Source organism: Eriocheir sinensis, chromosome 31, assembly GCF_024679095.1.
Source record: "Eriocheir sinensis breed Jianghai 21 chromosome 31, ASM2467909v1, whole genome shotgun sequence".
Taxonomy (NCBI): domain Eukaryota; kingdom Metazoa; phylum Arthropoda; class Malacostraca; order Decapoda; family Varunidae; genus Eriocheir; species Eriocheir sinensis.
Window position 1 is genome coordinate 13,907,300 of NC_066539.1, and position 71,065 is coordinate 13,978,364.

At 42.7% G+C, this 71,065-nt stretch overlaps 5 protein-coding genes across 11 annotated transcripts; 3 read left to right on the forward strand and 2 right to left on the reverse strand.

Annotated features, from left to right (window-relative positions):
- Positions 1–1,367: 1,367 nt before the first annotated feature.
- Positions 1,368–15,992, forward strand: LOC127005921 (peritrophin-1-like). Of its 2 annotated transcripts, none has more exons than XM_050875319.1 (3): positions 1,368–1,406; positions 14,459–14,573; positions 15,656–15,992. In XM_050875319.1, exons 1-3 carry the CDS (start codon positions 1,383–1,385, stop codon positions 15,817–15,819), a joined length of 303 nt encoding a protein of 100 aa, XP_050731276.1. In that variant the 5' UTR covers positions 1,368–1,382; the 3' UTR covers positions 15,820–15,992. The 2 variants fall into 2 exon arrangements, with proteins under 2 accessions (XP_050731276.1, XP_050731274.1); XM_050875317.1 differs by lacking the exon at positions 1,368–1,406 and adding an exon at positions 14,181–14,306.
- Positions 10,470–12,106, reverse strand: LOC127005920 (uncharacterized). Its single transcript, XM_050875316.1, has one exon. It carries the CDS (start codon positions 11,668–11,670, stop codon positions 10,750–10,752), a length of 921 nt encoding a protein of 306 aa, XP_050731273.1. The 5' UTR covers positions 11,671–12,106; the 3' UTR covers positions 10,470–10,749.
- A 1,901-nt stretch (positions 15,993–17,893) lies between the features above and the next one.
- LOC127005923 (uncharacterized) lies at positions 17,894–18,807 on the forward strand. Its single transcript, XM_050875323.1, has 3 exons — positions 17,894–17,937; positions 18,086–18,197; positions 18,518–18,807. Exons 1-3 carry the CDS (start codon positions 17,935–17,937, stop codon positions 18,679–18,681), a joined length of 279 nt encoding a protein of 92 aa, XP_050731280.1. The 5' UTR covers positions 17,894–17,934; the 3' UTR covers positions 18,682–18,807.
- Positions 18,808–18,965: 158 nt separating this feature from the next.
- Positions 18,966–31,335, forward strand: LOC127005922 (uncharacterized). 6 transcript variants are annotated; one of them, XR_007758981.1, is made up of 8 exons: positions 18,986–19,641; positions 21,308–21,493; positions 21,691–21,864; positions 22,334–22,421; positions 23,642–23,755; positions 25,458–27,881; positions 28,242–28,365; positions 30,728–31,335. XR_007758981.1 is itself a non-coding variant. In XM_050875322.1 (7 exons), exons 2-6 carry the CDS (start codon positions 21,324–21,326, stop codon positions 25,524–25,526), a joined length of 615 nt encoding a protein of 204 aa, XP_050731279.1. In that variant the 5' UTR covers positions 18,988–19,641; positions 21,308–21,323; the 3' UTR covers positions 25,527–25,530; positions 27,729–31,335. The 6 variants fall into 6 exon arrangements, 3 of the variants coding, with proteins under 3 accessions (XP_050731277.1, XP_050731278.1, XP_050731279.1); XR_007758980.1 differs by having other exon boundaries at positions 25,458–28,365; XR_007758979.1 differs by having other exon boundaries at positions 28,242–31,335.
- Positions 31,336–35,705: 4,370 nt separating this feature from the next.
- On the reverse strand, positions 35,706–47,929 carry LOC127005924 (NADH dehydrogenase [ubiquinone] 1 alpha subcomplex subunit 11-like). The gene is made up of 3 exons (XM_050875324.1): positions 47,768–47,929; positions 42,586–42,801; positions 35,706–36,029 (listed from the first exon to the last, which is right to left on the reverse strand). The coding sequence occupies exons 1-3, from the start codon at positions 47,844–47,846 to the stop codon at positions 35,860–35,862; spliced, it is 465 nt and encodes a 154-aa protein (XP_050731281.1). The 5' UTR covers positions 47,847–47,929; the 3' UTR covers positions 35,706–35,859.
- Between the last annotated feature and the right edge of the window lie 23,136 nt (positions 47,930–71,065).

The following is a 71,065-nucleotide window of genomic DNA, read 5'->3' on the forward strand; positions in this document are numbered from 1 at the left end:
TCTTCCTCCATATCTCGTCCTGTGTCATGTTTTCTAGTATTCTGTCTCTCCCTGTTTCCTCTTTTCTCATTTTTTTTTTATATTTCGTCGCTTTCTCTCTTTCTATTTCCCTTACTTTCTTTCCCTCTTTCTTCCTCTCGCTCTTCGCTTTTCCATTTTTTTCCTTTTTCTTAGCGTGTTTTTTCTTTTACTTTTTGCATGCGTATTTTGTCTCACCATTTCACCTTTTTTTATGTGCTGCCCTTAGCGCCGGTAGGGTCTCTTGAAGGGGCCTCTTAGACAACCCCAGCCCGTTAGTGGCGCAGGTGAATTTTATTTATAGTGGTTGCCGTGATGCATGACTGTTCCTTGGCCCACGCTGCCCCCCGGTGCTCCTCTCGAACGAAGTCGCTGAAGTTAGGGTTGGCTGAAGATCTGGACAGCATAATTTGCAGCTTGTTTTGGTGGGACTCGAACCTTGGCCCACGAGTTCACCACGCCCGCACGCCGACCACTCGGCCACCACCTTCCCTCCGCCTCCCTCTGCTGTCTTCTTCCTTTACGATCTTTTTTCCCAGTCTCTTTGTTTCTCGCCTCGTTATTTTCACTCATCCGTCGCGTGCCAGTGTCTCCCCTCCGTGCCTGCTCCACCCCTCTCCTCTCCGCCCTGAAAAATGCACAGCCACCAGCGGCGCCGTGTGACAACCCGACTCTCTGTGGCAGGCAAGGCGCGGGTCGGGTCTCTGGCGGGAAGCAGCAGACGAACCCAAGGCGCATGTGTTAGAAATATATTTGTGCTTCCATCCTTCATTGTTTTATGTTTGTCTTTTATTCCGTTGTGGTTTTATTCAGGTTTTTAAATGTTTTGTTGTTGGGGTTATTTTTTCTTTCTTTAGAGATGTGATGTGGCATTTCCTGAGACTTATTTTAAACTTTTTCTGATGTAATTTCCTGTGTTTGTGTTTGTGTGTGTGTGTGTGTGTGTGTGTGTGTGTGTGTGTGTGTGTGTGTGTGTGTGTGTGTGTGTGTGTGTGTAGTAGTAGTAGTAGTAGTTGTAGTAGAAAAAATGTAGTAGTAGTAGTAGTAGTAGTAGTAGTAGTAGTAGTAGTAGTAGTAGTGGTAGTAGTAGTAGTAGTAGTAGTAGTAGTAGTAGTAGTAGTAGTAGTAGTAGTAACAATATATAGTTTTGAAAATAAAACCAGCGATCCAGTGAATCTTGCACATTGAAAAGTCCAACCTTTCATCCTTCACTTTCAATATTTTACTTTAGTTGTCAGAGGAAGAGGCGAAGTCAGTGGGTGGACGCTGCCACTGATATATATTTTTTTTTTCACAGCAAAGAAAACAGCGCAAGAAAATTAACAAAAGACAAGAAAATAAAGAAAGCCCTCCAATCGCTGCTCATGCTGGGGGACTTCGATCTTAAGGTAAGGAATCGGATCATCATTATATTCATCTCTTTAATTTTCCGGAAGCTATTAGAAACTGCAGCTTACCTCCGAGACCAACAGGAAGTTGATGGATGAAAACAGGACGTAAGAAGAAGAATGGTTGAAAAGAAAGAAAAAGGCAAGTAGGAGGAAGATAGGCGAGAAGAAGGAAGATAGGCGAGAAGGAGGAAGATAGGCGAGAAGGAGGAAGATAGGCGAGAAGGAGGAAGATAGGCGAGAAGAAGGAAGATACCCAAGAAGGAGAAAGATAAGTTAGAAGAAGGAAGATAGGCGAGAAGGAGCAAGATAGGTGAGAAGGAGGAAGATAAGCAAGAAAGAGAGCTGGTGGTGATAAAAAAAAAAAAAAAAATGTGTGGAAAGGCAAAAAAAAGTAAATAAAATGACAATGAGGGAATACGATGAAATTAAAAATGATACAACACATAGTTTTATAGTATTAGCCTCGCGCGAGATGGCTCCCGTAAATTCCATATTATCCCAGGTCGTAACCGTGAAGGGAAGAATTTAATCAGCTGCTGCAGTACACGACGCGCCGTAAACCACACGCTCGTTTATGCCTTAATTTAGACGTTTTTTACACCAGTACCTCTTGCTATAGTGCTTGTGTGTGTGTGTGTGTGTGTGTGTGTGTGTGTGTGTGTGTGTGTGTGTGTGTGTGTGTGTGTGTGTGTGTGTTCTGCCGTGGCTGCAAACTAACTAACACTCTCTCTCTCTCTCTCTCTCTCTCTCTCTCTCTCTCTCTTTTAAGGTCCCAGAACAATATAAATGTTTTAGCAGGAAGGATGACGATTCTCTAACGAATACCTTTATTAAGACGTTTTTTCTACACCAGTTTCACTTACTATAGTTCCGCCGAGCCTTCAAATGATTTCTCTTTTTTACGACACCAGACACTATGACGGTGCTCAGACGTATGCCTTCATTTACACGTCTTTTTACACCCGTGCCTCTTGCTATAGTGCCTCAGACCCGTTTTCTTAAATATCTCGGGGCCTCAGTTCGCCTGTTTGAAAAGCCTCTCGTTGTAGAAGTTGCTGGGAGTTTCATGGACTGTTTTGTGATGCTAGTGATTGCTGTACCCGCCTTCTGCACCTTGAACCGGAAAATCAACAATGAAAACCCGGTTAACCATCTCTGTGGCCTTGGAAAATACTTGTAATGGGATCCTGATACGTTTAAAAGAGAGATGCAGAGTGAATCTGATGATAGTTGTACCCGACTTCTGCACCTTGAACCGGAAAATCATCCAAGAGAACCCGGTTAATCATCTTTGTGGCCTTGGAAAATACTGGTAAAGGGATCCTGATACGTTTAAAAGACAGATACGGAGTGATTCTGCTGATAGTTAACCAGACTTCTGCACCTTGAACCGGAAAATCATCCAAGAGAACCCGGTTAATCATCTCTGTGGCCTTGGAAAATACTTGTAATGGGATACTGATACGTTTAAAAGAGAGATACAGAGTGAATCTGATGATAGTTGTACCCGACTTCTGCACCTTGAACCGGAAAATCATCCAAGAGAACCCGGTTAATCATCTTTGTGGCCTTGGAAAATAATCGTCATGGGAGCCCGCCCGATACATTTCATTATTACAATATGAACCTCAAGTGTGTGTCCGTTCCTCACGCCGCGGCTGCAAACTTTCCCTCGCGGCACAAGGAAGAATGAAGGGGTTTTGACGGGTGGCTCTGGTATTCTGCTGACAGCCCGTGGTGACCTTGAGGAGCGTGCGCCGGGTCACTCTTCTAGATAACCCTACCGCTACCCACTGAAGCTGTCTATGTGTCGTTCTGATCACACACACACACACACACACACACACACACACACACACACACACACACACAGCATCAAACTCTATCATCTCGACAGTAGCTATTAACTCCCGCTCATCCGCCTCATTGACAGCCCATTTACACGCCCTGGCTCTATTTGATATCAGTAACCATTAATACAGTGTGCGAGGAAGGCCTAAGACACACAAGACGTAGAAAACACGAAGAAATAACCCATACAACATCGCAATCTAACGTCTCTCGCATTTTCTCGCTTTTAACGCAGTCACCGCTGCCAGAGACAGTGTTGTAACTACCCGCGACCTCTCACGCCCAACCGATAGCCCAGCATAAATTCCTCGTTAAAGTTTGTGTACCACGGCGCAACATCTGCAGGAGTAAACGGTTTTATCTCTCTTATGAAGATTCACAGCCCACGACCTCCATCCACGTCCGTCAGAGCCTCTCCAGCGGTAGCCCAAAGCACCGCGGAAAACAGCGACCCGGGGACTGGCAACGCTTTCTTTACTGCCTCCCAGAAATCACACAGTAATCTTCCTCCTCTTCCTCCTGTGGTCGGTTTCTGGCCGTGTCTTCCTCTTCTTCTTCGGAGGGTCGAGAGAGGCCTGGCCCCTCAACAGCAACGCAAACCTGGCGGTGTTAAACAGCAGCGGCGTATCTCTGTGTTCAGTGGGTATCAAAGGAATTTGTCTGCTCTGAGACCTCTAATCTACTGCGACTTCTTGATATCTCTTCTTATTCTATTATTTACCTATTCCTGTGATTCTCCGTGTGTTTTGATTCCTACTTGAGCTTCTATGAACACCTAGGTGGTTAGTTACGTGTCCTCATAGACATGGTGTAGGAAGAAGTATTTGGGATGCACGCGAAGACTTCTAAGGTTTCGTTCACTTCACTCCGCCAGTGGGAGACGAAGTTACACAGCGATTCTTACCCATATCATCATTTACATTGCATTTTCCAAGCGTATATTGTGACAAAGGGAGATCTAGTAGTGTTTTGGGGATAGTTTAACACACTTAGGGCAGGATGGCAGGTCGTGGCAGAGCCGTGGGAGGTAGAGCAGAAATCAGAGTGCTGGGGTGGCAGCCAGCGCGCACCCACTTTGGCTGCCCTGCAGTGGGCCTGCACACGGGCAGCTGAATGTGTTCCCTCTAAGTATATATATATATATATATATATATATATATATATATATATATATATATATATATATATATATATATATATATATATATATTTACCAAGTCGTCACTTTGCTTCAAAACTGCGACCGGTACGCGCAGGAGGCGGTTTTGGGGCCGACAGCGGGATGACGTCACTTGGAGCTAAAAAAAAAAAAAAATTACCCGCCAGTTCAGGGGTGACTAAAGTTGGGGCCGTATGTGCTCTCTGGATGTGCATTCTCGCCTTCTTTCACAGTGCGTTCAGGCAAGCCACTGACGAAAAAATATGTCTTATTTATTGTGCTATTGCGTGACTGTAATTTCAATGACTACAAACGGCGGTGTGGGGTGTGAGGGACGGCATGTTGAAGTGACTGATTTAAATTAGTACCCCTTTCCTCGTTTTCTCTAAATCCCTGTTTCTACATTCTCTAGTTTGGCTCTAAGCAGTGTCACGCATAAACCACGCCTCGGCCGTGTCTCCTCCCACAAACCTGCGTATGACTTGATTTGGTGTATATAGACTTAGATGCGGTGTTGACTTTCGTTCTCTCGTTTTCCATCCCTCGTACTTACTCCTGCATCACCCCTTTATCCCTCTTTACCCTATGTAATTATGGAAGTCATTGTACATCTTCATTCCTCGCTGCCCGTCACTCACTCATACACACACACACACACACACACACACACACACACACACACACACTAGGCCTCCCTCCCCTTGGTGAATGGCGCCTGAGAGGTTTGTTTTATACGTGATAATATGGGGATAGTCTTTTACTATCTCTTTCTCTCTCCCGTTCATATACGCGAGGAGTGATATATGAGCTTTGGCAAACAATAACGCGTCCAGTCACTCTGTAGGAAGGAACTGACAGTCGCTTTTGTAACTGTTTCCCCGCGGTTACCATTATGAACCCGGACGCACATTCATCAGGTCTTCTTTTTATAGCTACGTGATAATGTGTGGGTCATTCTCTCTCCCTCCCGTTTAAATATGCAAGGAGTGATATGAATTCTGGCAGAGTAATGGTGTAATAAGGTGATCGCTAGGGAAAGAAAGGGATAAAAATACGTTGAGTTGAGAGAATTATTACCGTGCGAGATGACATTAATAGGTCTTCAGGAGGTAAATGAGAGGTTGAGAGAGAGAGAGAGAGAGAGAGAGAGAGAGAGAGAGAGAGAGAGAGCAGGTCAGAAGGAAAACAGGGGAACAGAAGGAAAAGAGGAGGAGAAAGAATAAGGAGAAAGGAGAGTAAAGGGAGGAGAAGAAAGAGAAGGAATGGGAGGAAGGATAAAGGGGAGAAGAGTAGGAGAGGGAAGAGGACCAAAGAAGAGGAGGAAAGAGAAAAGAAACAAGAAGAACGAGAGGAAATAAAGGAAGGGGGAGGAACAGAGGAAAGGAAGAAAAAAAAGGAGGAAGAGGAGAGCGAAGACAGAGAAATAAATAAAAAGGAAGAAGAAAAAAGAGAAGGGATGAGATAAAACCTGAACGGGAGAAAAGTAGAAGGAAGAGGAACATGAGAAGAGGAGCAGGAGAGAAAGAAATAGAACCAGGAGTAGAAGGAACGAAAGATACAAGAAGAAGAGGAGGAGGAGCAAAAGATAAGGACAGAAAAGGGAGAAGAAGAAAGATAATGTCTGGAGGAAAACAGAGAGGAAAGAAGGGAAAAGAAGAAGGAGAAGGAGGAAGAGGAGAACGAAAACAGAGAAAGGATAGAAAAAGGAGATGGGAGGAAGCATGAAGGGAAGGGTATACAGAGGAGAGAGAGAGAGAGAGAGAGAGAGAGAGAGAGAGAGAGAGTGAGGCGCTAAGAGTTTATTAAGCATAACTTGTGGAGGACCGAAGAATAACTAGCCGGCGCGCCTCTCCGGGGAAATCATCCGCCGGCCGAGGGGAACAATGCCTGCAAAAAAATAATTCTGGAGTAACACAACCACACGAGGGAGGAAGGGGGAGGGGGGGAGGGGGTATGTGTGAGGGGGAAGGGAAGTCATGTGTGTGTATGGAGGGGGGAAGGAGGGGCATATGTGTGTGTGGAAGGGGGAGAGGGCATATGTGTTTAGGGGAGGGGTCATGTGTGTGTGTGTGTGTGGGTGGGTGGATGAGAGAGAGAGAGAGAGAGAGAGAGAGAGAGAGAGAGAGAGAGAGAGAGAGAGAGGTGAAGGAATTGAGCCGGTCATGGACACAAGTAAGTAAAAGTTATTAAGTAAGACCTCTTTGTTATCAATGCTGTTACACACACACACACACACACACACACACACACACACACACACACACACACACACACACACACACAGACAAACTAATGGCCTTGGATCCTCAGCGTAACGTTACGAGATAGTGGAAATGAGACCACAAATCCCGAGGGAGGAGGCGTTACTCTTTTGTTTTTGGGCGCCATTAAGTTCCGGGGAGGGAAGGGATCTGCTGTTCAATTAGTCGATAAAGCCTACGTTATTTCCGTGATTTTCCCCCTCGCCGGCCGCCTCCATCGCTAAGGAACGACAACGGCGCCGGACTAGGGAAGGAAGAGCCCCTGGAAGCTGCCGGGATCACGAGGAGGACGAGCAAGCCGTTCATTACGAGGAGAGTTCCCATAGTCGCTTGCTTTGAGGCTCCTTGCTTCGCATTAACTGGACTATCAATTAGGGGGTGAGCGGGAGAGAGAGAGAGAGAGAGAGAGAGAGAGAGAGAGAGAGAGAGAGAGAGAGAGAGAGAGAATCATATATACCTCGTGATATTGGTGTTATTTTTCATTATCAATTACGGATATGTATATAGGGTTAGAGAGAGAGAGAGAGAGAGAGAGAGAGAGAGAGAGAGAGAGAGAGAGAGAGAGAGAGAGAGAGAGAGAGAGAGAGAGAGTCCACGTCATGCGTTAAGCCTTTACTACCTTCTCCGTCTCGGTCACCAGTGGGCTCTCCTATCGCTCAGACTTTACACTTTACCCTTTACCCTTCGCCTATCATTTAACCCTCACGCCCCTTACAAAGAAAGAAAGACAGAGACGGAAGGGTCCTATGTGTACGCTTTCACCTTTTCTTCCTTTTCACACGGCTTCTACGTCTCCATCGATCACTAAACTTGGTGACCACTTAAACTTTATTCTAATGTCACTCCCGGAGAAAGAAACCCAGCGCCAGCTATACTTCATATATGCACTCTTTCATCTTTTCTTCCCTTTTTCGATCACCAGACTTGCAGATCATCTAAACTTTACCAAACTTTAAAACAATGGCATTTACTTCCTATGTGCAATCTTTCATCTCTTCCTCCCTTTTTCGATCACCAGAATTGCAGATCATCTAAACTTTACCAAACTTTAAAACAATGGCATTTACTTCGTATGTGCAATCTTTCATCTCTTCCTCCCTTTTTCGATCACCAGACTTTACCCTAACGCCACTTCAGGAGCAAGAACCCCAAAGCCAGCGCCAGAGAGAGCCAGAGCGAACCAGACAAGTGAAGATCAAGTCACAAAACAGCATTATAGTCCGCGCTTCTCGATGGCTCCAAACGAGACAGTCAATTATCAAGTGTCCAAACTTTCAGCCTCCGTGAAATAAAAGGAGAAACTCACGCTGGAAAGAGACTTGCACGGGGAAACTCTCTCCGGCACATTTCGGGCGAGGATAAAAACTCTTGGACGTCTGGCTCGCTGGCTGGCTGCGTGACGGGTTGGAGGGCGGGAGGGCGGGCGGAGGAGGAAGCACGCGGGAATGCCCTGAATGAGGCTTTGGAGTGCGTGGCGGTAATGAGTCGAGGCAGCCGTGATATCCCCTTGGTAGTCTTGGCCTTGGTCTGGGTTTTGTGGATGGGTACGAAGGGCTCAGACGACTACATTATACTTTTTTTACAGCTCCACTACCACAACTATTCCACCACTACCACCACCATCACCGCTGCAACACCACTACCACCACCACCACCACCACCACTATAAGAACACCACTACCAAAACACGAAATGGGATGTTGTGGATGAGAATGAAATAATGTTAAGTGTGTGTGTGTGTGTGTGTGTGTGTGTGTGTGTGTGTGTGTGTGTTCGGGTTCACTGTATGTACTTACTGACATCCCAAGAACACACCTCCTCCTCCTCCTCCTCCTCCTCCTCCTGCTCTTCCTTATCATTTTTTTTTTATTTCCCTCCTCTTCCTCTCCTTAGTTCCTCTTCCTTCTACCTATTTTTTTTCTTTTCACCCTCCTCTTATTCCTCCTCCTCCTCCTCCTTTTCTTCCTCTTCTTTTTTTTCATTTTCTTCCTTCTTCCTACTCTTCCTTAATTCCTCTTTCTCTTCGTCCTACCTATTTTTTTTTCTTTTCAGCCTCCTCCTCCTCCTCCTCCTCCTCCTCCTCCTCTTTTTCTTTTCATTTATTCCTATTCCTCTTCCTTATCTTCTCTTCCTCCTACCTTTTTTTCTTTTTAGTTTCCTCTTCCTCCTCCTCCTCCTCCTCGGCACTCGCTCTAAGTGGTTTCCCCAAATGCCCGGAACACCCAAGATCCGCCCCGAGACGAATGCGCCTCTTGGACGCCTTCCAGACCCCGCCGAGCCGCCAAGATCAATTGACGTAATAACTAGCGGCGAGGCGGAGAGCGGCCGAGCCATAAGCGATGCGGGAACAGACGGCGGCAGGGAGGGAGGGAGGGAGCGAGGGAGCATGTATTTCCCTTCTCTGTACGGGTATGTGGCGCTCAGTCTTGAATAGGTCAGATTAGATTAGGTTAGGTTAGGTTAGGTTTAGATGGCTTACAGACGGCGGGAGGTAGGGAGGGAAGGGGCATGAAGTAGCGAGGGAGCACGCATTTCCCTTCTCTGTACGGGTATGTGGCGCTCAGTCTTGAATAGGTCAGGTTAGGTTAGGTTAGGTTAGGTTTAGATGGCTTACAGACGGCGGGAGGTAGGGAGGGAGCACGCATTTCCCTTCTCTGTACGGGTATGTAGGGAGGGAAGGCTCACCAGGTAGCGAGGGAGCACGTATTTCTCTTCTCTGTATATAGCTGCGGGTATGTGGCTCCCTACTCTTGAACAAGTTAGGTCAGGTTACGTTAGGTTAGGTTTGGAGTCGTAAAGGATAATTTGGAGTCTGAATCACAAATAGAGTATTTTCCAGAACACTCCGTGGCTATTTTCGAAGCTACATGTGTGACGCCCACCCTTGAACAGGTCTGGTCAGGTCAAGTTACGTTACGTTAGGCTAAGTGAGGTGTAATTGGAGTCATTTCGGGTAATTTGGATTCTGGGATAGTATTTCCCAGAACACCCCGTGGTTAGTTTCGAAGCTACAGCCGAGCCTCTTCACTCAGAGACCACGTATCCATAGAGAGATTAAAAATAAGCTTGCGGGAACGGACGGCGGGAGGCAGGGAGGGAGACAGAGAACAGGAGGGAGCGAAGGAAGGAGTATATAGATTAGCTTATGTCATTCCGGATCTACAGCCGAGCGTCTTTACTCAGGGACCACATGCTCGTAGAGAGATTGGGAATATACATGAGGGAACAGACGGTGACAGGGAGGGAGGGAAGTATAGGGAGCGAAGCAACACGGAGCAGCGACGGTATAGATTAGTTAATGTTATTCCGGAGCCCCGCGCGAACGGCAATTCATTTAGATAAAACGCCTTTCGGACCGCTCGTAAAAAGAGTAGCCGAGTGTTACGGGAGGAGGAGGAGCACCGGGTCGGGGTTGTTGCTTTTTTAGTGTATAGAGTCGTAAGCTTAACGAAGTGCTGCCCCGTAAGCGTCTGGTTATGGCCTCGTAAAGGTAAAGAGACGCCTCGGCCATGCTAATCTCGGCCATGGATCGGCGTGATGCTTCGACCCCGGGAGAGAGAGAGAGAGAGAGAGAGAGAGAGAGAGAGAGAGAGAGAGAGAGAGAGAGAGAGAGAGAGAATCTACGAGTAGTCGTTTTTAACTGTAATTCCTTATGTTCAGTACACCATGAGTCACTCTTCAACTACTAAGAGATGTGCTGAGGCTCGCCGCCTTACCCTTGGAGGTCCATGAAGCAGCATCGCTAACCCGTACGTTCTGCATCACTAGGCACAGTAAACAACGTTCTTCAGTTAAAACATTTATTGTCTATAATAGGCACAATAAACTTTCGTTAAGAGCATCAGTCGATACAGTAATTCATTCATTAAGACTTAGGCAAAATAATGAGTAAGAACATCATTAGGCACAGTCAGTAACGATCATTAAGAAACCATTTTTGGTAATGCACACTCCAAAACAGTCATTAAGAAACCATCATTGCTACAGTAAACAGCTGAAAGCTTTCGAGTCACTGATGCAGAAGTAACAAAAGCGTCGCTCAAGTTTAAAAACTGTGTACATCCATTCATCAGAACAACAACAACAACTCTTGGTGTGTCTGCGTGGCCACGTTGGCGGTGTCCGGGTTGCTGCTCCAGCCCAGCGCGAGAGAACGGCTCAGGACGCGGGTACGGTGCTGCCCTTGAGGCTGCCGCCAGCCCACATGGACAGTGTTGGTCGCCACCGTGCGGACTTGCAGGATGTGGGAGTAATTCACCACCTCCACGTCGCTGCCATGTCGCAGTGCCATGTCTTGGGCAGGGTCAGGCTGCTGCTGCAGCGTCGGGAGGCAGCTTGCGAGGTCAGACAGGGCAGCGAGAGAACACTCATCATAGTCTATATTGAGAAAAGTAGTATCGGCATACCTGCTTGAACTCAGATTTCTTCCCGAGTTGCCCAAGGAACTCTTGGTGGACCACTCAGTGACCTCGTCCATGGCGAAAACTTCCTCCGGCAGCGGGTCCCAGGAGGGAATTATTTCCTGCCCGCCCACCACCGCCCGGGTCGTGGCCCCCGTCTGCGTCCCCACCGACACGCTGCGTAGACGCCTCCCCCAGGGCACAGGAAAGGTGGTCATTTCCTCGGGGAAGTTCCTGATGGCCACCGCCCTGGTCTGGGTGCCCCTCGACACCCGCATCGGAGGAGACCTGCGCCTGGCCCACGAGTGGTGTCTCCGGGGGGCTGGTTTGGGAGTCTTGATCTTGGGCCTCGCCGTCATCCGGCGAGCCTCCCTGATTTGCTGCCAATACTGGTCGTCCGGTGCAAGCCCTTCCCAGCTGCGGCCCCGCTGCGGCACCTCCGGCTGAGGGCGAGGCTGCCGCGGGGGAGGCAGAGAGGCGGCCCCTTGCCCTGGGTGAGGCTCTTCCTCAGGGGCAACGCCCTCAGACATGGCGCAGGTCAGCACGGAAGTAACTAGCTGCTTTATGTCCTCATCTTCAGGCTCCGCCATTTTCCCACAGGGAGGCTGCGGGGGTCAGGGCGTGGGTCTTGCGGCAGGCAAGGACGAGGCCCAAGTGTGTGCTGTGAGCTGTGACCCGAGGCTCCCGGATGTTCCGTAAAGCTGGTTCATTGGGGTTCCACTGAAGCTTCAGAAGCGACAGTTCGTGGAACACGCACATTATGTATGTTTCGTATACAATTTTCTTGAGTACAAGATTCTTTTTCAAATACATGATTTTCAGAAAAAAGAAATGGCCTCCGTAACCTCCCCCAGTTATTAGTCGCCTGATCATCGCCATGCACCACGAGTCAGCGCCGCGGCACCGCTCGGCTCGCCGCGGTGTCCCGAGCCTGAACCTCCGAGGCCTTGTTGGGTCGAGGGAAGCCTTGCGTCATTAACGTTCCCGAAGCTTTCTTGTTGATCGCGAAGTTGTCATCACAATTTAAAATACATATTTAAGATTAACTTTTATGCACTACATGGTTGAACGTTGTAGATTTCTTTATAATAATCTGAAAATAGTTACCTCGCAAAAAGTAAGTTATGAACAATGTGTTCATTTTTATTTCCGTGTGGAGATTTCATCTTAGTTGCTTCTTTGCTTTCTGTGGAAGATGAAGGGATGATCAGTGTCAACTTTAGCGGTACTCGGAACAGTGTTCATACAGGGGGAGCTCAGGGTTACGGCACTCACTCTTGCGAGCCGCGAACAAGACCCTGGACCTCAATGACAGTTGCTTGGTGCTTGTTACGTGACTGGGATGCTGCAGGTGAAGGTGAAGGTGCTGATATGCATGTCAGACGAGAGGAGGAAGTCTGTGTGGGCGCTCATAGCAAGTGAGATACGATGGCCCATGCGCCAGGATACTTCACCTTTTACCCGAACGTTTCCTTGACCAAAGAGCGGTCTTGGTGGCAGCTTAAATAGATAGTGAAGCGCTGATGAAGGGGAGTGGATTAGCCGCAGCGAAACGAGCAAGTGTGCAGAAGTATTGAACAATGAACTGGTTACATTCGCTGTCTCTATCTGTGGTGTGTGTGTGTGTGTGTGTGTGTGTGTGTGTGTGTGTGTGTGTGACCCTTACGTCGCTGCTCCCCAAAAGCAAAAAGTATAAAAATATCCAAATTCAAAATCGTTGGAGAGGTGTCTTGATACTCTCCTCCTGATGGCGCTTATGTCGTAGGCAGGAGAAAATGCGGATGAAGAAAGACTGTTTACTCGCAGAAGGGATGAAAGAATGATGATGCTGGTGAATTCTTGCATAAGGGATTTGGACAGCATACAAGGGTGGGCTAGAGCACTGTATGAGAGTAAGATAAAAACCATGAAGTAATATTCCTCTTATGTAACCTAGATAGCCTGGGAAAAAGTGTACAGAGACTCGGAAAACCATGCTTACGAGAAGTCACCAATGTATAGAGCGTACCAAAAAATACATGGTAGTGAATGAGGGTATCAGGACACCTACCTCTCATCTTTCGGCCAATCCTCTGAGCTTTTTATAGGAGCAGCGAATTGCGGGCTTTTTCATTATTGTGTCCTTTTTTTTGCCCTTGAGCTGTTTCCACTGCTGTAAAAAAAAAAAAATAGTAAGCAAAAAGTGGCTGTGAATCGGGTTTCCGTATGAAAATAAGACGGTAAACATCTTAGAAATTATAAAAAGTTGCGTGCGTCATTCAAGCATGGACGTAAACAAGATAGACCACACTGATGACACGAGAGCCTGATGTGCAAAAAGATCTCCCAGGGTCGTTCTTAGAAGAATAGACACAAGATGTTTGTTTTTTCATAATGGCCAGCGACTTGATTAGTTGTGTGTGTGTGTGTGTGTGTGTGTGTGTGTGTGTGTGTGTGTGTGTGTGTGTGTGTGTGTGTGTGTTGACCTCATACACACACACACACACACACACACACACACACAGCTGTCTTCATCCCACGGCAGTTCAAGTTATCATATTAATTTCATCACCTGTCACGCTATCGGTCAGCAGCTGATACGTTCCCGCTCCCCCATCCCGGATCTCACGGGCGCATCATGCAAAAAACAATGTCTCCAAGCGTTGTTGTGACCCATTAGAGAAAAGTGCAAATCGGGTACTTGAATTTGTGAGGTGGATGCGGTCGTAATAAAAATGTGTGTGTGTGTGTGTGTGTGTGTGTGTGTGTGTGTGTGTGTGTGTGTGTGTGTGTGTGTGTGTGTGTGTGTGTGTGTGTTCTGGGGGCAGCAAGCAGACTAATAGTAAAGAAGATGTTTTCTGAATGTGTTTAATCTTTAAAATTGTGCGTTGATGAGGTCAGCTATTCTTTAAGTTTGCTTGGGAACGCTTGCATCTGCTGCCGACACGTTAGCACACCACGATGGTCCCAGCCTGCAATGATGTTACCAGTTTGTCACACAATTCTTTTATTAACAGAGGAGTTCAGTAGCTCGCAGCTTAACCAAATCTCTAAAACATTTAGTTACTGCTACAATCAAGATCAATGTTGAACAAATTAAATAGGTATTCTTCTAAATCAGGATAGAATATTTAGCATGGGTGTCCGTGGCATTTATTGCAGGGGTCACTGGAACGTGTCGAAAGCAGTATATAAGGCTGTTGACGCCCTTGCCCTCCGTATAAGTTTCTACGCTGCAACAGTCATGGTGAGCCGCCGCACGTCCTGGCCACATCATAGGGCACCAACCTCCCTCAGGATGCCACACACCTGACTATGATCTGCAGATCTGTTATAATAGTATGTGTTTCTCACCCCTTATCCTATCGCTCCTCACCCGCGTGTTTCTTACCCCCGCAGAAGTGGTGCCTTGCGCTGGTCGCCGTGAGCCTCTGGGCCGTTGCCGCCGCCCAGACGGGAGTGCAGTGTAGCGTTGACATCGCGGACCAGTGCCCTGAGAAAGATGACCCAGGAAGTGAGTGTACAATCTGCCTGCAGTAGCTCAATGATTAATCTCTTCCTCTCTCACGCCACTGTTTCAGCCACAATAGTACAGTATTCTGAACACTGTTATCTGAGGTGAGCACAATATAGTATGGCAAAGATCCTGCAGTGCATGTCAATGATTTTACAAGACACTTAATGTAGATTTTGCTTGCACTCGGTAAATAATCATCCCTTTAAGTCTCTTACAACGCTTTTTTGGCCACGAAAAAAAAATCTTTTGAACACTTACTTACGGCGAGTAAAATCTGGTATCATACAGAGCCAATGCATATTTATAGTAATAACGTTACCAGACACTTGCTGCAGATAAAGATGCTCCTGAATCTAGCTTCTTTCTGCTGTCGTTACCACGACTTTAAACGATCTTCTTCATGTTAAGTGGAGCCTTGTATCATATAGGAGTCTGTGCATGGTGATTATAATGTTGCCTGACACTTTGTAACAGCCCGAGACGCGAAGGGCTCCCAAGCCTTAAGCCTGGCATATCCTTGGGCTGGATGCCAGAATGTCCCTCCTCGTCTCTAGGGCCCGGCTCGGGAATATGTGCCCAGGTTCGACTCCCAGGCGGGTTTGGGGGTAAAAGGTATTTATCCCGAATTGATCAACGTCTCATGTGCTCTAGAAAGTGGCAGATCCCTCATGGCAGTGGCGACACAGCATTGACCACCCCTTCTCGTGTTATGGCTCCGGTGGGGCAAGAATCCGAGGGCTCGCGTCGCTTGAAGGGGTTAGGATTTGCTGCCTTAGGAAATGAGAAGAGTAACAAGAAGATCGAAGCACAAAGTCATCGACATGAATGAAAGGAGGGAAGCCATGCAATATCCCGAGACACTCATGGGTAAAAATTATGAAGGACTTGAGTCGTGGGATACGCTTTGGATTGACGCTAGAGGGTCTTCCCAGTGTCTCCGGGGTCCGGGTTCGAATCCACGGTGGGTTGTTAGAAAAAAAAATATATATCACTAATAGATTAGTTTCTAACGTGCTTGGAAAAGTGGCGGCTCCGTCAATGACAGCTTATTACCAGACATGTAACTTCATCACCTGCAGATCCCGTGTTCCTTCCCAACCCGGATGATTGCTCTCAGTACTGCGAGTGTTCCAACGGATATGCTTGGCTCTTCGATTGCCCGCCGGGAACACTCTTTGATGAATACTCAAAGCGGTGCATCATGGAAGTCGATGCGAACTGCGGCTCACGTCCCCTACCTTAGCGCTGCAGTGTTGCGTCGTGAACGAGCTGCGTCCGCTGAGATGAACACAGCAATGTTTGGTGTGCTGCTGTGTGTGCCTCGCATCAATAAAGAAAGTAAAAGTTAACCCCCTCCTTCTCTAGCACGCTAAAAATGTTATTTTTACAGTACTTAATAAACTCTAAGTAAACTTTTCTTGTACATTCCTGTTGTAAATCACCTGTTTCCGATTATAATATATATATATATATATATATATATATATATATATATATATATATATATATATATATATATATGTGTGTGTGTGTGTGTGTGTGTGTGTGTGTGTGTGTGTGTGTGTGTGTGTGTGTGTGTGTGTGTGTGTGTGTGTATATAATATATATATATATATATATATATATATATATATATAAATATATATATATATATATATATATATGTATATACATATGTGTGTGTGTGTGTGTGTGTGTGTATATATATATATATATATATATATATATATATATATATATATATATATATATATATATATATATATATATATATATATATATATATATATATATATATATATATATATATATATATATATATATATATATATATATATATATATATATATATATATATATATATATATATATATATATATATATATATATATATATATATATATATATATATATATATATATATATATATATATATATATATATATATTAGCTGAAAATGTACATATTATGATTACACTATGAATAACTAAAAAAAAATACGATATGAAGTCGGCCTCTGGGCAGCGTGCCACATGCCTGTATCGCTGGTAATAAACCTTGGATCAGTCTTACGGAGTAATCGTCGGCTTGACGCAAAGTCATACCAGTGATATTCCATGATACGGACACGTGGCACGCTACCCAGCAACCGACCCTGCTCACCGGGTTGTTTATGGAAGAGACAGCCAGAGTGGCAAAGGCCAAGGGGCTGCCCATAAAGCTCGTGGCTGGAACAAGTAGATGGATCTTGTTGGGATGTGTTTGACACGGAAAGGTGCCTGCACTGAGGCCTACTCGTGGGATGACGTGCCCCCGGCCTGTGCCGGAGCATTCAATTCATCAACAACTATTACTAAAAAACAGTCCTAAAATCTTAACGGCCTTGCTTGAGGTTCTTACTCTGCCCGTGATGGCAGCCTCCAGTTGGTGATGTAATCAAATATTCTTATTCATTCCCCGTCCACAAAGTTATATCCTCGGCAGTATCAGTGATCCTTTTTTTCCCACATGGAGGGCAAACATATCTCAATATTTATTCATAAATCCAATTCCACAAACTTTTATCCAAAAGGATTTTTTTCCGTCCTTACAGTGTGTGTCATTATTTGTGCACGGGCCTCAGATTAAAGCTTCATATTCTCTTATTGGTCTTATACATAGTACTTGGGTATATATTGTCTTCTGTACCACATAGTCATCCGTATTTGTAAAAAACTACTCATATTGGCTGAATTTGCTTACAGACTTCATACTTAGCCATCCATTATAGTTATCTGGGCTGGCGAAAACCATACATACATTCGGTGCTCTGGGTTGGTAGGCTGGCGACAACCATACATATAGTTTTTTTTTTTTCCTGCTAGTACCTGCAGCTTGTGCTCCAAAAGCGACTCTTTCCTCACACTAAATTGTGAGTGTTATTCTGTTAGCAGGTTAATAACAAAGTATGAGCGTTTCTAGACTAGCTTCAATCTTTAATACATTCGTTCACTGGTGACGTCCTCACCCCTTCAAGTTACGTAGCCTGGAAACACCGACATCTGCTGCCGATAAGTTGGCACCTCACGGCGCTCCCACACTGTGCCGATGTTCTCATTTTGACACAATTGTTTTAGTACCAGAAAAGTTTAGTATCTCATAAATTAACCACAACTCTGAAACATTTGTTGATTGTTTCACTGAATTATTAGTGTGAAACAATCGAAAAATTCCTATTTCTGCATTACAATAACATGGTTTATATTTCGCATGGGTGTCCTTGGAACTTAGGGCTGGGGTCATAGGGACGTGTCGAGTACTGTATATAAGGCTGTCGCCACCCCTTGCCCTCCGTATAGTTATCTACCCTGCAGCAGTCATGGTGAGCCGCCCGCACGCCCTGGCCACATCACAGGGCACCAACCTCCCTCAGGATGCCACACACCTGAATACGAACTGTAAGCCTGTTAATATATGTTTTTCACCCCCTATGCCGTCACTCCTCACCCGCGTGTTTCTTCCCGCCACAGAAGTGGTGCCTTGCGCTGGTCGCCGTGAGCCTCTGGGCTGTTGCCGCCGCCCAGACGGGAACGCAGTGTGCCTCTGAAATCTCTGCCCTGTGCCCTGCGGAGGATTCGGCAGGTGAGTGTACAGTCCTCCTGCAGTAGCTCGATGACTAATCTCTTCGTCTCTCACACCTAAGTTTTGGCCGCAATAGTACAGTATTATGAACATTGATCGCAATCTAGTATAACAAAGATCCAACGCATGATATTGTTGCTAGAATTTAACTTAATCTGCAAGATCATGTCGTACTCCCGCTGTTTGTCACACAGTATTTTTTTTTTTCGAACTTTCCTTTACGATAAGCAGGGGCTGGTGTTAGGCAGGTGTCGGTGCATGGTAGTGATAATGTTGCCTGACACCTGTTACCAGAAATGTGACTTTATCTTCCGCTGCAGATCCAGTGTTCCTGCCCGTGCCTGAAGATTGCGGGGAGTACTGCGAGTGTTCCAACGGAGAAGCGTGGCTCTTCTTCTGCCCGCCAGGAACACTCTTTGATGAAAAATTAAGTTACTGCTTGGTCGCCGACAGTGTGGACTGCGGCTCGCGTCCCATCCCCTAGTCGTGCAGCTTTGCGTCCTGAACGAGCCGCAGTCCGTTGAGATTAACAGTAAAATTGGAGACAGCGAAAACTATTTGATGTGCTGATGTTTCTGAACTCGCGTCAATAAAGCAGAAGTTTGCCGCCTCCCGTGTGTCTTGTGTCTCGCATTCGGGTACTATTTCTTTACCTAACTATACTGCTCGAAATATGGCTGAGAATGTTATATTTACCTTGCTGAGTGAATTCTGAGTAAACTACACACACACACAGGAGAGAGAGAGAGAGAGAGAGAGAGAGAGAGAGAGAGAGAGAGAGAGAATGCTGAATAACCGTTTTCCTCTCCCTCGCGACATCTCCGCTAGTAACCTCCCAATATTATTCCTTCTGCCTCTTTAGTGCTATCGCCGAGTTACAGGTTAAGTGGCTAGTCCTGATGATTGTTTTATTTTACTTTGCATGGCATTCGTCCCTTCCTTAACAACCTTGCTTTGAACCGAGTAGTAAGCGAAGGATTCATACATGCTTAGAGAAGGAATTATTATTGTATCTATACCAGAAATGTGTATAAGATCTCACGCAATAATACATTCTAAATTGCTAAAACTGAGGCAAAACTGTGGAGTGATAGGTTAATGAGAATCTAGACGAGACTTGGTACGTATTCACAGCCGCATCTGTCCCTCACATCATCTATTTCCAAAGGCCAAAAAAAAAAGTTATTCGGATTTTCATGAGTGTATTTTAGGCTCATGGTATAGAAGAAGGGTCACACTACCACCAGAGTCATAAAACTACCCCTGGAAACGCTCAAAACTCCCACGAAATCCTTGTTTAAGAATACGACTCTTTGAACCGAAAGTACCGAACAAAGGCCAAGGAGTTCGTGAGCAGAGGATTCGTTTCCGTGGGGTTGAGGGGCAGTCATTGTGAGGTGTTGGTGAGGGCGGTTGACAGTGTTCCCGGGTGAAGCTGAGTGAGGTAAGTCCCTTTATTAATGATGTCAAGATGTGTTTGTGATTCGTTAATGCACCAGAGATCAAGTAGGCTTAGATAACCGCTGCGTGCTGAAAAGAGAGAGAGAGAGAGAGAGAGAGAGAGAGAGAGGGAGATAGTTGGGACGTGTTATTGACTGGCCTTTACCACTGATCCTTATGGTAACTAGTGATGTAGAACCACCTGGGATATTTTGTGATTTTTTAAGCTACCAGAGTTACCGTAGACCCAAACTAACCGCCTTGTGTTGAGGAGAGGAGGAGATGGTTACTGTGTATTACTGACCGTCATTGACCTTGGAGCCTGAAGGGAACTAGTGTTGTATAAGCACTTGGGATATTAAACGATTTGTCAATGCACCAGATACCGTAAGGCTTAGATAATAGACGAGTGCTGGAGAGAGAGAGAGAGAGAGAGAGAGAGAGAGAGAGAGAGAGAGAGAGAGAGAGAGAGAGAGAGAGAGAATTACATATAGAATTACATAGATAACCAGACCACACAGGCCCTAAGGCCCAAAGTAGGTGGTCTGTCCTAAACCTAAGTGACAGTTGTATTGCGGCCACCATGGTGTTGAAACTGACCTAGTGAACATTTAGATGGAGGAGATAGCGGTCAAGATTATTCTTAAACGATGCAGTCAAGTTACACTGCACCTCTGATGGTGGTAATCTGTTCCAATCTCGAATGACAGCATTAGGGAAGAAGAATTTTGCGCAATCTGAATGAACTTGTCTACATTTGAGTTTAGCACCATTATTTCTCATTCATGTCGAATCATCCATCACAAACAGCTTGGTCGGATCCACGTTGGTAAAACCGTTAAGTATTTTAAAGCACTCGATCAGTTTTCCTCCGAGGTGGCGTTTTTCAAGAGAAAACGGGTTTAGACATGACAGCCTTTCCGTGTAGGGTTTGTTTCATAATGAAGGAATCATCTTGGTTGCTCTACGCTGAACACCTTCTAATTTAGCAATGTCTCGCATGGTGGGGAGACCAAAACTGCACGGCATACTCCAAATGAGGTCTGGCGAAACTATTATACAAAGGTAGTATAACATCTTTATTCTTGAATGAAAAATTTATCTTAATCAAACCGATCATCAGAAAGAGAGAGAGAGAGAGAGAGAGAGATGGTTACGATGGCTGGCACTAAACTGTGAACTGGAGAGTAACTTTAATATCTAAGCACTAGAGATATTTTCCGAACCTAAATATGGAGTGGATATATCTCTTAACCTTACTCAATAAGAGATGTGAGAGAATAACTGGGCCAAAAGTTACTGCGGTGTGGAAAAGGGACAAATCTTTAGTCATATTAAACCCGATAAGTAAGAGATCGTCCAGTCAAAAACCTCAAATGACTTTATTGCTACGTATAACTGACACACACAGAAATTGGATGTTACAATCACACATTCATTTCCCGTATATCACAAGCAGGTAAATACACACCCACCATTTATCCATCTGTCACATGACCTGTTAACTCTTATGTCCATATAGGTAAAAGTCAGTAGTATAATGTGTCTGTTTGCTGATGGGCATTACCTTATAAACATGACTTGTCTTGTCTGCCCAGGTTATCACACTAACTTTGTGCCCTAGAACCCACTGATGCTTGTCTTACATCATTCCTTGCATTCTTGTCCAGGTGAAGTACTGTCAGCATGTCGCCAATTATCCTGAGGGCAGTGGCGAGGTCTCTACCAATATTCTCAGCCAGGAAGTTGGTGCCCTGTGTGGCTGTGAGGTCGTCATTTACTACGCCAACCCCTCGAGCTGCTGCCAGGGATGTCTCCTTTGATGAACCAGTGAAGAAAAACATCCCAAAGCAGGAGTGAGTGATAGCTAAGGACTGGTTGACAAATTCATCTAAGCCATAAGGAAAAAATGCTTCTAAGCTTTGTATAAATGGAAAAAGTGCCTAGTGAGGTTGAGTTTCATCTAATCCACAAATAAAAACTACTAAAAAACTTTCATATATTTAGGGAGACTTTCACCTACACTCAAAGTAAAGACCACCTGGTGTTTCAGTCAAGGTGGTAACGATGGAGAAGTGACCTGGAGCTGGGAGGCGTCGCGGGAGCAGATGATGATGGCAGAGGGCCACCTGCACGGCACACGGTGGCTGGTGGTTGGCTGGCGGCTCAGCACCGACTTCACCCTCGGGCATGATTTCTTTGACTCCCTGGTGGATACCCTCACCCAGTAAGTAATGGAGGATTCAAAGCCAATAAGTTATAATAATAAGGTCAATAATAATAATAAGTTTGCAGTTCGTAGCATACCAGTTAGCACTCAAATCAGGCCAATTAGTAGCTACTGAAATCAGATCAATTAGTATTCACATCAGAAGAAAAAGCCACTGTGACAAATTAGTACATTTCAGGGGGTACCTTTTCGTTAAGTTGCTCAAAAATTTCAATGACTATACTATTTTCATGACTGATTTTGCCGATGTAAATTTGAGTTGGTCGCAAATTTCACCGACAAAACTCTTTTCCTTACCCATACTTTTATAAGACTCGCAATGCTTTCCATCACAAGTTGCTTTCTCTCAGGGAACTTAGTTATCATTTGAGGTTATTATCAGAGGATACATGACTACTAGTTTTGGCTTTTATTCAGTAGCTTTAACTTCACATAACCAACTTCACCTTGCCTTTCGTCCTTCCAGCAAGTTGGGCCCGCTGCGAGGTGTGATGCGGTACAGGCTGGGGAAGCCGTGGGTGTGTGAGCTTCCGTCACCACTAAGGGATGTGCAGGTGGGTGGGAGCCGCTGAGTAATCTAAACGTGGCTGGCTGTGTTCCTAGAGTTTTCCACAGCACGACGTTTATGACGACTAGCGGTGTTTGCATTCTCTACACTGGGAGCATGTGAGTAATGTAAACGCGGCTGGCTGTGTCCCTAGAGTTTTTCCATGGTACTACTATCATGATTTTGCCATGAACATACTATTTGTCGTGAGGGCATTGGAAACTCGGCGCAATCTGATGGAATTCTTGCTGAAAAAACTTCTGCTGATCAATCTGATGGTATTAAATGTGGCAGGAGATTTACTGAGAATTTACATTGTTGAAATAAAGGTTAATATTTTGCCTATAACACAGTTGAAATGGCAGAATTTGCTCTTTACTACACTCCCACCCGTCCTCTACATGTAACGAAACACACGAGAAATTAATCAAGACAAGGAAAGGTTTGCCGGCGCCGGGGATCGAACCCGCGACCAGCGTAATGGGAGAGCCATTCCTTTACCAGTCGGCCAAAGAGGTACCCCCCTGGCTAAGTGGGTTATGGGAGGCTCGTCCATCAGGCAAGTCGTGTCACTACACACTGTCAACCAAAACTGTCTCGTGAATAAAATGTGAGCTTTGACTGATACTTTGGAAACATGTTGCAAGAGAGCAAGTGTGATTGGCAGACAGTTTCCATGAGAGCCAGAGAGGAATTCAGCCAAGCAACAGAGGAACACTTCATTTCAATAGACTACTACAGTCGAAATAGATTTTGCCAGATATAGGCTTTTTTAGGTGTCTATTGTCTTTAAAAAGCATGACCTGAGGTATCATAATGGTCTAAGGGGGTCATAAACTGCATTAAACAGCAGAACCAAATTTTAACAGTGATTTTCAGTGGCCCACTATTGTGTTTTTTTAAGCTGATAGCAGTGACGGGCCAAATTTTTGCCATGATATAAACCCCAAAAGATTCGGTGATGCATAAACTGATTACAAATGCATTAATATACATATATGATTAAATGGTTTGCATGAGTGATGCTTTTTTCTTATTAATTCACTGAGAGGGGCCTTTAAGAAGCATGATCCCCGCAGCTACCAGGTTAAACAAGGTCTGGTTTACTCAGTCACATAGTTTTTTTTTATTGCAATATCAGACAAAGAGGTTTAGAAGTTGCCTGTCTTAGGTGTGGGTGGACCAGCATCATGTGTCAAGTCAATGATCTATGCACTTGCCTTCCAGTTCCTTGAAGATGACCCTGAAACAGTACAGCAGAAGGTGGACAGCTTGTGCAACACTGAGGCAGGATACACCAAAACTCCCTTGTGGAGGCTCCTTGTGACCCCAGCTTCCAAGGTCAGTTTCTCACCCTTCTGCTCCCTGTATGGTCAAGAGTATGATGTTTACTTCCGCTTTCATCATGCATTTATGGACCAGTCGTCAATGGCTTTCTGTCTCGAGTGCTTTGCAAATGTCATTCACCAAGCTTCCAAAGGGGAGTACATAGACTATAAGGCTCAGCTAGGCGTGCACGTGTCTGGCAATGAAGGGAACAGGTTGCGAGAGGCCGTCAACCAATTCCTCACAAGTGATCCTCATGCACTGGAGAAGAAGAAAAGCAGTATTAAGGCCTGCAGCAGAATCCCCTTGATTCTGGAGGCCTTCCATCCGCCCGGTGGCACCCCATGCTCCAAGCACATCCACAGGTGTCTCCTTCCGGGTGTGTTTAAGAAGTTCCTGGACCAGTGTCATAAGTCTGAGTTGATGGCTGACGCCTGTTTGCAGGCAGCCATCAACACTGGCCTGGTGGAGTTGGTAAAGAAACACGGCTTGAAGCGAGAAACCTACCACATCAGCATGACTTGGAACTGTGACCTGCGCCGTTTTATTCCGCCTTACCAGAGGGATGTGTTGGGCTTCCACCAGACCCCAGTCGTGTACCTCATGCCCACCCCCGCCACCGCCTGTGATATATTTTGGTCCTATGCAAAGAGACTGAATGAACAGCTGCATCTTTTCTACATGTCCGGGGAAGACTTCCAACAGCATGTGCTTTCTTTTCTAATGGAAGATCTTGTCCGCCCTGAAGACTATTACAACAACAAGCCATTTCCTGTCATGGATTACGCCTTCGTCAATGGTGGTGACCTCTCACCCATGATCCGTGCACACAGCAACCAGTTTTCAATATCTGACGTGTACATGATGTCCAGTGCCCACAAGTGCCACTACGCTATGTGTCACCAAATGAATATGTACAATGGTGCCTTCTATTACACCCTGAGCTATAACACCTCGTACGTACATGACGACACTGCCAATAAGTTAATGGATAACGTTTTGTCAGTCATTGAAACTGCCTAGGGTGGGTGTGGTTGAGCATTTGTGAAGAACAAAGCGAGTGGATGGAATCATAACGAAGGTACTGCAGGGAAACCAACACCTGCAAATACAAAAACTTCATAGGTGCAGCCCCAGTTAGTATTCAGATGCAGAAAACTACTACAGGAAATAGAGATATCTGGGGCTTAGAAATGAATTTGTGAAGCTTGATCATTGAAATTATATTATAGTTAGATTTTAGCCATTTGTTTCTTTTATAAAATGATTGATATTGAAGTTGGTATATGGCCTTAGTAAATTTTATATTTGTTTCCAATTCTAATATTCAAGGTCTGAGGGTCCTGTATTCCCCGCCACAAAGAGTGAAATGCTGAGGTGCACTATTTTTTTTTATAGTTGACATGAGGAGATGGATTTGTGGAGAGCTAACTGTGCTTGTTTCCAGCTGTGACATGTAGGCCGAGAGGCTGAAGAAGTGGTTTTAGGAGATCGAGTGTTTGTTCAAGGCAATATTTTGTTTTGAATGGCTGAAAAATTTATGCTGAAGAATTACTGAAATTTTGAGGAAATAATTGTCAAAGCTGAGATACTTAAATTGCCACAAACTTACTCCTGTAAAATTTAATTGCCTGTAAATTTTACATTCCCTTTTAGACAATAAATATGTGAACTTTTTTCCTTCTATCACAAATAAAAGTTGACCCTTGTTTTCCAGAGCAAGGTTCCAACACCAAAAGTAGGCAGCAGGACCCGTGCTGTTAAGCGTAGCCACAGCCAAGACTAGATAGGTGAGTAGGAAGTGAGTCACTTGGTCTGATGGTATTCACAAAACTTGCATCTTTGCAGACTACTTTCTTTACCTTAACTTTCCCAACTAAAAAAAAAATTGCCTTGCTCTGAATGTGGAAGTGGAACAATTGTACAGCATAATATAAGCAGTGCCTGGTTAAGGTGGCAGTCAGGATCATGGAAGCTAGAAGAATAAATAACATCTGGGGCAATGGGCCAGCCCACCGATGGTTACTGAACCTTTGCACTACAATACATCAACACAAGAACAGAAGCAAATCAATTAGCACTCACGAAGGAGCTGTTGATTACTAAGTGGGATGTTGAAGGACTCGGAGGTGAAGAACCAAGTGCTAAAGGGGATTCCCCCCCTAATGTAGGTAAAACTAAACGAAAAAAAATCTTGTGCTAAAGTTCCCCCAAACATACTGAGTTTTTATCAAGAGTTTAATGCCTGCTCAGACATACCTTTGTTGATTTATGGATTGATCCAGTCTACACTTCCTGAACATTATTTTATTAAGGGAGCCACATCCCATTTAGTCACTTTATGGCATGGATAAGTGACTATCTGAAGATCATTTCCCTCACTCATCAAGTTCCCCCAAAAAATGATAATGAATTTTTCAAGGTAAAGAAACTTAGAACAAACAGCATCATGCACCATCAGCAGTACAGTTTCCATCAAGCATGTTGTCACCTTCGGTAAGAAAGAAAGGGAAATGAGACAACAGACACGTAGACTGTGTGGTGTGCTTAAAGTTGTACAGTTGATAAAACTGTCTGAAGGTGAATTCTAAAGTGTTTTACATAAAAAATTACCTCTTATTGTTCAAGTGCAGTGTTCTTACATCTTTTTTTTTTTACACAGCATACACACAAGTGCAATGAAAAGATGAGTATTTGAGCACATTATGATACTGAACTGTTGGCATTTACTTCTTGCATGGTATTGGTTACTTCATCTGCAAGACATGTGTAAATAACATTATTCACAAAGACTAGGAATTCCATGTCACTTGAATTGAGGGTGCACTGCTTTCTGACACCAGGATCTCTTATAACATTGGTATGAGGCAAATCAAAATGACATAGAAAATCAAACATTTACTCTACATCTGGAACATGACTCCAAAAACAAAGTCCAAAAAATTGAAATTACATATCACAACTTCACTGAGTAAGTGAACAAATACAAAATATTTCTTTCAGCATATGATCCAGTAATAAAGAAAATTTGCTTCCCAAAAAAGAGCTTTGTCATAATAAATATCTGATGAGTCCACACTCTAAACTTGTTCTCAAACTCCTTCTCCAGCCAACATATGTGCCACTTGTACTCCTGACTGGCAGGTCACCCAAGAGGGAACATGATGCTTGACAGAAAACTAGGTATTGAGGCAGACCAACCCTTCATGGCTTGGCTTGCCAGGGTGTGTTGCTTTGGGCTCATAACTACCTTACAGGGATCATTGATCATCATCAGCAGCAGCAACCACTGACTGAACACAACAAGGCAAATAATCACTTTATATACTCAAGAGTATAAGAAGCAAAAGAGAAAAATACATTATTACATTTTTGCTAACAATAATGTGATTTCAAATGAATATTCAGTTTGTCATACAATATATGTATGCCAAACTTTACTAAATTCAATAAGATCTTAGTTTTCTCCTGACAACCATCCAGTCAAATTATGCCACATCTAATTAACCTGGTAGCAGCAGGGATTATGTTTCTTAATGGTCCCTCAAAGTGAGAAAAATGAGAAAAAATCATCACTCACACAAACTATTTCATAATATATATCAAAGTATTTGTGATCAGTTTATGTATCATCCATTTTGGGGGGTTAAAATCATGGCACAAATTCGGCCCGTCGCTGCTACCGGGTTAAAGTAAAAAGTACCTAAGCTGCCTCACCAGACAGGTTTTACTGTTACTTGCGTAGTATTTAGGAGTCTGCCGTATCAAACAGGTGTTCACAGCAACACCTAGGAATAACATCAGTAATGCAGGCGGCCTTGAAGTCTTAGTATGGGACTGAATGAATGTTCGTAAACAGGAAATTCAAAATTAATTTGACCTTATGGAATGGTTCGTAAGAAAGTTAAATAGTGATTATCTTACCGTTTTATCCTATCAAATCATATTTTTGCTGTGTGAATAACTATGTATTTATTTATTGACCCAGGTGAGCCAGTGTCCAAGTGTACAACAACACACATGAACTGTTCCTAGTGTGGAGCTGCCGGGACCTGCTCCAGCTGGCAACACTGCTGGAGGCAAGAAAAACACACTCCTTGGCACCACCGACAGTGTGGGCAGGCCTTAATGCAACATGCAGGTAGTGTGGTTTAAAAATAAGTAAAGGTTGAAATAAGAATCTATCAAAGCTTTAGAATCCCCTTTAGTTGTTGAATAAGTCTCCTCTTAGCATAAAGGACTGGTTTAATATACAATTCTTGTAAACCTGATTCAGAGAACTTGCTTCAAAATTCTGACTGTCACCTGCTACTCTGCATATTATCTGGTATGAGAGAAGATAAATAGCTTGACTGAATCTCAACTGTGTCATATTTCATAATGGCTGCCCTGAGTGGTGTCAGAACAGCCTCATCTTAACATAAACTTTAAAGACAGAGTGGTGGTGTAGTTAAATTAATTTTGTTCTGCAAAATATTTTTACTCTCATTCCTTACAACAGATCCTGTAACAAACTGGCATCCACCTGCAGGAGCTACTTGAAGGAGTAGCAGTGAAAGTCCTGACTGGCTCATACACTGCCTGTGCAACCAGTCCCTCCCTTTCCCTGGCCACACACTGGACAGGTAAGGCCGAGGCCAGACCACTCAGGCAGGGGCAGAAAATCTTGATCTTAAGTACATATAACAAACACAATGATGAGCAGAATACTGGAATAAGAGAAGTGTTTGTGCTCCTGACCTGACGTGATGGCCTTGCTGTAGTCACAAGTTACTTTTGCAAATCTTAATATTTGTATATACAAAATAATAGTTTTTTATGTTTAAAGGCAAACATGCTGTATTTTTTTATACCTAATGAAATATCTATCAAATAGATGTTATCACTTTGCTGACATAATAAATTACTACCTTTAAAATGTGTGCTTCTCCAGACAGAGTAAAGCAACTTGTAGAGTCAAGACATCAAGATTTCACTGTGGTCATACCTTCTGGTCACTGATAAATCTCCCTCAAAATTGCTACAGGAACAAACACACATCCAATTTATTTTCATATTTAAATATTTAATCTACCAATTAACGTATAAAACACAAGAATTTGAGTACTTACAAAATGCACACACAACACAAACTTCCATTCTGAGTACTTCATTGGACTAGATTTGGAGAGGTCAATCATGTGCAGTCACACATAAAAAAATATAATTATTCCGTGGCTCTATGACTTAGAAATGCTTTAAATAATTATGCAATGAACAGTGACTTTGTCGTGCAGGACTTGAGCTCCTGAGGCAAGGACTAGGAGAGCTAATGTCAGGAGCCTCACTCAGGAAGTCGAGGGTCATTTCAATGAAAATGACCTCTGACCTGCTTATGGAGCCCTAAAAAAGCACTGCTCCAAGCTTCCCTCCCAGGTGAGCACTATCTAAACAGCCTTGTGAATGAGCAGAGAGCTCACTGAGCTGAGTACTTTGAGCAGCTATGCATGGCAGACCCTCCAAGGCAGCTACCAGCTGCTAGGTTGAAAATGGTGAATGCCGATTCACCCATTGACATAACTCCACACATTCTTGACGAAGTCTGAGAGGATGTGGCAAAGTTGAGGGATGCAAAGGAAGCTGCTTTTTGTAAGATAAGTGCAGAGCTGCACAGAGCTGGAAGTTAGGCCATCATCTGTGAGTTGCAAGCAGTCTTTACAACCATTTGGCAATATGGCACTATTCCTCCTAACTGGAAGAGGGAGTTGGTCATCCCCCTCCTTTTTTTTCATGTTTCGGCCTATGGCAGCAATAAGCCATCTTGGTGGAGCTTGATGATCTTCCCCAGCCTGTTGTGGTGCAGGCAAGTGTTTATCGAGGCGCCATCTTGCTTGGCTCATGCTGTCCCCTGGAGCTCATCCTTGAGCCTCTCTTTGAGAGAGAATCTAGAGTCTGGGTTGCTGGGTGGTCTTCAGGACAGCATGTGAGTAGTCTTAAGGCCCGTCCACACAATCGAGCAGTGCCGTCGACCACAGGCGAGCGGTCTGACCTCTGAAAAACTTGCTTGTATCCGCTGAAAACTTAGTAGTTTTTCAGCGGGCACAAGCGGTAAGCCCGTCAACAGGCAGACCACTCGCCTTAGCTCGACGGCACTGCTCGATCGGGTGGATGGGCCTTAAGGCCACTCAGCAGTGACTGAAAAATCCCAGCTGTGGCAGCAGGCAGGACTCGAACCCACATCTTCCTGGACATGGTGCTGGCACCCTAACCACTCAGTCACCTCCTCCTCTTGGGAAAGGGAAAGGGAGCCACCAGACTTGCAACAACTACCATGGAATTATGATGCTGAATGAGCCAGGCAATGTCAAGCAAGGTGCTTGCCAATCCATTATTGATGCAGCTTCTTTCCTCCTGAATGTAGGAGTGATGCAGAGCTGTGTCCTCGCCCCAATCACTTGTTGACACTAGCAAAGAATGAGTATTAGGCAGACTTGTGGATCAGTGTCATTGTGCAACATCTATTGTCAACATCAAGGTCATCAACCTTGTTTTTGCCGATGATGCAGTAATCCTTGGGGAGACACTGGCGGTCTCTAGTGAGATGCTGATCCACAGGTGCTTAGAGACGCTGTGCACTGTTGTTAAAGAGTATATACAGCTCAAGCATGGATGTAAGGCTCATGTCTTCTGCCACCACCACTGAGTATGATGTTGCCAGGAGCCACCAGTGGACCAGTGGACATCCAGGTGTCAAGTGTACACTATTTTTGCAGGACAGACTATCCCAGTTAAATAGCAATGGGTACACAATTTATTTTGTGCAAGGATATCCCACAGTTCATTGGCAACAGCTATGAGATTTTGTGCAAGCATACCGTGAATGGAATGTCAGTCTATCAACGCAATGCCCCAAAAATGGCAAAATGGAGAACTGGGAGTCTCAATTTTGGGGCAGAGTCATTATGAACATATGTTGTGTCATTAATTAACATTGCCTTACGCTTACAGATTGCGGCCCACGGCACCACACCATCTGCAGAGGCGTCAGCCCCCAAGACACCACCAGCATCACTGAACATAAGAACATAAGAACCCAGGGAGACTGCAAGAGGCCGGGTGGCCTACACAGGGCAGCTCCAGAATCCCCCCCACTACTCACGATGGGTGAGGTGTAGTTTCAGGGGTTACAGGTAGAGGCTTGATCCTCGTTATACCGGCAGTACTATGCACGTACCAGTACCCTGTCACCTTACTGCACCCACACCTCACTGCCACCTGTCGTCCTCGTCCATGTAGCTATCCAGTCTACTCTTAAAACAAGCTATCGTCCCTGCACTAACTATGTGATTGCTGAGTCTATTCCATTCCCCCACCACCCTATTACTAAACCAATGCTTGCCTATATCTCTAAAAGAGAATATTTTTAAGAAATGCTCACCCGCCGCCTCAGTTACCACCTTACAAGTGGAGCCCCAAGAAGACACTTCCAAGAAGTTCACGGCAACACCCTCACAAGAAATTACTTAGAAGAAGGTACAGAAATAATTGATAGATGCACAGACAACAGACGCCTGCAAATTTTAAAAGCCCTGTACATCAAAGTGCTCAATCCCAACTATAACCGCCCGGCCCTTCCCGAAAAAAAAAAATAGCCGCCTCCGGCCCTTTAGGGGTTAAACATCCAGTCGACAGACCTGCAGGCCCTCCCGAGCTACCGGAGGGGCAGAGTTAACTCCAACAACCAATCACAGCTCACTGCGCATCACGCACCCAGAATCCTGAGCCCAGCCAGCGCTTAAAAGAGCGGCGTGCGGCCAGTCCACTTCATTTTACCTCTCACCGCTAAGGAAGAAACATCAAGTGCTACTGAAGAATGGTCCAGGACCCAAAATCGCGATATAGCCAACAGCCAAACGATGACCAACTTCAGTGAAGTCATCAATACTCTTACAAAAGAGAATAAGATTCTTATAAGACTAAAACAGAATATTCTTAAGAAAATAATCAATGCTGAATTAGCCATCACATTCAATGAAACATGCATAAAAGAGAATCTCCTGCCCATATACACCCTGAATAAAAAATAAAAAAAATAAAAAATAAAATATATATATATATATATATATATATATATATATATATATATATATATATATATATATATATATATATATATATATATATATATATATATATATATATATATATATATATATATATATATATATATATATATATATATATATATATATATATATATATATATATATATATATATATATATATATATATGCCACAGGATGCTGCCACACAGTATGTTTGCAAACCACACAGTCACAAATTCCCCCCAGCCACACACGAGGCATCTAGGACCAGAAGCACCACCTCAGAATAGTATGCCATTCTCTTCCCCATACTTTTCTCTGTCCCATGGTGTATTTACTGGACCCATTCAGGTCCAGGTATAAATAAAAAAGATAAACTTTGTGCCTTCGTTTCTCTTTTTAACCCCTTGACTATAGATTTCCTTCAAGAAAACATCATCCAAAACGGTCGGGAATACATGTAGGGTGCTGGACCAACTGCTCTAGATCATTGAGGATAGCAAAGTTGTAGGCTTGTTCACCAGGCTGGTCAGTGAAAGAGGATGAAAGCCAAAGCTGGTGGTGAACATCAAAATCTCCTAGGATGGAAATTTCAGCGAAGGGAGAGTGGGTCAAGATGTGCTCCACTTTAGAGTTCAAATAGTCAAAGAATTTTACATAGTTAGTAGAGTTAGGTGAAAGATAAACAGCACAGATGTATTTAGTAATAGAATGACAATGAAGTCTTAGCCAGATGATGGAAAATTCTGAAGAATCAAGGTTGTGGGCACGAGAGCAAGTGATGTCGTTGCGCATGTAGGTGCAACATCCAGCTTTGGATTGAAATTTAGGATAGAGATAGTAGGAGGGAACAGAGTAGAGATTGCTGTCAGTAGCCTCAGAAATCTGTGTTTCGGTGAGGAAGAGAAGGTGAGGTTTAGAGGATGAGAGATGGTGTTCCACAGAATGAAAATTAGAACGAAGACCACGAATGTTGCAGAAATTGAGAAGAAAGAGGTTCAAGGAGTTATCAAGACACCTCTCGGGTCAGCAGCCAGAAGGGGAGTCCTCCCTGAGGGAATTTGTGGTCCCCCCCAGGCAGGGACTCCGAGACATGATGTAGGTGTGCCATTTTGAAATTTGAGTTTTGGGAAAAGGTGTATATGTTGTGTGAATGTAGTGTGGTGTGGATAGAGAGAGAATCTGTCTTTAGAGAGCATGCTGAACTACTCTCCGGTGTTGGTGAGACAATAGGGAAACGGTTAGTGAGGACATGGGCAGGGTCTTTGGAGGGCTTCAGCTCCCTTCTCACCTCCCATATATACCTCACCGGGAGTGGCTTGCGCCCGTTCGGTAGGTGTCTTCCTACCTACTCCAGCCAAATATATATATATATATATATATATATATATATATATATATATATATATATATATATATATATATATATATATATATATATATATATATATTGCAAGAAATTTTGGAGCCTTTTTTGACCTGAACTCAATTTTGGATGGGAAAAGAATATGCCAGAGTGGCTGGGGGCTCAGAGCAATACAGGACTCTGTCACAAAGGACTAGAGCCCTTCCGAGGAGGGATAAGAAGTACATCAGAGATCTTGCTGAGGATACTGAGGGTTGTCTAAATGCAAACAACCTTAGACCTACCTTTCAAGCTGTGAAGAAGCTCTACTCGAAATCCACATCTTGATGAGTTCTATCCGAATGACTGATGGGAAGTTAGTATCAGATGTGAATGGGTACCGGGCTCATTGGGGCGAGTACTATGGGCAGTTGTATAAGGTAGAGCCCCCAAGCGGACATCTCCCTCGAGCTTGATTGCAGGTGTATCAGCTTAAAATATCTAACTTCAGGGCATACATGTATGACAGCTGATGGCATTCATGATCATATTGATTGAACCTTGAAGAGAAAGGGAAATATATATAAATTAGATGACTTAAAAAATGTGATTCAAACCTCTGTCAAGCAACTGGAGGTTCTTGATATCAACAAGGAGGAACATTTCTTCAAAATTCTGGCAATCAATATTCATAGAACAAGATCAATGGAGGACACAACTGGTGATTTGCCATACCTGGAATCTCTTATAGATGTCAAATTTGAGAAAGGAGCAGTTGGATTTCATTACAAGACTTTCAAAGAGCATGGACTGAATATTACAGTGCAGCAAGGCAATATCACTCACTGTTACATTAGCAAATGAGAGCACAGAAATTTGTAAAAATTTGGAGGGTAATTTTGCTTTGTGGGAGGTGATGATGTCACAGTGGAGGTGTAACAAGGACTGAGAGCAAGACAGGGGTGCAGGGTAGCAGCCCAAGGGAGAGGACAAGGCTGCAGCAAGAAGCAACTGGTGACAAGATTGAGCTTGCTCTTGCATGGGAAACAAGTGATGCCATGAATGACTCAAGTTTATGGTGGTGGTGACCATGAATTCAATATAGGGAAAACCCTTTTCTTCACTGGAAAATCTGCCATTTTGCAAATTACAAATATGGGGGGTCACCTGTACACGTTTATGGTGGTTTGGGCTGTCATTTGTTAGTCACTCAAAAATCCCTTGTCAAAACAGATTATATAACTTTATATGCAAAAATCTAAGTACAGTATATGACGGCTTATAAGACGCACCCCCTAATTTGGGCAGGCATTGAAAAAAAATATATAATAAACAGGTTTAAACTATGAGTGCGAGGTGAAGATTTTTCATCTGACATTCGTAGCCCTCCCCACTATGAGGTCATTTTCAAGTTTCAAATGTATTCAGATCCTTATTAAATCCAACATTTTCTCCTATGGTCAGTTTCAAAGAACTCGGGCCTCTGGTAAATCCTGCAGTTCTGAAGGATCCTCCTAAGAGTACTTACGAGGATGTGGTCAATCTCCTTACCTACCCCTCCAGCATCGCTATACCAAGTCCAGCGGTGCAGCTGTGGTCTCTGGTACCAGGAACCTGCAATTCTCAACCTCCTGGATCTTGCAAAATTCACAAGGAAAGAGCTGTTGATGTTCCTGGTACCAGAATCATGGGGACTAACAGATAGCTCATAGCCAATCCTGTCAGTGCCAGTAGTATCATTGAAGTCGCCCAAGACAATATGTGTGTCCCGGGGAGGGCACTGATCTAATACGGAGTTGAGTGTGGCGTAGAACATCCCCTTCTCTTCTGTTTTACAACCTCGGTAGGAGCGTACACTGCAACAAGAGACATGAAACCCAGTGTGTGCTTCAGTCTCACTCGCATTTTATGCTCATCAACTAGAGCAACCTCAACCACAAATGGCAGCAATTGACTGGAGATGCCCATAGCTACCCCCTTGAGATGGAAGCCATTGCTCGTGCCAGACCAGTAGTAGGTGTACCCCCCTTACTGATCTCACCACTGCCAGGCCTTCTCATCTCATAGAGTGCCACTATGTCCACCCTCAGCCTTCTGAGCTCATTTGATAGATAAGGCAGTCGATCATCGTCTGAGAGGCTCTGGACGTTCCAGGAGCCCAAACAAAGAGCACTCTGAAGGTTAACCCCACGCCTGGGACTGCAGGCGGGCCCAGCCTCTGCACCACCCCGGCCACCCCCAAAACAGAAAGAGGTAAGTGTATCTAAAATAAACAAAATTATTTCCTTATAAAGATTTTGCTGACACAAATGCTTATAAGCATACATAGACAAAATTATGGAGAAATTGTTTGTTTTACATTCCATTACATAATGTACTGTACATTAAATGTATACACATGACCCACATACATTTCTCACTCACTTCTGTATAAATGATTTATATATGATAAATAAAAAGTGTCAAATTATGTGATTGGAAAGAATTGTTATATAGGTTAGTATATCTTCTTGATTGGTTTGGGATTAAAAAAGAATTCTTTTGATGGATACTTTTATTTACACAATATACTTGGCTTGCAAGTGTCTTTAAGGCTAAAATAAATTTGCATTTTACAGAGGTGAACTTAGAGCCATTATACATTCTAGAATATTAACATAGATAGTATATCAGTACCAATCCATCTGCAATTACCTTTCTTTTGTTAGTGTAAAATCATATTTCCTGGGATCAATCATTCCCATCTCACGGTTGTAACTGCAGGGTATCAGCTCCCAGCCATTGTCCTTTGAGTCCTTGTAGACAGTGGCTGCTACACCCAATAGAAACGCCAGTGGTATGCCTACCCTGAAGGAACGAGCTGTGGAATAGAAATTTTATTTAACTTCAAACTTCGAAAAACTTTGTAATTTAAAAAATGTACTAATGAATTAATTGTAAACGAAGACAAATCAGTATAAAATAATTTCAAGGCAGGAATAGTAACATAAATCCCGAAACATGGCATACTGAACAGCATATATAAATTAAAAGCAAGGTCTGAGAGTTGGGAACTCGAAGTGAAATTATATGCTAGATATATAATTATGGTGCTAAGTATAAAAGATGAGGGAAAATAGCTTCCACAGCAAATGGTCTGAAGCTCGCTGGAATCAATTCCCCAGAGTAAATGAATACAGTTTACAGTACCCTTCCGAGTTTTGCGATCCTCGAGTTTCACGCTTAGTCCTAAATTCTTACCATCCCAAGTTTTGCGCATTATCAGCGTGAGTTTCGTGCTGCTTTAACATGTATGGGTCACGTCTATCTACTGTCGCCAGCACATGCGCTGCCATAAAAGACGGTGGCACACTAGACGTTTTCCTCCAACCATTGGGGCTACAGGCAACCACAGTTGCCCGTATGCCCAACTGGGAGCGAGTTGTTGGTTGTCTGTACCCATGAAAAACGGTTGTGGGTATGAGCAACCGCACGGCTGTATGTAAACAAACAGATGACAGGAGAGGCTGAGGAGTGAGGAGCAGTGGCCCACCAAAAGACTCATAAAATGGACTCACAGAGCTGCTTTATTTACTATTCAATTGACAAGATAAGAGCACACCCTGTACTGTGGAACCACACTTCATAAAACTTTTTTTTACTCCAGTCTAAGAAAATTGTAGAAGGACTCCTGGGGTTGTGTCCCTGGCTGTCCTCCCGCAAACTACGCATGCTCAGAAGCGAATGTAAACAAACTAAGAATTATTGATAAACAGAGCTATTCTCACGCATCCCCGATAGCATGGCTATGCTCACTTTGCTTGCAGCTCCCCCCACCTCATGAACCTATGATGCCCTCCAAAAATCTGCCAAATTTATGGGCCTGCATATGCACATCAAGACTTTTGTTTTTTGAAAATAGCAAGATTATTTCTTGTAAATTTACTCATGAATCACTGCATAAAGGCTATTTATTGGCTCAGGAACACTAAAATGGTGTGGCATTTTTTGTCATCACTGTGCTGATCTGTGCATGCTGTCCAGCCTGTTGTTCATGCCAAGCCCTGTCGTGTTCCATAACACAAGCAGGAGCCTCAAGCTCATCAACCTATACTGCAAAAATATTTGTCAAATAAACTTTCAGAATGTGATTAGTTATTAATTTTAATGTTCTTTACCAGAATTGTTCATAATCATACAAGTGCATACCATTTACATTAACATAGAAATAATACTATATTAATCATAAAATATAACAGAAACCGAACGTATTAAGAGGAACAAAAGATTCAGCATTATTATTGTCAATCTAGCATCATTTCAGCTGCTGTCTAGCATATTCCCGGTTGAGAAATCTGGTAACCCTGCACCCAACCTCAAGGAAGCTGCTTTAGTAAGAGGGATGTGAAGTTTCCAGTTGAGATTTTGAGCAAAAGATAGGCTCAGGATGTTTAGTGCTGAAGAAGGTGACAGCTGAGGCAGGAAGGAAAGGTAGATGTTGAAAGGCAGAGACGAAAGAGTTTGACCAGGCAGGGTGACAGCACGGAAGCACAGTTTTTAAGGACAATAAGAGACACTCCTTCAGGCCCACAAACCTTCCGAGGATTGAGGCTAGAGAGGGCATAAAAAAACATCATTCTTAAGAATATTAATAACAGGCATAAAGGAGTCAGAGGGGGGATGAGTAGGAGTAATATGCCCAGAATCGTTAAGAGTGGAGTTTTTATAGAAAGTTTGAGAGAAGAGTTCAGCCTTAGAGACAGAAGAGACAGCAAAGAAATGCATGAACCATTACATAAAGACACCCATCTGTCAAAGTCAAACCTTGTAGCCAATCAATTACGGTGTCCATTTCTCATACACAAGTAGAATATTATTACGCCAAACCTTCCAAGATCTTACAATTTCTATGATCCGTTGCTTGAGTAATTGATACTTGGCTGCAATCTGGGGATAATAGTGTCTCCTCCCTAAGATAACTGTGATAAAGTTTACAACTATGAGATAGATTCTATTTATCTATCTATATCTCCAACGTCTTCCTCCCTCACAGGAACTTCCCTCCTGGGGGTGACCGTGGAAGAAGTGTCTCCATCTCTCCCTGTTCTGGCACTCCCTCTCACCACATTCAATCTTGCTACTTCCAACTCTCTCGCTCCAATACTCACCTACCCTATTTATCCACTTCACAGGTGGTCTTCCCCTGACACCCCCTCCCTCAATCCTTCCCTCATACACTCTCATCACAAATTCATTCTCCCCCATTCTCATCGCATGTCCAAACCATCTCAATGCACCACACTTCACCCACTCCACAATCCACTCCTTTTGCTGTTGCACCCATACCAAACCGTTCATACACACTTTCAGTACTTTCTCCATCCCATCCTAACACACCACATGCACCTCTTATATAACTCATTTCCACTGCACGTATTCTCGATTGCTGTGCTGCATTCCAAGTCCACGTCTCTGATGCATATGACAGAGTTGGCAGGATAATACTATTCCTTACTCCCCTCTTTACCTCCATGCTCACACTTCTTCCTTTCATAACTCTCTCCAATACCCCCACCACCTGTCTGCCCTTCACTGCTCTTCCCCTCACCTCACCTTCCATACTGCCATGCTTACATAAAACAGTCCCTAAATATTTAAACTTGGTCACCTCCTCCATTTTCTCCTCCCCTAGCCTTATCTTATACTTTGTTGTACCCTCTGCTCCAACTCTGTATGGCTTTGCAAAATCAATGACCTGTTCTGTCACCCTCTAAAGCACCATAACCTTACTCTTTCCAGCATTCACTCTCAGCTTTCTCCTGCCAAGCTCTCTTGAGGAAAGACAAGGAGAGGTATGTCAGGGGTCTCGCCAGGGAGGTCGAGGACCATTTAAATGCGAATGACTTCCGACCCACCTACGGAGCCCTGAAGAAGCTCCGCTCCAAGTCTTCCTCTCAGGTGAGCGCTATCCGAACAGCTGACGGCTGCCTCGTGTCGGACATGGATGGGCAGAGGGCTCGTTGGGCTGAGTACTTTGAGCAGCTGTACATGGCGGACCCTCCACGTGGGCAGCTTTCAGTTGCTGGGTTGCAGGTGGCAGATGCTGACCCACCCATTGATGAAAGCCCACCCTCTCTGGGCGAGGTCAGAGAGGCTGTGGCCAAGTTGAGGGGTGGGAAGGCACCTGGCGCCTGTAACATCAGTGCGGAGCTGCTCAAAGCTGGAGGTGAGGCCATGATCCGCGGGTTGCATGCGGTCTTGACTGCCGTATGGCAGTCCGGTACCATTCCTCCTGACTGGAAGAGGGGGTTGGTCGTCCCTATCTGGAAAGGGAAAGGGGACCACCAGGACTGCAACAACTACCGTGGTATTACACTGCTCGGTGTGCCAGGCAAGGTGCTTGCTCACCTATTGCTGGTGTGAATTCACAGCCAGCTGCTGAAGCTGCAGAGACCTGAACAATCTGGGTTCATGCCTGGTAAGTCACAAACTGACTGTGTCCTAGTGCTTTGCGTACTGATGGAGCACCGACGTGGGTTTAGACAGGGGATGCTTGCAGCCTATGTCGATCTCAAGAAGGCGTTTGACTCAGTGCATCGCGAGGCACTCTGGGATCTTCTGCGACTCCGTGGGATTCCTGTGAGGACTATTGGTTTGCTGACTGGCCTGTATTCTGGGACAGAGTGCTGTGAAGTGTGGAGGAGGGCTTGTCCAGCTTCTTTCCCGTGAATGCGGGAGTGAGGCAGGGCTGTGTCCTTGCTCCATCGCTTTTCAACATTTGTATGGACTGGGTACTGGGCAGAGTTGTGGACAAGAGTCATTGCGGAGCATCCATTGGCAATACCAGGGTAACTGACCTTGTTTTTGCTAATGATGTAGTAATCCTGGCAAAGTCGCTGGAGGCTTTGGTGATGGCTCTCGAGGCACTGCACGAGGAGGCAAAGCCCTTAGGACTTCAGGTCTCCTGGGCCAAGACCAAGGTACAGGTGTTTGGAGGCTTGCTGGATGACACAGTATAGTCTGTTCATGTGTGTGGCGAGGACATTGAGATCTCCCTGTCTTACTCTATGGTTGTGAGACATGGACACTAAATGTAGACTTGGAGAGGCGGATTAATGCCTTTGGTAATAAGTGTCTACGCAGAATCATGGGATATCACTGGAATGACTTTGTGTCAAACCAGCGACTACTCCGTGAGACTGATTCGACATATATTACCTGCATAGTCTGTCAACGCCAACTCCGGCTATACGGGCACGTGGCACGTTTTCTGGAAGCTGATCCTGCTTATCGGGTTGTCTCTGTAAGAGACAATCCTGAGTGGAGGAGGTCAAGGGGACACCCATGGAGTTCATGGCTTGAGCAAGTCGATAGATCCTGACGAGAGGTACTTGGGTTGGGAAGGGGGCCTGCACAGAGACTCGGCCAGAGAGACCCCCGGGCTTGGCATCGTAGGGTGGGCGAGGCGATGCGGCCCCCCGGCATATACCCCCATTGATTGATTGACTGATTTCTCCTCTTATACACCCTGTCAAACTCATCCACTATCCTCTGCCAACAACACCGCATCATCTGCAAACAGGCCCGCCACCAATGACTCCTCCTTACCTCTCACTTTGAGCCTTTCTGGTTTTCATTTCTCTCATACAACCATCCATGCATTCATTAAAAACCATGGTGACATCACACACCTCTGTCTCACACCCACACCAACGCCAAAACTCTCACTCAACTCACCCTTCACGCGTACAGAGACACAAGGATCCTTAAAGAATCGGATTCCCTCCAGCAAACGCCCTTCCACACCATATATTCTTATAACATCCCACAACCTCTTCCTGTCAACCCTGTCATGTGCCTTCTCCAGGTCCATGAATGCAGCAAACAGCTTCCTATTCTTCTCTTTGTATTTTTCAACTAACATTTTGAATGCAAATATTTGGTCTACACAACCCCTCCTTTTCCTAAAAAACCCTTGTTCATCACCTACACTTTTCTCAGTTATTTTCTTCATCCTCTCATTAAAACCCTTCAATACACTTTTCCTACCACACTGAGTAGACTTATTCCCCTGTAACTATTACAATCACCTTGGATCCCTTTCTCTTTGTACAGCGGCACAACAAAAGCCTTTCTCCAATCATCTGCCACCTCACCCTGTTTCCATGCTAGATTACATGTCCATAATATCTATTCCACAACTACACCTCCTCCATACATCAACATTTCTGCTGTTATGCCACTAGCTCCAAGGGTCTTTCCTACTTTTAACTTCTTCATCGCCTCCTCTATCTCACCTCTCTCCACCCTCCCCTGTGAATCTGGCTGCCCTACATTAATCTTTATTTATTAACCTTTATTCACTTCTGCTCTCCCTCCCACACTCTCATTCATTACAGTTTCAAAGTGCTGCTTCCATACCTCCCTTATCTCCTCATTCCCTCTCACAAGCACCCCATCTTTCCTCTTCATGCTACAAATGTCATTCTTTCCTCCCCTTTCTCTTTTAACTTCTTTCCAGTAAAGTTTTTTGTTCTAGTATTTTGCTGAAATTTTTCTACCAAAATCCTCATCCACTCTCTCTTTACTTTCCCTAACCAGCCTCTTTCCCAACATCTTACTCTCCCTATACATTCTCTCCCATCTCCTCCATCACATTTCTCTAACATTTTCTTGTAGTTCCTTGTGAAGAGTTAATAGAATCCAAGACTCTCAAAATGAGTATGACTCAGAATACGATCTTAAAGCAGAGGTGGAGGACAATGAAACTAGCAGACAGTGTTACCAGTGGAGACACATTGTCAGCATGAGTAAAGGTGCAGTCTTGTAAGATAGCCTCATATGAGGCACAGGGAGAGCAGCTGTGGTACTGCAGGCAAACGCTTTGTTTACATCAGCAGGGAGCTGCGGGGTTAAGTACAATGTCCCCTTTATTTACAAACACTGTTCCCCGTGTATACACTTCCCGGGGTAATGACTTGACACAGCTTGGGTCTTAGTGTTGGTTTGGGTGTTTGTCCGCCATCTTGGCAAAACTTGTTAGCAAAATATTGCTTGCCAAATGGCTCAAATGAACACAGGGCAAGTCTACTCAGGAGATGTCGAGAGTGCACACAGGTATGTCAAATCTTATCCAGGTCAGATATTCGTAATTTTTTAATGATTTTTCTTGGAATTTTTTCATCTTTGGTAGGCTAGATTTTTGCAAGATACTTGGGGATTCTGGAATCTGGGGGTCTGATAAATAGGGTTTTACCATATCCTATTTTCAACTGCATTCAACTAAAGAACAATTTTTTTCAATATAAAACTCAGTCCCAACACATTCATGATTACTAAAACTGATACACTGTTTCCAAAATGTTTTACAAAGTTTGCTACTTCTTACAACAGCATTAAACCTCAGAACAATACACACACATTCAACAAATGCTCACTTGTGAATCCATAGATCCCACCAGCTGATGCCCCTCCAAGGAAGTAATTGATTTTGTCATCTTTGCCCCTCATGGTGGTGGAGGCACAGGTCACTGCAGCAAAAGTGGCCCCAGCAGCTGCAGCTGGTACAGTGGTCTTGACATAACAACCAAGTGTAGGCACATATCCTTGAGTCTTGCTTAGCATCAATACATCTACAGTTGATGCCACCAATCCTGAGAAAGGAGAGGCTTTCATTACAGATGAATATGTCAAAGTACCTAGCCATCATTTATCTCATATCCTATAGGCATGTAGATGGGGTCAAAATGGCCTCAGTTAAAACATGTTTAAAACAATGACAAGAATTGACAATACAAGTCTGGGTTAAAAAAATGGCCCAGTAAATGAGACTCTACCAGTTTACACCTCCACAGTGACATCATAACTGATTGATGTTTCACAACCCATATAAAATCCAAAAGTGATGCCACTAGTGGTGAGAGAAATAACTTTCATGATAGAAGGCTGAATAATATTAATCATTATGAGCACCATTTTCTGCATACAAACTTAGGTGAATCTCAAGTCACAGAAATTTTAAAAAGAATTATATGAACAAGGGGAGGCAAAAATATGTTATAAGATATAAGATATAAGCCTATCATTCCAATACGTTTCTCTTCGCCACATTCACATAGAGTACACTGTTAGGTTTTCATTGCATTTAAGGGAATCACTGATATTTATTAGGTGCGTGCAAAACTAGACTTTGAAATTAAGTAGTTTTATAAAAGTTGGTAGAGAATGTTTCCCCGAGGGTAGTTGCCAAATGTCGCCAGCCTACGCTCCGAGTCCGAAAGATTATGAAAACTGTGTCAACACTTCATAGTGCGACTGTACAAGACAGAGGAGGGGAGTTGATGAGAAATCACCCTTTTACTCTACTATGTCCTAAAGGGGGAGTGTTGAGCCTCCCCAAACACAAGATGCCTACTCCATGTGAGGGTGGACAAGGCCCTTGTATATGCATAGCACCTAAGAGGAGGGGAAAAATGGAGATGATACAGAGCACCTAACCTCCAGGAAGATGATTTGGCAAGAAATGAGATCTGAAGTTTCCAGTTAAGATTTTGAGCTAAGGATAAACAAAGAATGTTCAGTGTAGCAGGGAACAGCTGAGTGTTATCAAATACTAGGGGTTTTGTGTTTGGAAGATTGTGTTCAGTTGACAGGTGTAGAAACTGAGTGTATGAAGAAGTGAAGGACTCCAACTTCCTTCTCCCCAATGGACATGTTTCCGGTCAATATATTTATTTCAAATTCTGTCTGTTTAGATAAAATAAATAATAATAAAATAAAATTCAGCTATGGTAATATTTTTTCTTCATGTAAAATGCTAAATGCGGTATAAAATATGGATTAAAGTTGAGAAACAATCACGTGACTTGGAAACGGGTGCTGATTGGTCGTTACGTCACGATGCAGTCGGGAGGCCGCCAACTCTATGTTACTCCAAAATTTTGTGTTGTGGTGTACGTTTCTAGTGGCTAGCAATGCCTGGAGACATAACCCGCAGTCGTTGGTGCTTCGTGCCAATGTGCAAGAGTATATATATAAGGTCAAAAGTACTTCACGGAAAATATTTCTGTCTGCGCCAGTGAATCCTGCAGTCAACCTTGATTATTATCTTTAGTTTCCCCTCAACCTAACTATTAATCGTGAACTCAACTATTCTCTACTCTTACGTCCTCTGATTATAAAATATTGGTCTGCATTCGTTTTCTTCTTATTCATCTTCAGGCGTTGATTCTTTCTCTTTCTCTCTCTCTCTCTCTCTCTCTCTCTCTCTCTCTCTCTCTCTCTCTGACTTTCCTGAGTAAATACTGGTAAATACTGGTGCGGTCGTCTGCTGTACTCCACTGCCGCCTGATGACGTCACGAGCTAATGGTGGCTTCTCCCCATAAGATGAGAAGAATTTGAGATATCTCTCCAATGTCCAGTCAACTAGCGATTTATAGGACGTAATATGTGCACTACATTATCATTGGTATGTGGCACAATGCATTTCTAGGCTCTTCCCAAAACTGGAAACATGTCCATTGACCATACAACTCCTTGAGACCATCCATCACCAGTGGAGATTACATCATTTAACCCGTACAGTGTTTAGTAGGTACATATACGTACCTCTTAGGGAAGTGTTTAGTACGTATATATACGCAAGCTCTTTTGAGGGCTTATACGCCCTTTATTTTTGTTTGTGTATGTAACATTGTTCATTGACAGTAAAGAGGAATAATTTGACAAATCTTTGTATTTTTAAATGGATGTTAAAGGGCCTTTCTGTACATTTGTCCACATTCCAGTAAAAATCATTATACAAGAAGGGAAGTTACTTTCTTCTAGGTAATTACTCTGATTCTATAATCAGTAAGGTATGTGGAATCATAAATTATGGTTCAGAGTAATCGGAAATGAAAACTTATCGTCAGAAGCTTCATAGTGTTTTGTTGAACTTTGTGAACTACAGTTGTAGTATAGACGGCCTTGAAGCGAGCGGTGTTGCCTGATGCACATCCAATCATTTTCATGTACTTACAATTCCTGTTTATTTTTTTAGGTTTTTGTTATGTAAAGAAGTACTTATACATTACTCACGCTTTAGGGTAGTGAGAAGTGTTTATAATGGAAAGAATATATGCTCTAAAATAATTTAAAGATAAATTTCCCTCTCCTGGTATGACATCGTTAGCTCTGAGACGGAGAAAATAAGACAACAAACAATCTAGGGTTCCACTCCTCACATATAAATAATATATATAGGTATATATATATATATATTTATATATATATATATATATATATATATATATATATATATATATATATATATATATATATATATATATATATATATATATAATTTATATATTTATATATACATTTTTATATATATATAAAAAATACGAAAAAAGTGCAACCTGGCATGACCCATATCGATGACAAAAGACGACACTGTACGGGTTAAATTGCAGGTATTTAAATCGGTCGCCCTTTAATTTTGATTATTTTTACGTACGCGTAATGAACCCCCGTACTCTTTCATTTCTAAACAAACATCATTTAACATAAAATGGTCAGGAGACTCCTGTCTATAATGTACTGGAATGGTAGAGTAATATTTCAAAAGGTTTTAGAATTAGAAGCCATTGCGTACTAATTGGAGCATGCGCATACTAATAGGATTTTTGGAATAATGCGTACACACTCACTTTCAACCCTTCCCTCTCAAAAAATATTGAATGTATCTAAATTTCCTTTATATGGGATAAAGGCCAATCATTCCCTTACAAATTCAACCCATACCCAATATTCTACGTCTCCCGGTTTTCTGGTGAAAACTCGTAAACAAACAAAAAATTGCCAATTTTGGTAAAATTCTAGTGTTTGCCCATACTCCCCCCTCCCCCCCATACAAGCCTGGGGACCTGGTGGGAATGCGGGGTTTCGGGTGGGGGACACGAAATCCCTCACAATCGTGTATTTTTTAGTAGGGGGGGGATAAAAACTCCCTAGATCTAGGGAAATTCCCTAAATTTAGGGATTTTTCCTCCCACCACCACCAAAATGAGCGTTTGCTATGAATTTAGTGTTTCCCATACGGAAACCACGCACTCATTGGATTCCCAAGCTTGTTTTGAGAGAGAAGCGTAGTGAACCCACCAAACAATGCTCACCTCACCATCTGGCGTGGCGCCGGAGGCCATCTGTGCTCACATAAACCACCTACACCACACTCATGCCTTCTCTCTCTAGTAGGTTGTCACCTCATCGCAAGGTTTCTGTCCTCCATGTAGAATCCATGGCACCAAACACAGTGTATCTTCATTGTTTATCGCTGACACAAGCAAAACCACCGGCTAGCTGTGATCCTTCCAACGCCGCACCTTAAACAGAACTGCAGGTGCTAGAGCAAGTGAAGGCTCTCGAACCTCCTGCCTGAGCTGTTCGAACACGTGAATCCTTACAGACCACATTTTGAATCTGCTTCACGGGTTCATATTCCCAGTATACAAGGTGATTGTGGCTATTGGATACGAATCCAGAATACGATAATCCGCCTCCATATATCATAGTTAATAAAACAAAATACATGTCCCTCAACCATAATATAAAGGCGGAAGTACTTAAAAGCCGAATTAATCCTCTTCCCCTAACGATCTTGGGGGACCTGCGGGAAGTCGGGGTATTTGGGTGGGGGAGCACATTTAAACTACCCCAACCAAACTTTACGACCAAACAGCTAACTGAGGGACATTGAACACAAGTAACCTGCGTTCGAACCTGCTTCACGCATTCGTACGTGATACCAAACCTGCTTCACGCGTTCGTATATGCTACCAGTAAGTGAATACATAGTCGTATATGACAGTTGCAAGATTCCTATGACGTAAATTCCTTACCGTTTAGATGCTTCATTATGACCTTAATACTGTAACAGGGGGCTTCGCCCCTCTTGAACCCCCCTTTGGTATGGAGAGTGAGTGAGTATGGGCAAACACTAGAATAATACCCCAATATTTGCTAAGGTGTTGGGATATTTCCCTCAAACTCTTCCATAACCTTCAAGGAAGCACTGAATACTAGCTCATTCATTAAATCCTATGACATTACAAACGTTCGTGGATAATATTTTTTTTATGTTAACATCATTGTATTGTTGACAGCCCTGTGAAGTGCTGCACTAGCAGCGGAGCGGGGCCTGAAATTTCGATAACAGTAAATGGTAAACATAAGCTTTAGCTGTTCGTACCGGCGGGTCATCTCTGCCCCGTTGGCCTTTTGAGTCTGTGATGGGAGAACCCATTAATCCGACACAGGGCCTGCGTAACATCCGGGTTACCACAGCTTACCTTCCCCTGGTACCCATTTATCGACCACCCCGAAGGAGGGATGGGCGAGCTGCTCGCCCACTGCCAAGACCGGAATTCGAGCCCAGGCCCGCAGATTCGTATATAAGGACGCTAACCACTACACCGCGGTGGCGAGAAATTTAACATCAGTTGTACATTCTAAAATGAGACCCAGCTTATAAGGTGAACTGAAGACTTACTAAAATGGGGTCCACTCCGTCTCACCGGCAGAAGGCTGTTGCCCAAGTCACATTTGACGCCCTAAGGCAACGTATATATATTTACCAAGAAATCCTGTATACTTCGTTGCTACTGTGATCTTATGGAAGCAGTCCTTCCCGTCTGGGTGGTCCTCGTAGCCCATGGTTCGCCCGGCTCCGTGGCTGCAGCAGCTGACCCACCAAAACACTCCAGCCAGGCGCCAACGCAAACGGTTCTTAGGAATACCTAAGTTGTTCTAACAATCATATCAGTACAAATATTATTGAATTCTTCAGGCATTTTCCAAAAAAAAAAAAGGTCCGTAAGCGTAATAAATATATATTACTGATTGCTGTCAACAAAGTACTAGGAAATGTATTAATGCAAATATTAATGTTTTCATTTGCTAAAGAATATAGTGTGTTGATATGCACTTACATCTACGTGAAATATTTTATTGATTTCTGATTATTCAAAACTGAATAATTGGAACAAAATCTATTTGCAGGGCTCCCTGGGTGGCTATCTTGGAGGAAGAATAGATGGAGTGGCGTGGCCCTCAGCGGAGCCCAGCCTAACATTGGCTTTCTCGCTCCGGTATTATTCTATATTGTCACCACTTTCACACCCACGAACGCCTTAATTGGTGCTTTATGAAGGGTTCAATGTCCATACAACACATTGCCGTACTGCTTTGCCGTCGGAAATCACTCCTTCTTGTGATATAAAAAAATTGTCGTAAATATTTACGTCAGTCGCGCCCTCGGAGGAAGAATAGATGGAGTGGCCCTCAGCGGGCGCCGCTCTTCACTGTGAGGTGAAGCATAGGGGATAGGGATGGGCGGAGCTCAGCCGGAGAGCAAGTCCTTGTAGGAAAAATGGAAGGAGAGGGCAGTAGTAGTAGTAGTCGGTCGGGAGTTTTGCCTTTGTAACGGCACTCCCTGATGTGTCTACTGTCTGGGTCTATTATTTTCCTTTTTCTTTCATTCTTTTTTCTCTTATTGTCCAAAACTTGTGTACTGTTGTTTTCGTTTGTTCGGTGTGTTCATTTTCAAATAAAAATTTTCCAATGGTGTCGTCCTCTTCTTCCTCGTAAGGCTGTTGCAGCCTCACGCACTTTATTCTTTCCTCAGCATAGGCCGGGCACCAGAGCAGAAAGTGTCGCAGGTCTTCGTTTTCAGCTTCACACATGTCACACTTGGTTTCCTCTTGCCGGTGTCTGTTTCTGTCTTTTAGTTGCAAGTTGTTTGTCCTGCATCTGAATAGCACTTCTGAGGCTTGGTTGTTGGTGTATACCTCCTCTTGCCCTCCCAACTCTTGTCTCCATTTTCTATATATCTTAAGGCTTGCTTTCTCATTCATTTGCCTCTTCCACTCTCTTGTATCCAACTCTCTCATTCTCTGCTTTATACTCTCCTTTGTCTCATTCCTCACACTCACACTCAGTCCCTCTGTTGCTCTTAGTTCATTCAACAAATCTTTCACCCACCTACTTTGTCTCTTCTCTATCATCTCCTCTCCCACCCTTCTCACCAAATCGTTTCCTTCCACAAGAACATACCTTAAGTACTTCCACTGTCCCTCCCTTATCCTGTTTTTAACACTGGAGCTTCCTATCTCCCCCCTGAGTGCTGCTTCCTGTGCATACATTGGTGCCCTCAAAATCTTCCTGTACACCCCATTCTCTATCCTCTGCAACTTTTTTATGTCTGTCTTTGTGATGTTTATTATATTTACCCCGTACAGGATGGATGGCAGTGCAACATTTTTCCAATATGTCTTTCCTATTAACATTCTTGAACAGCTCTTTTCAATTACATTGTATGTCATATTTGCTAGCCTTCTCGCTTTCCTGAACATTTCTTCCTTTTGCATTTGAAAACAGTTCCTTTTGTCGTTAACTATTACTCCTAAATATTTAATTATATCCCCAACACTAATACCCCCTATACTTTCTGGTTGTCTTCCATATTAAAAACGATAATATTACTTTTCTGCTTATTTATTTCTAGTCCATATTCTTTAGCTATAGTCTCTATCTTCTCTATCACCTGTACTGCTTCCCCTACACTATTTGCCAATACCATGCCATTATCTGCAAAGAAGAGTGATGTAATCCTAAAAGCCTCATCTTTGTACCCACAGTCGAGTTCCTCGAACTCCCGAATTATTTTAAATGTTATCAGCTTAAACAGTGTAGTTGAGGCAGTACATCCCCGTCTGATCCCACTGGTCACTTCTATTTATATCCCCTGAGGCTGAGCCCCTCCTCTTCTTTATCTATCTCTATCTTAGTTCTATCTCCTACATACACTCCTGCTATGATGTTAATGATTTTTGGGCTTACCTTGCTACCTTTAAAACTTCGATCAACTTATCTCGTTTTACGCTATCATAGACCTTTGCAAAATCTATCGAGATTACTATCAATGGTTTCCTCATCTTATACGTTCCTTCAACACAATATCTCAAAATAAATAGGTTGTTTTCTATCATGCTTCCCTCTGTGAATCCTGCCTGTGTATCCTTACCTATACCATTTATCCTAATGTGGTCTTCCAAGCTAGTTCTAATCACAGCCATCATTAGCTTGTACCCTACATTTGTCAGAGCTATTGGCCTTAGTTCTTTAACCTTTGGTCTACACTTCTTTGGTAACATGACTGTCCTAGAGTCCCTCCATCCCTCTGGTATCCTCCCTGTCTCTAATACTGCCCCAAGGTCTTCAACCAACACCTTCCGTAATACTTTACTTTTTGCAAATTCTTTGTACATTTCTGGCTTTATTTTGTCTGTTCCAACTGCTTTTTTATTCTTCATTCTATTGATACATTTAATTACTCTATCTTCCCTTATGCTTTCTTCTTCCAGATAGATGAATCCCCCCTTCACCCTTCTTGTCATTTCCATGTGTTCTCTCACTTCTAGTCCACATTTTTCGGTGTGCTGCCACCCCACTGCCCTCAGCTCATTAATATCCTCCAACCTTACAGCCTGGTTTTCCTCTATGTCCTTTTTTACCTGTTCATACTCCCTTACATACTCCTCTCTCTTCTCTGTGTTCCAAACTTCCTTTATATCATTTCCATGTTTTCTGTACACTCCACTCCAAAAACCTTTTACTTCCTCCCCCACCTTTCCTCTCTCCAGCTCCACTCCGTCCTCCCCATATATCCTTAAAGTGTCTTTATCCTTAACCTTTTCCCCTTTAAGTATTCTTATATACTCCCACATCTTTTTCCCTCCATCTTTCTTATCCTTAATTTCCTTTGTTATCTTCTCCTCTTGTTTGTACATTTCCTTCCTTATCTTTAATTGTACCTTTGTTCTTTGTTCTACATATAATTTTTGCCACCTTTCTTCCTCTTCTTTGCATTTTGCATTTCTCCTATTTCTGTTTAACCTCTTCCTTTCTTTTATTTCTTTCCTTATTTCCTCGTTTATCCATGCTGGTTCCTCTCCGTCCCCTAGCTTTTTCTCTCTTCTTCTATATACACTTTTTAGCACTGCATCTGCTGTTTCTCTCATTTTTTTCTCCAGTTCTCCTATACTGTCCACCTTATTCCTCGTCACACTTTCTTCTAGCTTTCTCCTAAAGTTTTCTAGTGATGATTTATCTGTTTTATAGTACTCCCTCTCAATCCAGTCATTTTTCTTGAACTCCCTCTTTTCTTCTTTTACCCTTAATTCCACCTCTATCAGGTTATGGTCTGAAAGATCATATTCTTCCTTTTTTTCATCTATCCTCATTTTATGGAATCTATTGTACACCTTGTCTGTCACCAATACATAATCTATTACACTCTGCTGTCCATCTCGGTTCCATGTCACTTGTCCCTCACACCTCTCGTCATCATTTAACATAATCAATCCATATTTTTCCATCCATTGTATAATCACTTCCCCATTCCTGTTTACTTTTTGTGTTCCCTTGAACCCCACATGTCCATTAAAGTCACCCATTATCATCAAAGGCTCTGGGTTTTCCTCTTTTATTTTTTCTATTTCTTGTGTTATTTCCTTGTTTCTCTCTACATCACTAACACTAAAGTATACTAACACTAATCTAACCTCCCATTTTCCTATTTTTCCTATTGTGTGTAAAACATCCTTGCATTTTGTTTCTATTTTACATAAAGTTGTTCCTTTTCCTTTTCTGTAAATAATCATTAGTCCTCCTCCCCTTCTGTCCTTTTCCTCTCTCATATTGTCCAAGACTTCAAAATTATCGCCAAAATTAACCTCCCTACATTTTTTTGGGGTTTCCGTTAAACAAACTATACTATTGCCCTTAACTAATTCCTCCACTTCCTTCCCCTTAGTTTTAGTTAAGCCCTGCACATTCAAAACTTTCACTGCTGCAAATACTTCCCCCTCCCCTTTTCTTTCCCCTCTTTCCCCATCTCATTCCCTACCTTGATGCTCTGCCACCCTCACAACCCTGCCTTTCTTTATTATCCATTTACCTCCCTCCCTTCTTTTCTCTTGTAGCTCTTCCCTTAGCACTGCATCTTCCTCTCTCTCTTTCTTTGTTTTATCTACACCAATCCTGATGTTTTTAATCTCTTCCTCTCGTACATAACTCAGCTCTTTGCCTCTCTTAATCACTCCCCACTTTGCATACACGTCACTCAGACATGCCACTAGTGGCCGCTCTCTCCCTCTCCCTCTCACTCCCAGCCTGTACACCTTTTCTACCTGAGCTCCTTCCACTCCAAGCTTGTCCTTGAACACATACTCACACAGCTCTTTGTCCTCCATCTCCCTTTCTTTTGCATCATCCTTACTGCTTTCCCTTACATTAAACATGATCACATTCTTCTTTCTCTTCTCTCTTTCCTCCCTCTCTTCCAGGTTCTCAAACACTCTCTCAGTCACTCTCCTCACCATCTCCTCCTCTTTCACCCTCATTTTCTCTTCAAAACTCTCAAAATTCTCTTTCAATTTATCATTCATCTTCTTCCACTTGCTCAGCTCTGCCTTAAGATCTCCCTTCTCCTCCTCCATCTTGTTCTCCCTCTCCTTCCACTTCTCTTCTATCTCTTCCATCTTCTTAACCATCAGATCATTCTTCTCCTTCAGGCCATGCAGCTCTTTCTTCATCTCCTTGTTTTCTTTCATGATCTGGTCAGCCTCCCTAATGGTCTGCCTTACCTTGGGGTTGCAGGGTGTGCAGAACCACAGGGTGCCCTGCTGCCTCTTCAGCGCCTCGTACACCCCATCCTCCACCTGCTCACACTTGACGTGGTGCCACACCTGGCAGCTGTCACACTGCAGCCCACGCTCGTTGTGCCGCACCTTCTTGGCGCATCTCTTGCAGGTCTCCCTGCCGGCTCTCTCTTCTTCTTCACAATTTCTGCACAAACTTTCTTCGTTAACCACTCCATTGAACTCACACCTCTTGCAGGTTGCTCTACTCTTCTTTTGCCTCCCTCCACTACTTTCCTCCACCATGACTTTACTGTTTTTTCTCGGTTAGACCCAGACAGTTTTTCAAACCGCGTGGCGGCGTCGGTTGGCAGCGTCCAGGGCATGACGTCACAGAAGTAAAGCGGTCTTGGCCTTGGCTTCGCTGCGCCTCCTCCCTCGACTTCTCAAGTCCATCCATAACAATGTCCGGCTGGCCGGACGCGCGACGCCCACACACCTCAACATTTTGCCTTCATGCCGGCTTGCTCTGCCTTTGGTTGCGCCCTCAGAGGCGGGGATGGCAGCATAACGTTTCATCGGTAAGACAAAATTATAATTCTGGTGAAACATATAGGAGGCGAGAAAACTGAGCTTGAAAAAGCTTGATGACGCCTGGCTAAGCTTTAAAAATCATTTACTCACTCAGCAGAACACATTCGTCCCTTTATGTGAGAAGCGAAGTAACACTAATAAAAACCCACCTTGGTTTAATAGCGAAATTAAACACTCAGTCAAGGACAGAAAATTGTTTTACAGGCAAAAGCAAGGGCAAGGCACGCCCGAAAACATTAGACTTTATCATGATGCCAGGCGACGAGTAAAAAGATTAGTGTGTCAGGCAAAGCGTAGATGTGAAGAAAATATTGCGGCCAACTGTAAAAATAATCCGAAATCCTTCTTCAGTTACATAAACAACAGAAAGGCGATCAGAAGTGGAATTGGACCCTTAACAAACAGCGACATTGCACTAGTGACTGACTTCCAACAAGCTGCAAACCTCTTAAACAATTACTTTTCCTCGGTGTTTAATACTAACAGTTCTCCCACCACTACCTCCAGCACCAGTACTAATTAATGTAAATCCCGAGCATGCATTGCCTAATTTTGAAATAACAACCGATGAAGTCCTTAAAGCCCTCCAATCACTTAAAACAAATAAATGTCCTGGACCTGACAAAGTATATCCTACACTGCTTAAAGAAACAAAGAGCGAAATAATCTCCTCCCTCACAACCTTATTCAATATGTCCTTGCGACAAGGAATAGTCCCTTCGGATTGGAAAAAGGCTAACGTAACCGATTTTTAAAAAAAGGAGACAAAAAATTACCAGGTAATTTCAGGCCCATTAGTCTAACTTCAGTTGTAGGTAAATTACTTGAGAGCATAATTAGAGACAAAATTGTGAGTTACCTTGAAAGCCACACATTAACTGGGGACTCACAATATGGCTTCCGTAACAAAAGATCCTGCCTATCAAACCTATTGACCTTTTATAACGACCTCTTCTCAGTTTATGACGTAACCAAATCACTGGACGTAATCTATCTTGATTTCCAGAAAGCGTTTGATAAAGTCCCACATCATAAATTACTTTACAGATTAAAGCAAATAGGTATTGACGGTCAAGTACATCAATGGATCGCGAATTGGTTGAGCAACAGACAACAAAGAGTGGTGATTGACGGATTTAACTCAGAGTGGGCGCCGGTCACCAGTGGCTCGGTTCTTGGCCCAGTGCTCTTCATTATTTACATCAACGATGTGGACGTTGGACTCAATAATCGCATTAGTAAATTTGCAGACGACACAAAGATTGGTAACTCGGTTCAGTGTTCACACTGACAAAGACAGGCAAAGCCTTCAGAGGATTTGCACAAAATTTCAGCTTGGTCGGATAGATGGGAGATGCCCTTTAACGCAGACAAGTGCCAGGTCCTTCAAGTTGGAACAAGGAATAAGAAGTTCGATTACGAAATGCGCGGCGTTAAACTTAAAGCGTTCAATGCATTAAGAACTTGGGGGTCAAAATCGCGTCAAACCTAAAGCTCTCACAGCAATGCATCAATGCAGCAAATAAAGCGAACAGAATGTTGGGTTTCACTAAAAGAAACTTTTTATTCAAGAATAAAAATGTAATACTTCCACTATACAATAGTTTAGTCAAACCTCACTTGGAATACGGGGTAAAGTTTTGGTCTCCCCACCATGCAAAGGACATTGCTAAATTAGAAGTGTTCAGCGTCGGGCAACAAAAATGATCCCTGCCTTGCGCAACAAATCTTACGAAGAAAGGCTTTCCACCCTTAACATGTTCTCTCTTGAGAAACTTCGCCTCCGAGGAAAACTAATCGAATGTTGTAAGGGTAGAACATACGATTTACTGAGCATAAATATGAAAAAAATATGATTTTTTTCTTTTTTCTTTTTTTTTCGGCACCAGGAATGAGCCGAACCCTCGGAGCGTCCAAACGCAAGATATTACGGCGATAGCGGGCATTTAAACCACTGAGTTGGTGGGGCTTTTAAATGCTACTTGATGAATATTGCTATATGAGGACCATATTATTTTCAAATAATCCACCTATTTTTTTATCGAATAACTTGTTTTTTCTCCGGTACGACACTTGTTTGAACACAGGGAGCGTCCTTGAGGCAGCGCGCGCTGAGCACAAGACTCAATCAGCCTTGAATAGAGGGGGTGAGGCCACGCATCTCTTATCGATGCTTTACAATCAAAATGCGGCGTAAGAAAGCGAAGTTTTTGGCTAAGTCTAGGCGGGTTAGTGAGTTTATTGAAGGCAGAGTTCATAAAAAGCGTAGTAGTAGTGAAACTGAGGAACAATACCAAATACCACAAATATTTTATGCTTGAATAAAACCGCCGGCAACTTGTACCAATCACATGATGTGTTTCTAACGTTGATATTTCCTTTAGTTAGTATCCGATCTTTAAAATTCAAACAGCATTAAAATCTACATGAAATGCACCATTAGAAGATGTATTTCGAATATTGATATACTTGGCGTAAATATAGTTAAGATTGTCGCTAAACTTTAAGTTCGATTTTCTCAAAATGTGTTTTTTGGGGATGGACGTTATACTTTTTTGAGTAACTTTTTTGTTTATAAAGCTTGTAACAAATTTTAAAAAGCATTATAATATGGAGTATTTATACAAAAAAATTGTACCAAAAAGATAGTTCTATGATGAGTGTGAAGGATTACCAAAAGAAATTATTTATTTTGGTACAAATTGTTTATGGTAATGGTATCTACAAGGCGTATTATTTTCAAAGATCAGATCAAAAAACACCGGAGTTATTCAAATGAGACGTTTTTAATAAAAATCAATATATTGCATAAATCATCAAATCAATATATTTAATATTGTCATTGATAAGTGTTATTATTATGTTCAATACGTCACCATTATATGTTTTCCAAAGGATAACTTGTCTGCTATGATCACTCCCAGATCTTTTTCTTCAGTTTTTTTCATGTGTGTGTGTGTGTGTGTGTGTGTGTGTGTGTGTGTGTGTGTGTGTGTGTGTGTGTGTGTGTGTGTGTGTTTTCCATCACTCGCTTGTGTGCACTCTACCAGCTCGGTAACGTCAGTGTTCATCAAATGCTCAGCTGGGTAAGGCGTTGGCGAGAGGCATGTCAACACTAGTGTCTGATGGAGGAGCAGTGGTGGTGGTGGAGGCGGTGATGGAGGTGTGGTGGTAACGGTGTGCTGGTGGAGGAGGCGGCGTGAGAGATAAGGGGATAGTGTCGATCAAGTGATATAGAAATGTAGAGAAATGGGATGGGCTGCCGATATTGAGAGCATTGATGAAGACAGTAGCGGAATTGAAATAAAGTCCTTCATGTCATGTCAATTGGTATGTTATTGTAGCAGCTACCGCTGAAACCCGTGTGCTCTGCTTCCCCGGTGACCCAAGAAAATGTGGCGCTGCAGCACACTCATTAAGTGTATTCGTGTGCAATGTTTTCGTCTCCCCTCGTCTTGTGTCTCCTGTGCCGTCTATGTATTTTCATTGTCGCTGTCTCGTCTCCCTGTTGTCCGTGTTGCATCATCAATGTTAACTTCTCTTGTTACTCGTTTATCTTCTACTGTCTGTCCTCGTACTCCTATTGTTAACTCATACATATTGTTAACTACATACACACACATTCCAATGTCATTCACACTACACTACATATTCACAAACACATATACACTCCACCACCTCTTTTATGTGTCTTGTATATGTCAATGACCTGTGTGATTTTTGTCAATAAAGCAACCCTGACGGATATTGCCTCTCTCTATCCGTGAACCGATTAGCACTCAGAACACTCACTACCGCTAACATTATTAGGTGATAATATTTGCTGCCTGAAAAAAATGCGTAGTAATATATATAGATATATATATATATATATATATATATATAGATATATATATATATATATATATATATATATATATATATATATATATATATATATATATATATATATATATATATATATATATATATATATATATATATATATATATATATATATATATATATATATATATATATATATATATATATATATATATATCTATCTATCTCTCTCTCTCTCTCTCTCTCTCTCTCTCTCTCTCTCTCTCTCTCTCTCTCTCTCTCTCTCTCTCTCTCTCTCTCTCTCTCTCTCTCTCTGATTTCACTCGAATATAATTCTCCCTGGAATATATTTCTCTTTTAACTTCACACATACAGACGCCTTGGCTGTCTAATGAATACGTCTGGTCGTCTGTTTATCTGTTTATCTGTCGTGTATATCATCTGGAACAGTCTCTCTCTCTCTCTCTCTCTCTCTCTCTCTCTCTCTCTCTCTCTCTCTCTCTCTCTCTCTCTCTCTCTCTCTCTCTCTCTCTCTCTCTCTCCCCCCCCCGATTCCTTTCTCGTCGTTTCCCTTCATCCCACCTGTGTTATCTCTCACGCCAGATCCCTTCCCCGTTGTCCCTCCACCCCTCCTCCCAACGGCCAGTAAACGAGGGAGGAAGAGGTGGGACGAAGGGAGAGAGGGAGGAAAGTTGAGACTGAACTTGCCTTTCCGTTTCCGTTCATTGCCTTGATTATATATTGAAAAGTAACCACGAATTTGCATCTGAATTATCTATGCTTCATTTCGCAGGATTGTGATAGCAACGGTGGTGGTAGCAACAGTTGTATTAAAAGTGGCGCTTTTGGCAATGATTGTTGTTATTGATGTGAACGTTATGTTGAAGAGACTGGTTGGTTATTAATGTGGTAGTGATAGTAATCCAAGGTGTGATGTCAAGTGTGATAATGGTGATAAAAATATATATTACTGGTAAAGTGAGGGATAGACTTTGTCTTTGTGTACGTTATATCATCCTAGTACTTCCATTTTTAACAGTAGGTGTGTATGCGTGTTCCTATTAGTAAATTATAAGAAAATGATTACCTCTGAGAGAGAGAGAGAGAGAGAGAGAGAGAGAGAGAGAGAGAGAGAGAGAGAATTCATAATATCATTATTATATTGATTAAAGTTATGTTTGATAATTAAGTGTTTTCATTTTTGTTCGCATTTGTATGTCTGCCTGTGTTTCTCTGCCCGTTACGAAACTTACATCTAACATAATTATAAGAAAAAACCCGGCTGGCAAAAGACACCAATCAGGTGTCTACCTCCAACTGATTTACCTCTGCAAACACTTTCAGGATAATTGCTTGAATGGTGGGCTGGCCTGTCTGGATGAGTAACGCTGCGCACTCAACAACCCCGAACTGTCTCCACCTTTCCCTCTTTCTGAGTAACTTCTATACAATGGATAGATCAAACTCTGAGGGAGGGCTGCTACATCCATAATCTAATAATAATAATAATAATAATAATAATAATAATAATAATAATAATAATAATAATAATAATAATAGGTATATAATAATAATAATAATAATAATAATAATAATAGGTTTAACAATGTAAGGCAGCCGTCAGGCTGAAAATATACAAATTAAATAAAAAATACAAGAAACTAATAGTAAATAGGCTACACTTGAGGGAGGGAGGAATAATTTGTGCCAGTCTCTATCGAAAGCTTTCGATATGTCTAAGGCAACTGAGAAAGTTTCACCGATACGGCTGAGAGAGAGAGAGGGATTATAAGTGGATAGATGTTCTTGAATCTCCCTGTTAAGGATTGAATCCAAAGCTTAAGGAAGACAGGAAAGTAAAGGTATAAGACGGTAGTTTGAGTGATTGGAGCGGTCTTAGGCACAGGCTGTATGTAGGCGTACTTCCAGCAGGAAGGAAAGGTAGACTACGACTACGATTCGAACTCTTTCAAGAGGAGGGTATCAGGACACATCTCCTCCCGAAATTGACCCCACTTTCGGCCACCTCTTTTGATTTTTTTTAGGAGCAGCGAGTAGCGGGCTTTTTTTTTATTATTGTTTCCTTTTTTGTGTGCCCTTGAGCTGTCTCCTTTGTTGTAAAAAAAATATATTGATTTTATAAATTTGTTACATAGAAACTTTATGACGTCATTCTCCAAGCCCTTCCTGCATCGTGACTGGCTCGGTCTGGCTGACACATCTGACAGTTGATTGGCTGGTTGTGGGAATGGGATCGAGCCAGTATACAGTTCATAAGAACATAAGAACATAAGAACGCAGGAGTCTGCAAGAGGCCGGTAGGCCTGTACAAGGCAGCTCCGAATAATGTGGCCGGCCTCACCTCACCCCCGCTAACCCCCCACCCTCTCTTTGCCCACGGATATGATTAGAAGAGACAGATGTGACAGGTGTGCTGCCATCAAGACTACGGACAGTACTCTTTCCGTTCAGTATGGTTGCTGTTTCAGAAGGAACTATTCGGCAGTTGCTTCCTTCACACTGTGCCAGCGATTTTATCTCTATGCCAGTATTCACGGACTGTCTGTCTTTCCAGAGTTTTCCAGTTCTTAGAACCACTTTTCCCTGACGTCACTTTTTATTACAAAGTATATATTATCTTTCAAGCAATGTGACACATATTTGTGACCCATATTTGTACGTGTGAGTAATTACAGTATAGGCCGATAGGATGAGGTGGCTCGTCGCCTCCCTCACTTCGCCCTTTTCCATACAGAGACCGTTACCTCATCGTGCGAACCTCAATCCATAATGTGTGTCAAATCAAGTATGAGGACATTACTTCGATTACCTCTATCGTGAGAAAAAAATGTGGTCACCCCCATCTGATTTTGAACATATATGCATCTACGTAGAGACAGGCATATGCTGTTAATATTAGGTGTATACAGATCAATATACCGAGATAGAAAAAAAATGTCTTAGAGCACCTTCATCCCAGTCCAAAAAACCGATATAGTGATATATTTTTCATTTATTTACCATTTTTTAAACAAAACTTTTGAAAACAAGGATGGACTTTCCAAAATATTATACTATGAAAAAGGAAGATCACTGATAGATTTACAAACTAAAATACGTGACAAGACAGGAGTGTAAAATAACATTTACTTCCATCTTTGTGATTCATCTTCCTTTCCTAAATTGCTCCCTTTCACCCTATTCCATATGCCTTTACTTTTAGCAAGTTTAGATAAAGTACCGAAGCTCTACGCATCATTCCTCGTGCTATCCTCCGTGCCATTTCCCAACCTCATTGCTTCGGTAAACTCCAATCTTGAGGACCCCTTCTCCCCCCCCCCCCCTTCGTATCACTCTTCAAGATATTTTGCGCCTCCTTCCTTGGTAACTACAGAGGTGAAGCATCCCCTTAAGCCCTCTACCCGCCACATGACAAGGACCCTAATGACAAGAGAAATGATAATACTAGACGTGTTGTGTCGTGAGAGGAAGAATAATGAAGATGGTGATGATGATGGTAGGTCGCACAGACAAGATTTATAGGCCATTTGTAAAGAACCCGCGATATATTAAAGGTGACATCCCTCACGGTAATGATAATAGTATGTGTATTTGTGTTCTGTGGCTTTGTTTTAAATATTTTTACCTTTCTTCTTTTTCGTCGTTGCTGCATTTTTTTTCCTTCCTTATCAGTTCTTACCACTATATTTTTTTTATAGCAGCATGTTTTACCCCATTTTTTTCTTGCTCAACCTCTCGTTCATATCTTGTCTAAAATACTCATTCACGTTTTCCTTAAAGTCCTGTGTGTGTGTGTGTGTGTGTGTGTGTGTGTGTGTGTGTGTGTGTAGTCACACACACACACACACACACACACACACATACATTCCGGACCACCAACAAAGGACTTTCTCAAATAGATTAGCCTTGGGCGTCACTGCCGAAAGAAGGAAGGGTAAAATATCTGCCACTATGCTCCTTCTCTTTCATCCAGCTTCTCTTTTCGCCTCCTATTACTCTTTCTCCTCTTTGGGTCTTTCTCTTCCTCAGCCCTAAAATGAAAGCATCTTCTGCACGATTGCCTCCCATTTTCTGTGATCTGACTCTGTCCACACTAAGAGAGAGAGAGAGAGAGAGAGAGAGAGAGAGAGAGACAATTGAGGTTAGGAAAAGGAAAAAAGGATGAGAAAAAGTAGACCCCGACTAAAAAGATTACACTCTGCTTTCTGATTTATTAAGCAAGACTCGCATCACCAACAGGAGGGGAGGCGACACGTGGTCCGCATAAACTCCCTCCAGCTTATTACTTGCTGAAGGAAAGAGGGGATAGAGGACGAGGAGAACTTTGCGAAAGGAAGATAAAGAAGAATCAGTAATGAGAGAAGCAAGAGAAGAATGAAGTGTAAATTGATGGGAGGTTGAGGTGGAAGAGAAGGAAAATATTGTAAAAGAAAAGAAAGGAAAAAAAGAGAGAAATGAAAATACATGAAAACAATAATAATAATAATAATAATAATAATAATAATAATAATAATAATAATAATAATAATAATAATAATAATAATAATAATAATAATAACAATAACAGATTGGCCGGTCTAGCATGCAGAAAATTCTGACAAACAGAGAAATCACAAAAAAAACGAACAATGAGATAGGGGCAAGCACACAGAAAGACAAGCAGACTGGAAGAGTAAATAACATACATGCATTGTACATACCAATATATACTCATATTTACGGGCTACGCAAAAGATGAACAGGCATGCTTGCAGGCAAATAGAGGGCCAGAGACAAAAAAAAAAGAAGAAAAAAAAGCAGTGACAGACAGATACAAATAGAGCAGGAAGATGACGACATGGAAAAAAAAGGAGAGCAGAGCGAGCAAGAGAGAGAGAGAGAGAGAGAGAGAGAGAGAGAGAGAGAGAGAGAGAGAGAGAGAGAGAGAGAGAGAGAGACCCAGCAACCTGGAAAACTGTAATCGCTCAAGTTTCCATTAAAAGACACTTTGATCTCTGTCCCCCACGTTCGATTTCTCGCACCCGACCATGACTATGCTTCCTGCTGCGACCACCGTCCCTCCGAACACCGCTCCAGCATCAACTGTTTATATTCCCATTCCATTTGAGGACACTGAGGGAAGGAAAACTTCTCTGCGTATATTGTATAGTACTTATTTTCAGTACTATTGAGGTGTTTATGTCACCAGTTTCCTCTTTGTTTGTTATATTTTCATATTTGGTATCTTTACTCTTTCCTCGTTCTGCATCAGATGCCATTAAATGACTTAAAATTTGTGCTTCGTCATGAGCTACCTATAATAATGTTGTCTGGATATTAGCCTGAAACACCGGTTAGCGTTACCAAAATGAAAATCAGGTTTATCGAGTAGGAAGCATAAATAAATCCGACAACATTTTTAAATGTGTAAAGTTAAAATCAACCCCCAAAATGCAACTATTAAAGCAACGCATCAAGTCACCGAAGGAAGCAAGTTAGCCTGTGAAGTTTTATTTTAAACGAATTAGTAAAAGATAAATTAGGACTACTTAGGGTTCTAAAAATGTTTCTAGAAATTTTCTAGGCAATCTAACACACACTAATAAAAGTTTGGAAACTGTCAAATTCGTATACGAGAAACACCAATAAAACTGCATATATCTGACCTTTTTGCCAATGTTGAGTCAAATCAAAACCTTTATTCAAACATATTTTTAACAAGTAGCAATAAGGAAAATATCTTATTTTATCCAAGCAGTGCGAGCGAAAATGTATTGTAGTGAAGCAGGAAATGAGACTTGGCCGCTCATTATCTATCATTTTAGCATCTGGAATTTTTCTGTAAAATTCTGAATCCTTCCTCCAGCTCAAAAACGGTTAGAAATATTATAAACAATAAGAGATTTTTCTTCGAAACTTGGGCATCAGCACCTACAAAACCGTGTAGCAGCGACGCGCCAAATTTGTGGCTTTACCGTGTGCCATGATATAAGCCCCCCAATATAGATGATGCATAAACTGATCACAAATGCTTTGATATATATTATGAAATGGTTTGTGTGAGAGATTATTTTTTCTAATTTTTCTCGCTTAGAGGGACCATTAAGAAACATGATCCTCGCTGTTACCGGGTTAAGCATGGCTCGAGATTAGGCAACGCTGTAATATCGTTTAGTTCCATAAATCATGCCAGACCATTTAATTTAGTCAAAATGGTCTACTTCGTATCATTGATTTTTGTAACTAACCTCTCTCTCTCTCTCTCTCTCTCTCTCTCTCTCTCTCTCTCTCTCTCTCTCTCTCTCTCTCTCTCTCTCTCTCTCTCTCTCTCTCTCTCTCTCTCTCTCTCTCTCCTTCCCTTCCTCACAGTGCTAATATCAGAGAGCGAATTAAAGGCAATTAAATGTGATAACTGAGGGAGAGAGACACCGTGGTGATATTGGATGTTGAAGGGAGGGAAAGAGTGCGAGAGGGGAGGGAGCGAGGCAGAAGGTATGGAGGTATGGGGAGAACGAGGCGGGGGGAGTGAAGGGTGTTTGATTGGAATGAAATTTTGGAATACATTCATTCATTCATACAGACACATACAAACATATATAGCTACACACATGCATGCATACATACACATATACATTCATACGCTAACACAATCAGTCTTGTGGAAGTCTGGTGAATCTCGGACCTGCCATTAGAAATATGAAGGCGAGAACCAGTGTTATCATCCACCAGTTTTATTCAACATCATGGCAATCAAAAGAAATGCTATTTAGTACCCAAGGTAAGTCGCTGTATGAATGTCAGCTGTGAAATCTTGATGACCCGAAAGTTGAAGAGTTGTGTGTGGCGTGTCGAGGCTGCTACAACAGACTGCTAGCTCTACCATTGCCGTCTCGATATTGAGAAGGCCTGACGGCTGACAGCTCAAAGTATGAGTCATCCAAGTTAAGCCGAGAGTGTCCCGCGCTCTCCAACTAAAATGTTATGTTATTGTGTTTTAATGCATATCTTCGTGGAAGATATATTTTTTCTGTGATAAATAAGCATTTTCCAACATTAATATCTTATAAACATCATCAAACTAGACATAAAAAAAGAGGAAATAAATAAGATATAGTATAAGGAGACGGAGAAATATTCACATAAAAAATCACATGAATACATTGGCAGTCGTAGCTGGGTACTCCTATTAGATTTATTTGTCACCGTTTCTAAACATATCTTTTTGACATTCATAACGCTGTCGTAATATTTACTATTATTCAACAAGCCGATCCTCCATCACTGGACGTAGTCTATCTTGATTTCCAGAAAGCGTTTGATAAAGTCCCGCATCATAAATTACTTTACAAAAAAAAAAAAAATAGGTATGACGGGTCAGGTAACCAATGGATCGCTTTGATTGGTTGCAACACACAACAAGAAGTGTGACGGATTTTTAACTCTCAGTGGGCGCCTGTCACTAGTGGCGTCCTCAGGGGCTCAGGCTCTTCTTGGCCCAGTGCTCTTTTTATTTACATCAACGACGTGGATGTTCGCATTAGTAAATTTGCAGACGACACAAAATTGGTAACTCTCGGTTCACACTGACGAAGACAGGCAAAAAGCCTCCAGGATTGCAAAAAAAATTTTGGGTCGATAGATGGGGATGCCTGCCCTTTAACGCGACAAGTGCCAGGTCCTTCAAGTTGGAACGAGAAATAAAAGAATGCGCGGCGTTAAACTCAAAAAGCGTTCAATGCGTCAAGGACTGGGGGGGTCAAAATCGTCCTCAAATTCAAATTCTCACAGCAATGCAGCAAATAAAGCGAACAGAATGTTGGGCTTCATTAAAAACTTTTATTTAAGAATAAAATAAAGATGTAATACTCCTACAGTTTAGTCAGACCCCACTTGGAATATGCGGTACAGTTTTTTCTCCCCCCCATGCAAAAGGATATTGCTAAATTAGAAGGTGTTCAGCGTCGGGCAACAAAAATTCCTTGCTTCCGCAACAAATCCTACGAAGAAAGGCTTAGGCTGTATTAATGTGTTCTCTGCTGAAACGTCGCCTCGAGGAAAAAACTGAATGAAATTTTTAATATTTACGGTTTCATCGAATGTAGACAACATTGTTTTGTTTATGATCGATGACACTTTGCGCACGAGGAACAATAAAAAAATGATGTAAAAAACTAGATGTTCACAAGCAAATTCTTTCTTCACCAACGTTGTAGTGCGAGAATGGAATATGTCCCCCATCAAATAGCCACCAGTGCAGTGTCGCAAACTTCAAAAAAACAATCTCTTCAAAAATAAGCTCGACCTTCACTTCTTCATACAACGTTTTGGAGTCTTAGAAATGCAACGTTTTGGTAGGTTTGAGGACAGACCACCAAGTCTGGTTATGAGAGATGTGTGGTGGGTCTTTGTATACTAGACAACTCAGTCACCTGGTATCTGGCAACTACGCCTGCTACAACCCCGTAATAGTGAAAACTATTAACAAAAGTGAATAGAAAAGCAAAGTCAAGGGAAGAAAAGAACAGAAAAAACCCTAGGTTCAGGGTGAAATGTATAAGTGTGCACTGTAAAGTGACTAGTGGATGATGTGAAGTATATAAGTGTTGAGAAGGAGGATTTAAGAAGTGCTACAGAGCTTTAAAGGTCAAAAGAAGAAGAAGAAGAATGAACAAATGCGTGAACAAATGCGTGAATAAGTGAAAATAAGTGACTATTGCATTTAGGAAAGTTACATAATACTGAAAAGGAACGTGTGTGAATAAGAAGAAAAGAGGAACGAGAGGAGGAGGGCCTATGAAGCAATACAAAGCGTTACAGGTCAAAAGAAGAAGAAGAAGAAGACGTTGCCAGATAGCAGGTGACTGGTTGCCTAGTATAGGGATGAAGGATCGGCTTGTTGAATATAGTAACTGTAACGAGAGCGTTTTGAATGCCAAAGAGATATTTAGAAACGGTGACAAATCAAAATAATAGGAGTCTACTCTGTTACGACTGTCAATGTATTTATATGATTTTTTATGTGAATATTTATCCCTCTCCTTATACCATATCTTATTTATTTCCTCTTGTTTATGTCTAATTTGATGATGTTTATAAGATATTAATGTTGGGAAATCTTTATTTACCACAGAAAAAATATATTTAACACAAAAATATGGATTAAAACACAAAAAATAACATTTTAGTCGGCCTTACCTGGATGACTCATCGCCAAAGAATCCAGCAAGCTGTCAGGCCTTCTCAATATCGAGACGGCAATGGCTCTACACCCACGCACGCGCTCACACTTACCTTCTCATATTATGAGCTTTCAATCTACTCATGCTATTGAAAAAAAAAAAATTAAGTATTTTCATTATCATTTTAAAACATCCTTTCCAACAAAATCGCATTTTTTTATAAGAATTTCCTGATCTCGAACTCGGCATACGTGTTATCCAATGTAAATTCTGAAGTGTATTTTTTTTTATTGAAGATTATGAAATATTTGACTAACAGATATTCTATTAAAGCAAAGATGTGTCGTTCGGAAGACGATCAAAATTGGCAGATTTCTCTATTGAGGGAACTTTTAAGTTTTTTTTTCTGATGGGAAGATTGATTGCCACCTATCGCACAATGAAGTGCGTAAATTGCATGATGACATTGGTACATTATAATGAGAATGTCTTGTAATACGAGTAAGCTGAATACCATTCATTTTAATGTGGTTTTGCTTTTTTTTCAGATTTATAGTTTTATTATTATGCTCCTTTAGTTTGGTGTAACTGAAAATTGTAACTGTTAAGAATAAAGCATTGAAATAAAGTGAACTGATGTAGGCAGGTCGGTTGCTTGAGGAGGAATAACTCACACAGCGTTGAGTAGCGGGCTTTTTTTTCTACATTCTTTTTATTGCCCTTGAGCCGTCTCTTTTCTAAAAAAAAAAAAAAAGCGTGCGGGGCTTAATTTCTGCGGTGCTGGTAGATGTGCGAAGCCCAAGCAATAAGAGCGAAGCTTTGAGCGCGCTGTTTTCTGGTGAATGGTGACGCGTCAGGTTCCTCCTGGATATTGATTTCTATTTTTTGAGTGTGAATGATTGATATTTCAGTCATCTTGAGTCTGTAGATATTGGTCTCCCTATGAAGGAAAATTGTGTTGTTTTTCACTTGCTGTCACTTGAGAATGTTCCATGACCATATTCGTTTAGGTAGTTTTCTTATTGCGCCGTCTTGAAGATGTGCTGTAACCTTCGATAATGTCGTTGTGGTGACGCCGATATACCGAGAATTTAGGGGACTGCAGTCACCAATAGCACTGGTGTGCTGGTACACGACGCTTACCTCTTGTAGGGGGCTTGTTGGAGGTAAACAGCCCCTCTTCATAACCTGGTTGTTTTTCTTATTTGTAATAAATGATGATGTGTAGCATGGTTTTGGTTGGTTTCACGTTGTTTTGGATGATGTCGTAGAGTGCCTTTTTGTTGTTTGTATCCTGTTGACAGTATCTCCTTTTTTTATTTATTTATTTATTTTTTTTTTTAACGTTTCTACCTATGGCGCAGGTAGGCATTTTCATGGTGGGGTCTGATGGTCGGCCCCTGCCTGTTACGGCGTATGCAAGTGTTTAAGAGCGCCGCCATCCTGCTTGGCTCATGCTGTCCCCCGGAGCTCATCTTTAATCCTCTCGTTAGAGAGATCATGTGGGTACTTTTAGGCCAATCGGCGGTGACTGAAAAATCCCAGATTGTGTTGGCGGGCGGGACGCGAACCCAATTCCTCCTGGACGCGGCGCCCGCGCGCTTTACCACTCAGCCACCGATGGTGATGTTCGTTGTCTCTTGTTCTTGTTGTTCTTCATTCTTGAAAGCGTCGAGTCGTTTTATCACGTCTCTTTCTCTCCTCGGATAGCCGTCGTTGACTAGAAGCTCGGAGATTATTTTGAGCTCGGCGTTCGCAGCGGTTCATGTGGGAGTGTGTAAGAGCTCTTTTGATGAAGGCATTGATGACGGTGTGTGTGTGTGTGTGTGTGTGTGTGTGTGTGTGTGTGTGTGTGTGTGTGTGTGTGTGTGTGTGTGTGTGTGTTAAGGGGAAAATCTTGAATGGTTTTTTTCCTAGTCACGCCATTTTTCCCATCATATTTCGGAAAAGATCCTGCAGAAACCTTACTCAACTCTCTCTCTCTCTCTCTCTCTCTCTCTCTCTCTCTCTCTCTCTCTCTCTCTCTCTCTCTCTCTCTCTCTCTCTCTCTCTCTCTCTCTCTCTCTCTCTCTCTCTCTCTCTCTCTCTCTCTCTCTCTCTCTCTCTCTCTCTCTCTCTCTCTCTCTCTCTCTCTCTCTCACTTTCCATTTCAGCCGCTCTCCCTCACTCGCTCACTCCCTCCGCCCTCCTTCCTGCTCCCATCCCACCCTCGGTCCCTTCCGCCCTTTCGCCACGTTCTAAAAGTTATGATGAAGGGAAGCCGTACTTGCTGCCCTCTCCCCCTCCGTTTCTCCTTCTCCCTCACTCCCTCTACCTCGCCTTCTCGCTATCTAGCCCTTTTTCAAATACAAAAAAGAGAAAAGGAGACTCAGTAGCTAAATGGATCGTCATTTTTCTTGAATATTACAGTTGTTGTTGATGTTATGCTTGTGATTGTTGGTGTGGATAATGGCAGTAGTAACGAGGGTAACAACAATGCTATTTCACGTTTGCCTTGTACATATTATTTATATATATTACTCGGGCAACTACTATGTCTACTACTACTACTACTACTACTACTACTACTATTACTACTACTTTTACTACTGCTGTATCTGCTGCTGACGTTCTTACTTCAAATGTCATTTATAATCACTTATCATTTGCAAGCTTGCCACCTACAATAGCACAAACACAGGAAGACTAATACCAATATCAGGATCATTTTCATTCCACTTTTAAAGGAAATAATTGTGCAGCAGCAAATTCTCATTTCTGCAGAAAAAAAATACTTTCTTTTACTTTTCTGTCCCACTCCGTTGAATTATATTTTCCACTGCTTTTTCAGTCCTCTTGCATTTTTCCTTTCTTCTTCATCTCCTGTGTTTTATTTGATTTTTCCCAGGCGTGATTTCATTTTGAATTTTACATATTTTCCGCTAAGCACTCAGCCATGTCTAACTTTCCTCTCCTATCCCCCCCCCCCCTCTCTCTCTCTCTCTCTCTCTCTCTCTCTCTCTCTCTCTCTCTCTCTCTCTCTCTCTCTCTCTCTCTCTCTCTCTCTCTCTCTCCTGCTTCCCCTTACCCTCCCTCGACAATGGGAAGCCAGCACAGGCACTCCCCTTGTACCCGCGTGGTTAATCAAGGCTTCTCGACGCACTCTCCCGACAGCTGCCAGCCCCCAGGGGAAGACTAATTGCAAGAAGCCTCTCTTTGGAGAAACTCATCAACACTACTTTGAATTTTGAGGAACACGTGATATTGGCGTGGCTGACTGGCTGCCTGGATGGATGGATTTTAGGCTGAATGGTTGAATTGGGAGAGTATTTGTTTTTGTTTTGTCTAGAGCCTGGTGGTGGTGGTGGTGGTGGTGGTTGTGGTGGTGGTGCTTTGTTTTGAGGTCTGTGACTCGCTGTTTTGTTGTTGTTGTTTCTTTCTTTCCTTTCCTCTCTCTCTCTCTCTCTCTCTCTCTCTCTCTCTCTCTCTCTCTCTCTCTCTCTCTCTCTCTCTCTCTCTCTCTCTCTCTCTCTCTCTCTCTCTCTCTCTCTCTCTCTCTCTCTCTCGCTGATAGTTAATTTAGGACTGCCCAAAAATTAGTGCCAGTTTCACTTTCCCTCCACTTTGTATTTGTATTGTGTTGCTAGTGTTTTTTATTTTTTTTTGTGTGTGTGAATGGGTGGGTGTGCAACTGAACACATGCACGCACACAAGGCTCTCAGGTGTAGATTTTTGTTGGTATCTTTGCACACTGAAACAATAATTAATTAGAGCCGACCGCCTACCCGTAAAAACATAAGAACAAAAAAGAAAAGGCACAGACATTGTGTGTGTGTGTGTGTGTGTGTGTGTGTGTGTGTGTGTGTGTGTGTGTGTGTGTGTGTGTGTTCGCGCGCGAGAACACACCACTTACTGCCTTTCCTCTCCAACCAGTGGACAGGTGCTAAAGACGGGATCATTAGGCAGCCAATAAAAGGGAAAGAGGGAGGAACTGAAATAGGGTCGAGGAAGGGAGGGACGGTGGCAGGGGGATGTGTACGGAGATAATTAGTCAGCTAGAGAGAGGGTGCAGAAGTAGGGAAATAAGAATAGATTGAATCGAAAGACGTAGGATAAATATATACAGATTGGAGGATCTGAAAAAAAAATGTGTTCATACTTTCATAGTTTAAATTCCTTCCTTCAGCCTACCAATCTTCCCCCTACTTCTTTTCGTCACCTTATTGATGATACATTATGGGAAAAGATAGCGATAACTTTTTTTTCCCCAAATCATACAACATATACTTTTCACAATCTTTACAGCACATAAAATTGATATATTTTGTAGAATGTAAAATTACGGATTAATAGTCAATGAGAATGGTAAGATGGAAAAGAATATTTAGTGTTGGAATGTATGCGGGTAGAAATGGGAGGGATATTAGGAATTAGACTTGGGCAAATACATCTGATGGGCGAGTTGCATAGGGGGGACTGAGAACTTATGGGGGAATAAATCTGAGGGGAAGTGGCCCTTTCAAAACCCCAGGACTAACTCTCTAAGACTGCGATATAAAAGGTGCAGGAAGACGTGATAAGCAGGGAAAGAAAGGGTGTCTGGGGAAAAGTAGGAATTAATGGAGGCATCGAGGAGGGTGGAGAGGGAAAAGTTCAG

Bases quoted from the DNA above. Each gene is read 5' to 3' on its own strand.
- LOC127005920 (XM_050875316.1), bottom strand. From the start codon at position 11,670: ATGGCGGAGCCTGAAGATGAGGACATAAAGCAGCTAGTTACTTCCGTG.
- LOC127005921 (XM_050875317.1), top strand. From the start codon at position 14,196: ATGGGTGTCCGTGGCATTTATTGCAGGGGTCACTGGAACGTGTCGAAA. The intron at 14,307-14,458 runs GTGAGCCGCCGC...TTACCCCCGCAG, and splicing joins TCTACGCTGCAACAGTCATG to AAGTGGTGCCTTGCGCTGGT. The intron at 14,574-15,655 runs GTGAGTGTACAA...CATCACCTGCAG, and splicing joins TGAGAAAGATGACCCAGGAA to ATCCCGTGTTCCTTCCCAAC.
- LOC127005923 (XM_050875323.1), top strand. The intron at 18,198-18,517 runs GTGAGTGTACAG...CTTCCGCTGCAG, and splicing joins CCCTGCGGAGGATTCGGCAG to ATCCAGTGTTCCTGCCCGTG.
- LOC127005922 (XM_050875320.1), top strand. From the start codon at position 21,324: ATGTCGCCAATTATCCTGAGGGCAGTGGCGAGGTCTCTACCAATATTC. The intron at 21,494-21,690 runs GTGAGTGATAGC...CTGGTGTTTCAG, and splicing joins AAAAACATCCCAAAGCAGGA to TCAAGGTGGTAACGATGGAG. The intron at 21,865-22,333 runs GTAAGTAATGGA...TCGTCCTTCCAG, and splicing joins CTGGTGGATACCCTCACCCA to CAAGTTGGGCCCGCTGCGAG.
- LOC127005924 (XM_050875324.1), bottom strand. From the start codon at position 47,846: ATGGGCTACGAGGACCACCCAGACGGGAAGGACTGCTTCCATAAGATC. The intron at 42,802-47,767 runs GTAAATATATAT...CTCCTTTCTCAG, and splicing joins GAAGTATACAGGATTTCTTG to GATTGGTGGCATCAACTGTA. The intron at 36,030-42,585 runs GTGAGCATTTGT...TCTATTCCACAG, and splicing joins TGGGATCTATGGATTCACAA to CTCGTTCCTTCAGGGTAGGC.